The sequence below is a fragment of the Cydia pomonella genome, chromosome 6, assembly GCF_033807575.1.
Source record: "Cydia pomonella isolate Wapato2018A chromosome 6, ilCydPomo1, whole genome shotgun sequence".
Taxonomy (NCBI): Eukaryota; Metazoa; Arthropoda; class Insecta; order Lepidoptera; family Tortricidae; genus Cydia; species Cydia pomonella.
In genome coordinates this window covers 2,461,084-2,533,172 of record NC_084708.1, presented here as the reverse complement: position 1 = coordinate 2,533,172, position 72,089 = coordinate 2,461,084, and the positions used below count along the sequence as shown (strand labels likewise).

Genomic DNA, 72,089 nt, shown 5'->3' with positions numbered 1-72,089 from the left:
ACGGTTCAGATATAAATGTTTTGAAATTGTGATTTTAATTGCAGACCCATAAGTCAAAACAATAAAGACATAAAACCGTTTAATTGTGATTTTAAGACCAATCTTTGCAATTATTTTCTATCAAGCCGATTTCGTTCAATCATGTATCGAGTACAACCACGGTCTTTGAAATATAATTAATATGAACATATATTTTTCTTACTTGACTAAAACAAATAGTCTTTCTTAAAAAACTGTTTAAGTAACATCAATTTCAAGGACATTGGGTGTTGACAGCCTCTTAAGTTTTGGAGGAGGAAACAGTCGAGTACGAAACACTTCGCCTAACCTGGCGTTGTCCTTACGAGTATCTCACTATTAGTTTCAGGAGCCGCTTCCGTTAGCGAGACGGATATATTCACCTTAAATATTTAAATCTCAGCTCCCGTATCACAACTGATTTTATTAGACGTCACCTTATATTAGAGTACGTTTTTTTAGCATTAAATAAATAAAATAAATAAATAAATATATATTATATTATAGGACATTATTACACACATTAACTAAGTCCCACAGAAAGCTCAATAAGGCTTGTGTTGAGGGTACTTAGACAACGATATATATAATATATAAACATTTATAAATAGTTAAATACATAGAAAACACCCATGACTCAGGAACAAATATCCATGCTCATCACACGAATAAATGCCCTTACCAGGATTTGAACCCGGGACCATGGGCTTCATAGGCAGGGTCACTACCCACTAGGCCAGACCGGTCGTCAAAAACAAAAAAAAGCAGTAGAAAGAAAGAAAGCGATTTTGATGTGTCTTTTTATAGAAAAACACATGGTGTACATGGTGTACACAAACCGACTCGTACTGCCAGGGCCTTTTGAACGAGTGCGACATAATGTCGCAGTTGAAGTGGCTTCACTAGGGGTGTACGGACTAGGGATTTATGCCTTATAAATATGGTATATGTATGTATTTATGCATGTTTATTGATAATAATAGTGTTTAGATAGCAACTTTTATCTCTCTGTACTGATTTTTTTTCCGCACCAATTGTAAGTTTCTGTTTGGCCCAATGGTTGACTGGTAGAGAATGCCTTAAGGCATTAAGTCCGTCATTTGTACTTTTTTTGTATTGTGCAACAAAGGTTAAATAAATAAAAACACTTTTTTTTTTATTACATACACATAACCATCGTTACAGGATATTCTAATTCGACAGTATGGAATTTGACACAAAATAAAATAATTACATAGGTATACAGTAAATAGATTAAGTATTACAAACTACAGTAACACAATAAATACAGCGTGGCCCTTGTGAATTCGCTCAAAGAACAAAGAAACAAATCTAACTCGATCGCTACTCGATTGAGTGTCCGAATTGCGCGCGTAAAGGGGGCCTGGCGAAGGAGTTGCGTTCGAGCGCGCGGCTCGGCCAGCAGGCTCGGCCGCCGCCGTCGCCACATATACCGATCTGGTCTAAAATAATTCACGGCAAATATGTAAAAATCATAAATAATTTAAGATCATCTACATATTTTGCTTTAATAAGTAAATAGTTACTGATTTTTAAAAGGCGTTTTTCAATAAAAAGTCATTTCAAGATTATTTACATTTTCACTAATGTTAAAAAACGAACTATAGGTAAAAAAACTTAAGTAAGTCACCTGTTGTATGTAGTTGTGACGTGTTCGAATAGACATTTGTTTTGTTTGTGTGTGTCTTTTAAACATGTATTGTCTATTCGAACACGCCACAACTACATACAATAGGTGACTTACTTACTTAAGTTTTTTACCTATATAACCTTATGACTGTTATATTTAACATTAGTAGGCACTTAGTTTAAATTTCCACATGTTTCAATTCAACTAAGTGTTTAATTAATTAAACATACAAAAAGCGCGTGGTATTTACTATGTAAAGTAAAATTAATTATTCACTATATGAAATGTTAATCCTAGCTAAAATATGAATCCTCGGCCACCAACCTAATATTACGCAAATATAAAGCGCTAGCCACTTCGTTAAATTTGGTTCTATTTCTAGTTTACTTTGCAGATTACTCTACTACTTACTTCATAGTGGAGTAAAATGAATATTTGATTAGGGTACGTACAGTCGGCTACAAAATCGTATAAAATAAAAAATAAAGTCATCCGTAAATCCATAACAATATTATAATTGAAAATTTATTCGATTTCGAAACGTGAAGTATGCGTTTGCGTTAAGTCTCATTTAGTATGGGATTTAGACACAGCGCGCCAATCGGAACGTTTTGGAAACTCAAAATCGCATACAAAATTAAATTTACAAACGCGTACGTCACGTTAAGCCATTGAATAAATTTACACTGGGGGTACTGAACGCCGCTCAAGGGAACGTGGTAAAGCGGTAATGTAAGGTAACCAAATTGAATTTTTATGATCTTTAATTTTAAGTTATGGTGTTGACTGTACGTGACTGTGTAATAGCCACGTTTTTAGTATGCAAGCTAATATTTATTATAATTTATTTTTTCATCGCCTCCAGGCCAACGAACGCACTAACGAAACCAAACAAGCAGAATTAATTAGTTTTAATATTAATTACTTAACATACCCGCGATTGTGTTTGGAAGTTGTTAAAAAAGTTTCAACCTAGCGCTGAAAAAACCCGGAAAAATACGGGAAAATTTCCAAACGACTCATTTTTTTCAAGTTTCTTTCGAAAAAACAATGCAAATTTCAGTTACAATACTTCCAAAAAAAACGAATAAAGCCGAAAAACAAGTGTTTTTTTAAACTTTGTATTTTTCCAAATGAATTTCATTGGGAATTTAAACAGGAAGGTTAAGGTTGCACGTCTAATGTGTTAGATTCTGGCATTTTATATATTTGACACTGGCATTACTCATCAGTATTTAATATTTCTGAATAAAACAGAAAATAAACCGATAAAACAAAACTTGGCAAAATTTCCAAAAAAAACATTTCATTTTCTCCGGAATTTGCATCTCTATTTCAACCACATGATATGTTGAATATAAAAAGTTATTTCTTACCCATAAATGTCTACTAAAGTTGACAAGCCGCTAATAATCGTTTGCCCCTTTCCGACGTATTGGTATGATGGAAAGGGACAAACGATTATTAGCGGCTTGTCAACTTTAGAAGACGTTTATGAATAAGAGGGTTAGTGTTTTATATAATTTAAAGAATATATATATTAATGTTCCACAAAGTAAAGGTAAACGTAAGAAGAAAGTCCAACAGGTAAAAGAGACAAAAGCTTATTCGTCGCTTCTGATTCTGACTCTTGCATTCGCGGCAAAATCGCGGGTAGACGCAAGTGATTCTACCTGTATATAGTAAACACCCCTATAATGGAACAGGCACCAGCAATCCTGTAACACAAGTATTTTGCCATAAATCTTTAATCGCTGGCAACATTTTACCATAAACAAGAGCTAAAGAGCTTTAAGTTTAATTTTTCATTGATATTTGTTCGTTTGAAAATTAATGGCGCCATACATCCCATGACTGGAGCAAACAATAGTTTTAATTGGTTAATAATATTGAAACCAATTGCAGTAGCTTTCATTAAATACACAGAAAACATAGAGGACGAATTGGACATTCAACTTTTAAAGCATAAAGCGGTAGAAATTTTACAGATGTCCCTGAAATATCAATAATTCTCTAAATTTTCTCTAAAATGTGGCATGATGGCCGGTGCCGTTAACATAAATAAATTTCTTCTAATATTTTCATATTTATTTTATAAAACCTTGATGTCGTTAATCATCTTTATCTAGATCAAATGATAATATTAAAATATGAACAGTGTACTGTTAAATGAAGTGTGAATGAATCAGTGAAACTAATTTTTATTTACAGATTTTGATTTAGATATTAACTACATTATATTTCAATAATGATAAATAATTCAATATATTAATTCAATTTGAGTCCGGTATTCGATATTCAGAAGAAATATAAGTTTCGAAATAAAGATTATGATCTATTCATCTTATTAATGTATCAATTTTACTTTTAATCGATAAAGGTTATTCTTATTATAAATACTCTGCTTTGTATAGACTTTCATTGATATATTTAATGGTTAGGGAACTTATCTATTTTTCGGTCACTAAACATTCCAGTGCTTCTGATAAAATCAGCTTGTGTGTGGTGCGCCTAAGTGTACAAATAAATAAATATGATAGGACGTTATTACACAAATTGACTAAGTCCCACAGTAAGCTCAATAAGGCTTGTGTTGAGGGTACTTAGACAACGATATATATAATATATAAATATTTATAAATATTTAAATACATAGAAAACACCCATGACTCAGGAACAAATATCCATGCTCATCACACGAATAAATGCCCTTACCAGGATTTGAACCCGGGACCATCAGCTTCGTAGGCAGGGTCACTACCCACTAGGCTAAACTGGTCGTCATGTAGTAGCTAATAAAGTTTTCGTTATCATTTAAGTACCCTTACAAATATTACATTCCAAGTACTTGGTAATTCAGGTTCCTGAATATTTCACTTAATCATTTTATAGGTACATAAGATACATTAAAAATAGCTGTTATTGAAAACTCAACTATATCTAAACGCATTATAGTTCAAAATTTAATACCAAAAGAAAAAAAATATTGCAGGGGTGTATTATGTTCAATGACTTCTCAATCATTGCATTCGGAACGATCCCTCAAACGTACAAAGTTTACATTCAATTATAATCTATTGCAATTTCAATCTTATTTTATTCCTTTAAAATCTATAATCGCTTACCAAGCGTTACCCTATTGTAAATAATACCTTAGCCCTTCCAAGTTTAGGTTCAAAATTGGTTGCTAAAGCGTATTTTTAAGGGTGTTGGATGCACACGCGGCAATTTTAGAAAGAGCATAAGTGTATGGAGTTTCCATGGCGTTTGTGATGTTTTAGCTCTGATTGGTTTTGGCACGTGGCGGCGTGGGATCGGCGCGGGCGCGCTTTCCCACATCGGGTTGACACTTTGGTTTGGTTGCACAGAAATTAAAAGAAAATTAGCTTTTCACGATTTTGTTACTAATTTAAGTATTTTGGACCTTATTATTAAAGTTCTACGGTGTAAAATTGATTGCTTGAGGAGAACTTACAGAGAAAAATTGTTTGCATAGAATTTAGTGATGAAATGACAGAGACGTCCCCTATGATTTATGTTTTTAGAACAGGAAATTAAATGCCAGTTTGTTTACTTCCTGTTAGGTATTGCTTATACTCGTATGTATCATATCGTTTCACAAACAATAGTACCTACTATTTATAAGAATAATGTGAAAAGTTTTAATAATAAATTAAATTGTAAAATTGGAATCGGCCTCTTGGTTTTTTTCATCACACTTGCTCGAAAAAGAACTTATTTTAATGCAGGTATACTGGAGGACAAAGGCATGTATTGTTCCTGAGGGAGTTGTGGATTGTGATAAAAAAGCTATAACTCCCGAGGGAGTTACAGCTTTTTTAAATTGTGTCACTAATTCATACGACCAAGTAGGAATAAATGAGGTTTAATTTTAAAATACTGACGTTTATAAGTTATTTAAATTATGTATATCAAAAAATATTTAATTTGATAATTTAATAGCCGTTTAAAATATTTTTAAATAATTTTCATTCGTGACTGAAAGCCGAATAGGTCTGTGCCTTCGATGCCTGTCAAAGAATGAAATTATGGCGGACGAATGTTTGAAATGTCATCGTATTTAAAAATGATTTCGTTTATTTACTTTTTTCTTTGCAAGTGTGATGAAACACATTGTGCATAACTCCGGGGTAAGAATATTGCAAACTCGAGTCTTTAATGCACTCCAGCCTGCGTCTGTTGTGCATTTAATGACGTTGTTTGCAAAATTTCAGCTTCCCCCTTGTTGCACAATGTGCTATTACCATTTCAAAATTATGCTAGAAGTCCGAAAATTGATATACTTAGCCCCAAAGAAAAAAAAAAATGCTGTGCAACTTACAAAAAAAAGTGAAATCCCATTAAAAACAGCTTAATTTAAAATGTGGCCAAGACGAGACCACGGGGCTCTCGTGATGAAAAGTTATCAGATCTCTTGTAGAGCCAAGCTTCTAACTGTACAAGCCCTAACTTCACACACTCTACACTAGTCAAAATATTTGGCTTGGCCGTTTTGTTACTACAAGAATGATTGAATAACAGACAAGTAATGAACAGGGAATATTTTTTACAAGCTTTCATTTAACTTGCAAATGTAACTACGAATGTTTGTACGGGTCAAATCTTGCAAGTTAAATTTGACCCACTTCCCGATTTCCGATGAAGCTGAAAATTTGCATGCAATGCAAAATTATGGTACTATCGAACTGATCTGATGATGGAAACAAAATAAATCTGTGATAAAACAACGCAACCTAATTGTGTTTGGAGTTTTTAGAATTGTCTCGATGAGTATTAGTTGCCTGTGGAAAAAAGTTCAGCCAGCGATAAAAGCTTGTACACCAAAAATGAAATTTTTGCCAAAAATTTATTTATTTTACCTTACGCCTACGTGACGGAAAAATCGATGTCTCAGCAGACTTTATACCTTAAAAATACGTGACCTGACAGTCATCATGAACCGATCATATTGTATAACAGCGAAAAAACAAATATTACTAATGCACTAAACGAATATTATTTATAAACATTACTAATGCGTCTATATTTAATGTTCTACTAGGAAATGACGGCGCCAGTGCGTACGGATAACGGTGACTTGTGTCAATGACTCAAAGAATTATAATCGTTTGAGTCAAGATTTAAAAATAATTCTACCTACATTAGACTTTATATTAGCCGTCTATGGTATAGTTGTTCGAATTGAAGCTGGTCCGAAGCGGCTAATCTTTTGTCTATTGTTAACTAAAACCGCGCGTGCTTCTACCTGCAAAAAAAGGGTCGTATAATTCTAATTGCCACCTGAGCGCGGGCTAGTCCAACGCTCAAAAAACCAGTGTAGGTGTGCTCTCCGATAACGCGCCTTTGTTACGCATATCGAGGACACATTTTAGACTGGTTCGGTAGCGTTCGACTCGCCGGCATTCAGTTACCGTATAGGGACCACACAAGAAATCGCAAATTATTTTTCCATTTGTTCATTTTGAATCTTATTTCAATTACCATAGGAGTTGTAATTAAATAACCGGTTAAAGTGACCGGGCCCTATTTTTTGCAGGTAGTGGCACGCGCCGTTTTAGTCTTACTACACGCTGAGGTGAGGGTGCACTAGCTACAGTCGCTTCACTGTATGCACTTCAGGAGCCCATTTCCCGAACGATATTAGTCTAATATTATTAGTGTGTTGCCATGGTAACCGACTTGACAGTTCGTGGACTAATAATATTAGTCTAATACCGTTTGAGAAAAAGGCCCCAGTTTGTTTGTGGTGCGCGTGCGGCGGCCGCTGCAGGACACCGTCGCAAGCGCGGACTTCTGGCCGAAGGGTGTGATGTTTCGCCGGTTCCGGGGCAACCTGTTCCAAGTCAGACGACGCAACGGAGCCACGCTGTTATGTCGTCGCCCAAATGTAATGTTTATTTTGTCTTTTGGTTTTATTTGTAGTTCTTTTTTGTTTCCTTGTATTCTCTTTTATTTTATAGTTTCACGGTGCCTTGGTTTTTACTGTAACGCACACAGCTTATTTGAGTAATATTTATACCTAAATAAATATGTGCGAGATAACATACCTACTAAAAGAAAAGATAAATATCATTGGCATCAAGAGACCCGATTCAAAGAAAGCTATGTATACTTATAAGAGTTATAAGTTATATTGTCACAAAGAAAGCTTTGAAAAATACTTTTCTAAAAGAAATTACGCTAACGAAGCACGTGTATATTTATGCAACAAATAATATAAATCACGTGTAAACAAAACGTCTATTATACTTGTCTAATTTATTTTTCTTTTACAAAATGTTTCTTTGTCGGCTACAAAATAAAATATCTGTCTAGGCATGGGTAAGGTAACATCTGGCAAAAATAAAACATATTTGGGTCCCAGCGCGCACAAATTTTTTGCAGAAATCGTGTAGCGTCTGGTTGACGTAACTGGTGACCGAAGAGCTGGCTGCTTCCTCGCATTACGTATCAGCATTGCGATACAACGAGGAAATGCCGCCACCATCCTTGGTACAATGCCTCAAGGGCCTATTTTAGATCTAAGCTAGCTATAGTAATCCTCTGTATATATCCATAATCTTATACCTTTAAACGAGCAATTCTTGTATATATATTTCTGTGATCTCGAAAACGGCTCTAACGATTTCGCTGAAATTTGGTATATGGGGGTTTTTGGGGGTATACAATCGATCTAGATTAGTCTTATGTTTGGGAAAACGCGTGTTTTCGAGTTTTCACGCGTTTTTCTTTTGACGCAGAATATGGTCGCTAATTTCGTGTTGCCGGCCACTGTCCGTCTGGCCCACGTCTGGCCCAGCGGGTTAAGACACGTGTTAAGAGGAGGTTAAGAGACAATGATCTTTTGACGCAAGTTGTATTTTTATTAAAATAAATGTTGGTCTAGTTCTTTGATAAAATTAGCTTAATAAGTCAAACAAAGAGGTCACATTTGTGTACACACAATACATCGAAAGTTAACGACCTAGGTACATAACTACATATAAATATATCACGTTTCTCTTATTTGAGCGTAAAGTAGATACTAAAAAAAAATATCGCCTGTTAGGGTGTAAAGTAAAAATTATCTTTTGGTTTTTATAACTTTGCGATTCCAAAAAAGGCGCGAATGAATTCGATTCGTTCGAAAATGGAATATTGATCATTGCGAAGGCTAAAGAAACTGCCACCGAGTGAAACAGAAAATGTTTCACCACATTTTGACGACCGGTCTGGCCTAGCGGGTAGTGACCCTTCCTATGAAGCCAATGGCCCTGGGTTCGAATCCCGGTAAGGGCATGTATTTGTGTGATGAGCACAGATGTTTGTCCCTGAGTCATGGATAGTTTCTATGTACTCAAGTATTTGTATATTAATATTATATATATCGTAGTACCCACAACACAAGCTTTCTTGAGCTTACTGTGGAGCTTACTCAATTTGTGTAAGAATGTCCCTATACGAGTAATATATATTTATTTATTCCACTAGCCAAAATGAGGAATAACTCAAAATTTCCATCTATTTACTTTGCTACTCTTATGGATAAAATGCAACTTTCTTGTAGTAATAAGTAAGAGAGCATTTACAAGCTGGTGTGAAAAAAATGTGTAACCACCACCCGTATGTCCTTGCCGCGTGTTTCTAAGCAAACGAAACAAATTTAAGCCAACGTATTCAAGGACTAGTTACCTAACTTGTTTCGTCCCAGGGTGTCGAAGTTAATTAGCTACACGAGAACGAGAGTAATTTGTATTTGAAAATATATTTTAACCAAGTAGATATCTGTGCCGTAAAATATTCCTGATTTATTACCTACTGGTTTTTTTAATACTACGTCGGTGACAAACAAGCATACGGCCCGCCTGATGGTAAGCAGTCTCCGTAGCCTATGTACGCCTGCAACTCCAGAGGAGTTACATGCGCGTTGTCGACCCTAACGTCCCTAACACTCCGCACCCTCGTTGAGCTCTGGCTACCTTACTTACCGGCAGGAACACAACAGTATGAGTAGGGTCTTAGTGTTATTTGGCTGCGTTTTTCTGTAAGATGGAGGTACATCCCCAGTTGGGCTCTGCTCTAGATCTGGAATGACATCCGCTGTACTGTGCCTTACAACACAAAGCGATATTCACAATGCCCATACCTCTTTTTTGGACGTATAGTTTAAGGACGTACCCGGGTCCAAAAATCCGGGTACCTACTGGGTGATTGTGCTGCTTCAGATTTTATATATGAAATATATATCACAACCTTATTTTAAGTGTTACAACATGATAGTAGTGGTCTCCTTTAAATCAGCATATTTATTTACAGTTTTAATAGGTAAATAAATCCTAACCTTCGAGCAACACCGGCTTCCGACACGTCAGAAGGGAGGAGCCTAAGCAATATCTTACTGAACAAATCATTCTGCCATTTTTTGCGGGGAGAAACGTGCACACAGTCGCACTTCTCACTCACTACATACAAAATCCAATCTGTAATGACGACACAAATACATTAAATATAACACGTCAAAGACACATCTTGCACACCTCTATCTCTTTTTGTGTACGGACGAGTCACAACATGCACCACCATAGGCACAGTTGTACCTATGCTTTGGCAGAGGGGAAATAGTATGAATGCCGTCTCCCTTCCCTGTGTTGCTCGAAGATCCTCACCGATGCAACGTGTGGATTGATTAACTGTGTCTGCCGTTTTCACGTTTACTCGTATTTTCCCTTCACAAAAGCTGGCAAAATCCCTGTTTGTACACGCCGTTTGTACACCGTAGGTACACGTTATACAAACAGTGTACGCCGCTCCGATAACGTACCTTGTTGTTTATGTATGAGCACGAACTTTTGCTGTGAGTTCTATTTTACTCGTATATATACTTGGTCAAGCAAATCTTGTCAGTAGCCAAAGACGGCACATTTGAAAAATCGCGGGTTAAGCAACACTGTTTTCGAATAATTCAAAAATCGCGTGTCATCTGTGTTTTATCTGTGAACAACAAACAGTAAATAGGAAGGAAGGAAATATAAGGAACGAAATCTCCATGTACCAAAAAGTGACATCATAAAACTTTAAATAGGTGGCGCTACAATACCTAGAGTACTTGAACAAAAAAATCAAATCATAGACAGCGCAATTCACTCCGTCAATAACGCCTAGGTTCTTAGTTACTCTAGCGCTACTCTGGAGAGATTTGGAACTATTATTTATAGCTGACAGCTGGACACTTTTGCAACAGTTCTACCATAAGAGATGCCACTCCTCTTAATTCCACACTCCATAAGTAAATAAACATGATAGCTGTCATTCACTATCCACATTCCACAGATAAAACACAGATGCCACGCGATTTTGGAATTATTCGAAAACAGTGTTACTTAACCCGCGATTTTTCAAATTTGCCGCCTTTTGCTACTGACAGGATATTATATATTTAATTACAATTGATTTTATTTTAATTCAAGCAGATAGAGATCAAGTAGGTATATTGAGAAAAATTAATTAGGTGATGCATTATATGTAAAACATGACCTCAATATTTCTAGAGTATTAAGCTCAAACAAATGTTCACCTACTCCACTTTTTAAGTGTTCTTTACAACACCTTCGATCAAGCAAGGTTCAATGCTCTCCAATAAAATGCGCAGTAGACAAAACCATTTGATAAAAAGCTTTTGCTCTAAGACACAAATGTAGTAAAATACATCGGAACTATTGTCGGTTAAGACTTTTTATGTTGGAGCTGTCGCACCCAAGTTATCCGCTAATGGTGTTGACCGGATTTGTGTTCAATGTGGGGCGACTTTGGTTTCTGGCTTTCGCAACATAGCTATAGATATACAAAGAAACGGAGACACGTTAACAGTATTATACAGTCTGGACAGATAATAATCAGTATAATATACTTAATATTTAACTATACAATTTGTACCTATCATCATTTTTACAGCAATTTTAATCGAGGGGGCCAAGTAAAATTAATTACCCCCGGAGCCGCACACTTACTTGGTTCGTATGAATTACTGACACAATAAAAAAAACTATAACTTTTTTTACAATCCATAACTTTTTTTTAATGATACAGGCGGCAAACGAGCGTACGGATCACCTGATGGTAAGCGATTACCGCCGCCCATGGACACATGCAACACCAGAGGGGTTGTAAGTGCGTTGCCGGCATTTAAGATAGGAGTACCTACGCTGTTTTTTTTGATGGTTTTATGGATAGAAATTATTTTCGGACCTACCGGACAATCGAACCGGAGATTAAACCGAAAACAAGCAGATTATTAAATAACTAGCCCTCACTGTGGTCCGCTATTAATATCGGTTTCTTTCACGAGTTTCTGAAAGTTCTGAAACTTTGCTTTAAATCTGGTTAGTAGCAGCCCTGCCAAAAGTTATATATTCTAGTCAGGCCCCAGTGCGTCTAGCCTGGGTCTAGGGCCTGATGGAATACACTTTGTAAGTCTTTGGTCTTTGTAGTTCCACGGTTGAATGAATCGTCGTTTGAGTACTACTTACAGCGCGGCTTACGTGGGCGATGACTCGCGAATGCGACGCGCCGCGCCGCTTCGCGTTCGCGAGTTATTCGCTCAGGTAAGACACTGCCTTATGGGTGAAATTTTTTGATTATTATAAATGTATGAGGTTTAAATTTGATGTGTTTTAATAGATGACTTTTATTTTGACTTGAAATATCGTTGAAAAGTAATCGTTTATTCACTTATGATTCTAGTAAAGCATTGATAATTAACTGTGGACACCAGTGTTAGGCGCGTGTTAGTTCGCAACGCCAAAGAGAATTTGAAATAGAGGTGGATTGTCAAAGAAAACGTTGTAGCCACAGTTAATTTACTGCTATTTGACTTTGATCCTTATTCTTTCAGTGATATGTGTTAAATTTGTTATATATCAAAAAAATCGGCCAAGTGCGAGTCGGACTCGCACAGGAAGGGTTCAAGTCCTCCATCCAAGTTCTGACCCCGCCCGATGTTGCTTAACTTCGGTGATTGGATGAGAACCTCGAGATTGGAAAGAAATATTTATTTTATTCTGTTTTTAGTATTTGTTGTTATAGCGGCGACAGAAATACATAATCTGTGAAAATTTCAACTGTCTAGCTATCACGGTTCATGAGATACAGCCTGGTGACAGACGGCCGGAAGGACAGCCGGAGTCTCAGTAATACGGTCCCGTGTGACCCTTTGGGTACGGAACCCTAAAAAGGGGCGCCATCTAATAGAGGTATGGCGGCATAGTTTCGAGCGATAGCGCCATAAACTTTGGCCTATGCTCTATGTATTTTTTTTTTTCTCTTTGGTAACGCCGAAATGACCGAGTACGCACAGAAAATGTAATTTTGTAATGGTTTTTTTTTCACTACACCAACTGGTAAGGGCTTGATTGTTCAAAAACTAATGAGAAAGATACATTTTATCCACATGTGGGGCAAAGTAATCAGATGTGAGTTGTTTCCTCATGTTAGCTGGTAGATTTGACTTTTAAATGACGATTTTGAATGAGATTTTTTTTATTACGCTCATTTGGATTTGATTTTTTTGGTATTTCATACTCGGTATTTTCCTAGCGTTGCGTTGGTGTAGTGAATTTTTTTGTGTTTCACTCGGAGGCAAAGTTTGTTTAACCGTCATGCCTTGAAACCCTCGCAACGCTGAAGATTTCACTTCTCGAACCAATTTTGGAATCTTTCGCTTGCTCGGGTATCAATATTAGCACGAGCGGTTAAACAACAACTTTGCGCCCTTGTAAAACAATAGTACATTACGATACAAGTGCGAAAAATAGGAAATTCGAAACGAGCGGCGATAAATGAAAACACGATCGAAGGGAGCGTTTTAAATCGACACGATTTGCAAATTACCTATTCGCACATGTATCGTACAACGTTTTACAGTACATATGGCCCTTTAACCACCATATAAATAACTATTACAGTACATATGGTGCTACTTTACCGCACTAGTGCGAAAATTAGCATGTTACGTTACTGTGTCGAACATTTAAAAGGCCATATGTACTGTAAAACATTGTACGATACACGTGCGAATAGGTAATTCGCAACTCGTGTCGATTTAAAACACTCTCTTTCGAATTTCCTATTTTTCGCACTTGTATCGTAATGTACTATTTTTAATTTTTTAAGCTTATCATGAGGTCCAGTAGGGCTAAGATGGTCGGCTCTTTATCATTTGTCACCATGCCTGTCACGTTCTAACAAGTATGTAAGCGCGAAAGTGACAGGCATAGTGACAAGCGATAAAAATGGAACCATGCTGCCACCGCAGCTCATGGAGCCTTGAGATTATTACACGTACTGTCGGCTTCACCTTGTTTGTTACTAGGTAAGTGAACCCTTCTGGCATCGATCCCGTTATCAGATCGGCCTTCGCCAGGTGACCCACTTAGCCTAGCGGCTGCCACAAGCAGATTATTATGACACTCGGTACCTGTATAAATTATACAGTACCTGGGCGACCGAGCTTTGCTCGGTTATAACTATTTATTGTAATATGGTGATGTTTAGGTGATATAAAAAAAAAAACAAAAGTTAGTCACCGGGCGGGATTCGAACCCGTAACACTGGTTGTTTCTTGCCGTCCGCGTCTTAACCCGCTGGACCAGACGGACAATAACCGGCAACACGAAATTAGCGACCATATTTTGCGACGAAAGAAAAACGCATGAAAACTCGAAAACACGCGTTTTCCCAAACATAAGACTAATCTAGATCGATTGTTTACCCCCAAAAACCCCATATACCAAATTTCAGCAAAATCGTTAGAGCCGTTTCCGAGATCCCGGAAATATATATACACCACACGGTATTTGACTGTCCTCTAACCAAATACCATGGGCAAGTAGAGGATTTTACCACCTTAAGCAAAGAAGTGGTACAGATCTAAAAACTGTAAAACTTTGAACTTTGAAGTAGATTAACACAAAAAAGCCATACAAAAAAAATAAAAAATTATATAATTATATCACCTGGTAAAACTTGGCTTAAGGTTAACAAAAATAAACACTGTACCTATTTTGATTCTACGTTATAATATCTCTAATACATTTTTAAAATAAATACATAAATAATACAAACTTAAGTGCTCATTTTCGCATCGCAAGTACGCAGTTTCGAAATTATAGCGTTTGCAATTCACCGAAGCACTTATACCGATTAATATACACATTATTTATTAATTACGTATTAATTACCCGTTTAATTAATGCGAATCCCTTGGAAACGAGGTCACATTTACGTAAACTTTAATCTCGTCTGTATTGAGCTTTCTCCGCCAGATGTTGCCTGACCTATATAACTAGTGAACGTAACAGATTGTCTCGGAAAACCTTCGTGAGTTTATTTTTATAAACTTGATTTAGTGAAACACACCCAACTTGGCAGTAGAAAAAGGCGTGAAGTTCAAATTTTCTATTGAAAGTACAGCGAACTTGTGAGTTGACTTTCCAACTCACAAGTTCGCTGTACCAGAGTATAATTATTTTAGCATTAGCGGAGTCTTCTTCTTCTTCTCTTCTTCCTCGCGTTGTCCCGGCATTTTGCCACGGCTCATGGGAGCCTGGGGTCCGCTTGACAACTAATCCCAAGATTTGGCGTAGGCACTAATTTTTACGAAAGCGACTGCCATCTGTCCTTCCAACCCAGAGGGTAAACTAGGCCTTGTTAGGATTAGTCCGGTAGCATTAGCGGAGTATAATTTTAATATAATTTTGGCACCCTTCCTACCCGACTACGACTTTATTTTATTCATATGTTTTAATTAAAGTTGTCAGACAGTGTTGTGTGACGCCAGGATGCCAGAGCTCAACGGGGGTGCGCAGTTGTTAGGGTCGGCAACGTGCACGTAACTCCTCTGGAGTTGCAGGCGTACATAGGTTGCGGAGACTGCTTACCATCAGGCGGGCCGTATGCTTGTTTGCCACCACGTAGTATAAAACAAAAAGTGTTTTTATTATGTTTTACATACCTGTTTATTTGTTGTATCAATAAATAAATATTTTATGTGTGTGACTTATAGACAGACGCAATATACAGATGTAATATTGGAAGTACATCAGAATAAACTTTTAATATTCAGTATAATGAAAGGTATTCAATAAATTGTAAATTCACTAATAAAATTACAAACTAGTATTTGCGGGATCAGATCAATGGGCACCATTATTGGCACATTATTTCTACTTGCGATGTGCGGGTCGAATACCAAGGCATCATGCCATCAGCGAGCTGATCCGCCGTGCCATGGTCTCGGCCCATGTACCATCCTGGATCCGCAGGGTTTATGCCGAACAGACGGTAAGTGACGGCCTTACGCTAGTACCATAATTACCCGATTTAAATCCCTCCTTAATTGGAGGAGGGTATCCCAATATGGACCGGCAAGAAACTCGGCGGGACACACCTTTTCAAAACATTACATCTTATTAGTAACATGAATTAAATAAGAAAAAATAATTTAGATTACTATGGACCCGGGTATGTCCTTAGACTACGTCCAAAAGAGAGGTATGGGCTCTGTGAATGTCATCTCGCTTTGTGTGGTAGGGCACAGCACAGCGGATGTCATTTCAGATCTAGAGCAGAGCCCAACTGGGGAAGTACCTCCACCTTACAGTACCCCTAGTGTAAATTTGATCGATATCATAACGTGACGAACGCGTTTGCGTTAAGTCTCATTTTGTACAGGATTTTGAGTTTCCAAAACGTCCCGCTTGGCGCGCTCTTTCTAAATCCAATACAAAATGAGACTAAACGCAAACGCGTACGTCACGTTTCGAAATCGAATTTATTTACACTAAGGGTACAGAAAACTGCAGCCAAATAACACTAGACGCTACCCATAGTGTTGTGTTAGGGTTGCACGAGGGTGCGGAGTGTTAGGGATGTTAGGGTCAACAACGCGCATATATGTAACTCCTCTGGAGTTGCAGGCGTCCATAGGCTACGGAGAGTGCTTAACACCAGTCGGGCCGTATGCTTATTTGCCACCGACGTAGTATATAAAAAAAAATAGAAATCACGCAATTACATCCAGTAGCTACTTTTCTTTATAGAAATTAATAAAAAAAGTAAAAAAAAATAAGTTAAAAGTAATATAAAAGGTTGTAGCGTGTAGCACTGCTACGCCAGCCGTATACGTGCTACATGCTACGTTATTGACGTAGCCAAACCGTTCATTGAAGCCTCATTTGCTAAAAGTTTGATTCATGAGCACACATAGAAGTTTTTGTGGCAAAATAAAGTGATTTTTAGTGACATGTATGTAGCGCGAACGGACGGACGAACAGACGGAAGGGCGGAAGGACGGACATACGGATGCGAATACGGAAATATCTAGGTCACATTATGACTAGTGACCTAAAGGACGATAGTGATATTGAGAGGGAACATAGGGCGTTGGCTGTTCGGGAGAATATGGTACCTCGTAGGTTCGCGAATAGGGTTGTTTCCAATTTTTGAAAAACGCTTGTATTGCGTTTTACATTAACTAAAAGTTGCCCTAAAATTAAACTTTTATACTAAAAACGGCTTTAAATATGTTAAATTAACAAAATATATTTTACAGATGCTTTCGCGCCCAAAACGCTTTTTGAAAATTATGTGACGTCACAGTTTACGGTTTGACACATAACTACATACACACGTTGAAGATACGAACTGTCAACTGACATTTGTTGTTTATCGCCTAACTGTCAACAGTGTCAATCCGAGAGTTGTGACGTCATCAGAATCTTCAATGACGTTTCGAGTTTGGTCACGTGACGTGTGCCAAAAGATATTTTAAATTCAATATTTACAAAAATATGGTCATTACAGGTCCCCTAAAAGTAATTTAACATGTTCTTATAATCCAAATGAATTTATTGGGATACAATTCTGCCCTAAAATTTGTAGATGGAAACAACCCTATTGTACTGAGGAAGTTAAGAAAACTTTGTTTAAATCCTTCTGTCAATCGTTTTACACCAGCGGCCTGTGGGTTAGTTATACTCAGAGAGCACTCGGTGCCCTACGAGTTCTCTGTCATAACATGTTTAGGGTCCTGGTGCTTCCTAGATTCTGCAGCGCATTTCCATAAGAAGCAGAATCCAGGGTAGTACCAACAGCATACCAAGTATGTTAGCTGATAGGCCAGACAGTCTTTTGCAAAGGTATTGGATGTCCACATTAATAAACCCCCATTCTGGGGATGCGCTGTTGGCCTAGCGGTAAGAGCGTGCGACTTGCAATCCGGAGGTCGCGGGTTCAAACCCCGGCTCGCACCAATGAGTTTTTCGGAACTTATGGACGAAATGTTATTTGATATTTATCAGTCGCTTTTCGGTGAAGGAAAACATCGTGAGGAAACCGGACTAATCCCAACAAGGCCTAGTTTTACCCTCTGGGTTGGAAGGTCAGATGGCAGTCGCTTTCGTAAAAACTAGTGCCTACGCCAAATCTTGGGATTAGTTGTCAAAGCGGACCCCATAATACCGGGACCGGAATATGCCGGGACAACGCCACGAAGAAAAAAATATATTTTTATTAAATTTTTTGTACAAATACAAATAACCTAGCATATAAGATACACACACTAACAAATGTGGACCACTGAATGTCTGAATAAAGAAAGAAAGAAAGAAATAAATAAATTATACATACGGAATAAAAGTGGAATGTATCATTTCTTGAACTTGCCGTTTGGGCTGATTTTTGAGTCCAGCAAAGACAGAATCTAAGTATATATGTATGTATATTATAATAATAGAACAATAAAATCTATCAATACTCTTAGCCAAGACATCGTGACGTACGAAAGAAAAGACACGATTCGCAACACGTGCCTACTCTGTGGGTAGAAATATTACATGAATCCAATAAATAAATTCAAAGGTTGCGGACTAACACGTGACTATAAACTTGCAGCCGCTTGCGTATTGAAATTATCGTAGTGGGTTATTAATTTATTATACTTGTTTCTGCCTCAAATTTTATCCACAGGGTACCACTTCAATACAAACTTGTATCTTGATATCTACTTACATCAGTTAAGCTACTAGGCCAAGTAGTAACAGTTCAATACAAACTTGTATGTAATCCTCATTTAATTCCCTATCAGTGCCCCTAGGGTAAATTTATTCGATAGCGAAACGTGAAGTATGCGTTTGCGTTTGTATGGGATTTTGAGTTTCCAAAACGTCCCGCTTGGCGCGCTGTTTCTAAATCCCATACAAAATGAGACTTAACGCAAACGCGTACGTCACGTCACGCTATCGAATAAATTTACACTAGGAGTTCAGGTGACAACCAAAACTCACTCAATACTATCACAAATTAGAGTCAGACCAAGATAAGTTGGCAGCCATTTTGACAACCCAGACAGTGAATTTCATTCAAAGATTTCCATTAATTCAATAAAATACAAATACTCTTTATTGCACACCTTAATAAAAAACAAAATTAGGTTATTTTTTGTTAATTTTTTTGCAATTAGTGAATTGTGGTTGTCCCTAAGGCCTAGTTTCCCCTCTGGATTGGAAGGTCGGATGGCAGTCGCTTTCGTAAAAACTAGTGCCTAAGCCAATTCTTGGGATTAATTGCCAAGCGGACCCCAGACTTTTTTTTTATGGAGGATAGCCAGGCGTTTGACCACGATCACACCTGATGATAAGTGATGATGCGGTCTACGGTGGAGCACGCTTACCTATGAGATACCTATTTACCCTAGCCTTGAAGAGACCCAGATTGTACTCATGCGGAAACACAGACTCCCATGAACCGTGGCAATAAGCCGGGACAAAAGCTAGGAAGAAGAGAAAGAACCACGCTCAGTAACACGTGCCTTCCCCCTGTAGTAAACGCGAGGCGCGCGAGGAAACCTGAAAACTTTAACTGTTTTAATTGATTGATTGAATTCGTTAAGCTTTTGTAGGTCCTATACTGCACGTGTTAAAGATCACTCGTGACATGACCACGTGTTGTAAATTCAAGCAAGGTCAACCTGGTGCTTGATATGTTGAAGTGGACGACCGCGCGAAGTTGTCCTTCCATAAAAACGTATCGTAAATAGTCCTCATTTCCCTCTTTGGATATTACGAGTATATATGGAGAAGCTGTCATTCCCTTTCCTTTTAGTGCTTATTTTTATGTTTTTTTTTATGATATAGGAGGTAAACGAGTAGACGAATCCACATTTATTTTATCAAAACACAATTTAACATCTTATCAAGACAGAGGCAAGATCCATGTCGCAGGCTTAAAAAGCAAAAAACATCCACAAGACGCTTCGTCATCATATTATGTACCTATCATATAAAATATATATCCACAACATGTCAACGGCCTACATGATATCTACATAACAAAATAAATAAATATATAGAAACCTACCCCCACTCTGATTTTCATCCGGACCAAAAGTGTCAAAAATACTCTAGAGTCTAGACGAATCGATGCCCAATAGATGACCTAAGATAGAAGTCTCAACTTTATCTTGATATCTACTTACATCATTAGCTACTAGGCCAAGTACGGTATCGTTTTCGTAGAAATCGGGGATGCCGAATTCATTTATGGTATCACATTGACACCATTCCGAAATAAAGACATATAAAATATATAAATCCAAAAGAGAGGCATGGACTTTGTGAATGTCATCTGGCTTTTTGTGGTAGGGCACAGCACAGCGGATGTCATTCCAGATCTAGAGCAGAGCCCAACTAGGGAAGTACCTCCACCTTACAGAAAACCGCAGCCAAATAACACTAGACCCTACTCATAGTGTTGTGTTCCTGCCGGTGAGGAAGGCGGAGCTCAACGCGGGTGCGGAGTGTTAGGGTCGGCAACGCGCATGTAACACAGCTGGAGTTGCAAGCGTACATAGGCTACGGAGACTGTTTACCATCAGGCGGGCCGTATTAAACAAAAACTTTTTTTAATTTCTCTTCACGCTTAAACCGCTGAACCGATTTAGATGAAATTTGGTATGATGGTCTACAACTTTGATTTAGTTAAAAATTTTACCAAACGGGACTTAGAATCTAAACGTAAACAGTTATTAACCTAAGACGTCACCGAAGATGAAGCCATATATCACTCGATTAACATAAATAAATATACCCGTTAAAAAGCTCTTGCAAACTGTCATAAATTTTAAATTTGTTAAAACCTTTGTTAGCTTTCACAAAGCGTTGAGGGTCATTCTCCAGATTTGTGCCTGCGTCTAAACTCCGTCAAACCATACTAAATGTATGAAAAACAAAGCTGAGTCTGACCTCTTCTTCTTTGCTCATTCCCACTTTTTTTGGGGTCGGCTCTCCTAATTTGTCTGCGCCATGACATTCTGTCTAGATTTGTCGGATCAGGAAGCTTCTCCTTCTTTTACAGGCTAGTCATACTGGTCTACTACGTCGTTGGGGGCCGGCCTCTACCTCTTTCTTTTTCCGAACGTCGAGTTGAGTCTGACCACAGTCATATAATTTGAGAATAACCCTTATAAAGTGAACGTTATATCAAACGCTTCATTCTTACTTGTACAGTGAAGTTATTGGAAAAACACGAGATTGCGTGAGTAGGACGAAGGGCACTTTTGGCAAGGGTCTGTAGTTTTAATTTACGAACTCAAACAAAGCTGTTTGAGTTCGCAAATTAAAACTAATATTTCTGAGATTGGTTTGTTTCGATATGTATCTACCTATTTACATAGGTAGCTTATACAAAAGACGTAATTTTGCAAAATATATAAGGCCAAAACTATTGAGCGAGCGTGAAGCCAACGCGGCGGGTATAAATTTTGGAATTGTACTACTACCCAGTGGGCTGGCCATCAGGCAAGACTACAGGATGGTCGTTAAATATTTACCGTATTTAGTAAAAAAAGTGAAAGAAGATAAGAAAGGAAGGGAGAAAATCGTGAAAAATTTGCATGGATCTACGAAAAAAAAAATATGTGGAACCAATCCGTATTAACCTAACGACGAACCTATTTCATCTAGTAAGTACAATAACGGCCCGATTCGAAGAATAATTAAGACACGTTTAAGATCTTGGAAAGATCATTATAATATCGATAACTGAACGATATGTCAAAATTGACGTTTATTTCGATTCCGATGTGATCCCAATAAGAGCTATCTACGATATTTCTAACGTCAAAGTGACATTGGTTGCCCGAATCGAGCTGCTTCTGTCAATTATACGACATACCAACGATATCAAAATGAGAACTTATCTAAACCAGAACTTATCGTTATCGTATTTCATTCTTTGAATTGGGCCGTAATGTTAAAAAAAAACGAACTTATTGCAGGAAATCGTGAAATATAGGTTTATTTTTATTAGCCAATATACAAGAAATGTTTACAGATACCAACACGTACTTAATACCCTATATCTCCCACCCTTCCTCGAAGGCTGTTACTTCCTATGAATAATTCATGGCCGTGGTCTACACTGGACTTGGTAGGTACTTGGTATGTGCTGAAGCCTTTCTAATATAGGATATAGCCTTAATAAAATGGCGCTGACGTGTAAATTTAGTGAGCAGGCTTGTTTTCTATTTTTAATCGACTTTAAAACTTTGGTTCTTATGAGGAAAGCCGGCCGATTCTCCATACAAACGTTTTAAACCCATTTTCCTTTTTAGATATTGACATTTAAGTAAATGTTTTTATATAATTTTATGTATATTAATCATAGTAAACGGATAGTCAGCGATACACATTTTATGAGTAGTTTACATACAACATTTTAAATGCTTATAACTCCTATAATAACTCAAAAATCTAAAAAAATCCAACGTAGGGGCATAGCTGTGGTTGATGTACAGTCAGCATCAAAAATAGCCGATCAAATAACGTTTCATAAGTAGCTTAACAAAAAGTGATGTCTTTAATATAGAACAACTAAGACTGTAAAATACAGGGTGGCCAAATAAGAAGTATACATTTTGTTTTTAAATTTTAACTGTATTAAGTTCAAAAATTATTAGGTATTGTTTTAAAAATATATTCTTCAGGGTTGGCAAATTCATGCGAAACATAATGTCTGACATATGTCCACCTCTAACAGCAGGCAAATGTAAGCCCTTATCATCCCAATGTTCAGCATCTATTCGCACATTTTTGGCATTATCTTAGTACATTTGTGTCGAATAGTCGGTTTTAACTGTTTAAATTTCATCAGCTCGTTAGCATAGACACGTAATTTTAGATAGCCCCACAGAAATAAGTCAAGAGCTACAAAATTTGGAGAATTTGGGTGCCAATCACTGTCACTTTTTTTCAAAATTAATCGAGCAAACAACGTGTTTTAAACAACAGAAACATTTGAGATAAAATTGCTTGCTGCTAGTGGTATACATTTGGCAGAAATTATCTTCCGTATACAATTGCCAACCCTGAATAATATATTTATGAAAAAATATTTAATAAAATTTCCACTTAATTTAATTAAAATTTAAAAACAAAGTGTATCATTCTTATTTGTCCACCCTGTATATACTTTTAAGTTTTATCTATATTTGGAAAATTTATCTGGAATATCAGATACTTTTGACGCGTTGTTTCATCCGCTACTTTTGATGCTGACTGCACAACAAATTATGTCAAAATGTTTTCAATAATGTTAATGTCCAGAGGAAAATGAGGACTACGTGTGTATGAAAAAATATTTCGCGCGGGTCCTTCACTTTCGTTTTAATTTGTCAGGTTCTTTCTATGTAATGTTAGTTAACCGATTTTTTTATTACCGCTGGACTGATTTTTTTTGCAATTAAGAAGTGTGGCAATGTCAACATTAATGAAAAACTTTTTAACAAAAAATAAAACCGACTTCAAATATTACCAAAAGCGCCATACATGTACCTATAACATTTGAAGAGTTCCCTCGACTTCTCCAAGATCCCATCATCAGACCCCGACTTGGTGCCAACGGGTGCCATCTCGGGGTTATACCAGTTCTATTAAAAAAAAAATTTGAAAATCGGTTCACAATTCTCGGAGATATCGAGTAACATACATATCCTTTTTTGAAGTCGGTTAAAAATATAACGTTTATTGAGACTTCACACTTTGTAGTGTCGATATGTCTTATATAATGATATTTAGATGTTAAATTTTCGCGGGATTATTGTTTCAAAAAAAGAGTATTATTGACATTATTGCAATGTACTACACTTTACTCCGTGATATTTTTAGTTAAACAGTTTCTTATACTAAGTTGGTTGTGAAGATTTTTGTGTTAATAATTTTACAATCATTACCTACAACTCGGTGTGTTATACTAAAAATCACGCGTGAAACAAATAAACATATTTATTTATTTATTTATTGTTCGGAGAACCAACAGCCTATAAATTGTACAATAGTTATATATATATAGATAACAAAGAGCCAATTATAGGTTCCCACCGGTAGCAACAGGTTAACAGATAATTGGTGGTTAGCACTAGATTTTTTTCTTTTTTTTTTTACAACGTGTTACCACTAATATTTTTAAATATTAATACATATGCAAAGAAAAGGAACCAAACATAAATTAGTGTCATATAGGAATGGAAACATTCCATGAAACAACCTACTTCAATTAATTATAACTAATGTTACTTGTATCCATGCGAATGCTAACAGCCTACAGTTGACTGGATATCTACTAGAAATTAGGTAGGTATATTTGTTTAATACCAAAACAGTGACAAACAAGCATACGGCCCGCCTGATGGTAAGCAGTCACCGTAGGCTATGGACGCCTGCAACTCTATAGCTGTTACCTTTAAAAATCTTTTCACTCCTTTTTTGAAGAACCTCATACTGTAGATCCTCGGGAAAACCTGGGCAGGTAGCATATTCCACAGCCGGAGCGTCCGCGGGAAGATGTTCCTCTTGAACCGCACAGTATGCTTGATACTATTTCTCAAATTCTATTTAGGGTACACTGAAAGCGATGTAGTCTACATATTAATAGTATTTTATGCAACAGTTGTATAAGAATCCCAAGATTTGGCGTAGGCACTAGTTTTTACGAACGCGACTGCCATCAGACCTTCCAACCCAGAGGATAAACTAGGCCTTGTTGGGATAAGTCCGGTTTCCTCACGATGTTTTCCTTCACCGAAAAGCGACTGGTAAATATCAAATGATATTTAAAGTAAAAAAAGTAAAGTAAAAATTATTTATTGTACACAAGATAACTTACACAAAAATTTAAATTATTCAGTCTTAAAACTAAGAAGCAGTATATGTACATTTAAGAATTTTCAGTAGGTTTCACTGGCTCCTACACTAGGCGAAGCCTGTCTCGTAGGTAACCGTTTCAGGCATGAATTTCCAATGCTGTGTTTTTTTTTTTTGCGAAAGCCAATAAGACACGATAAATTTAATGAAAGTTACAAATTAGTCAAATGAAATTAAAACAAGAGAAGGTAGGACTTAAAACTATCTACAATAAACTTAGTCTAAATAGAGGTGGTTACAAGTGTTGCGTCCGTTTTTAATGTTGCTGTGTGTCTGGTATATTAGAGTGTGTGTGTGTGTGTGTGTGTGTGTGTTTGTGTGTGTGTGTGTGTGCTTGTGTGTGCTTATGAGTGGGTATGTTTACTTGAGTACTCTCAAAAGATCCTCTATATCCCCATATGAAAGGGAGCTCAGCCAGGCTGATGTTTTTTTCTGGGCTTCTCTAACAGATAGTGTTTTTATGGGAATTTTTGAATTAACTTTGTTATAAACAAAAGGATGCAGGAAATTAGGGAGATGCTGAGCGAATACTGAGACAGTCGAAGGTACCGGTACTTTGAAAATACGCTTTAGCAACATGGAGCTGTAATTGTTTGACTTTATGACCGCTCCATGCACATTACATACCACGCGCAAAACGAACAAGCCACGAACGGTGAGTACGTTCATGTCACTGTAAACAAGCTGGGTTGGGTATCTAATGGGCTTACGAAGGATAAACTTGAGTACAGCTCGTTGTGCCCTCTCCAGCAGTATCATATGGGTTTTACATGCCCCGCCCCATGCAGTTATGCAATAGCTTAAGACTGATTGGCAAATACTAATATAAACTAGTCTGAGCAATGACTTGGGAGCTGAGTTTCGTAGATTTTTAAACACATATATTAGCTTTCGCACGCGATTTGCTGTAGTTATTAGGTGCTCCCTGAAATCCAGCTTTTCATCTAGCACTACACCAAGATATTTAATAGTGTGGGACCTGTCAATAAAACTGCATGGACAGGAAGATGTTGGCGGTCCATTTCGGCTGCAGGTATGTATTTTTATTCTAGACAACGCAGGAGGAGCAGAGGCCTTTGTCTTATGAAAACACAAAAATTTTGTTTTTAAGACATTAATGGTGAGCAAGTTATTGGTTAACCAATCTGCTATCACCGCTACACCTGCTACTGCGGCGCTCGTGACATTGGCCCAGTTAGGTCCATGAAAGAGGATTACCGTGTCGTCAGCGTAACAAATCACCTCCGCGTTGGGTAGTTTGGTGGAGGCAACGTCATTGATGTAGACATTGAACAGTACCGGGCCTAGGACGCTGCCTTGTGGGACACCAAAAATGACATCCATGGGGTTGCTTATATCCTGGTCAATCTTTACGCGTTGTTTTCGGCCTGACAGATAGCTATTAAACCAATCCAAAGTGACTCCTCTAATACCTATGAGTTCTAGCTTTCTCAGTAGAATGGGAATGGAAACGGTGTCGAAGGCTTTGGTTAGGTCTAGAAAAACGCCAATGCAGGCCTCGTTGTTATCTAAGTATCCTGAAACTAGTTTTGTCAGCAGCACAACAGCGTCCTCGGTTGATCTCTTTTCGCGGAAACCAAACTGGCGATCGGAAAGTATGGAGTTTTTTTCCAGGAAACTGACTAGACGTTTGCAAACGAGTTTTTCCAGTATTTTCGAAAGTGCCCCAAGCAGAGAGATTGGCCTGTAGTTACTGGGATTAAGCTTGTCACCTATCTTATATATTGGAATAACTGCTGCCTCCTTCCATTCATCTGGAAAAACTCCCTCGGACAAACTAAGGTTGTATATGTGGGTTATAGGCGAGATTATGAGGTTATTGACTGCTTTTAGTAAGCGATTTGTGACTCCATCAAGTCCTGGGCAGCTGTCCAGTTTCAAACCATTTACTAAAGATTGAACTTCGGACTCGCAGGTTGCGTTAAAGAAAAGCGATGGTGAGGGAGACAAATTTGAAGTCATTTCACGTGCTAGATCTTCCTGCGACTTATTGATAGTTTTTAATATATCGTTGGCCAGCGATTCACCAATACCACTAAAGAAATGGTTACAGTAATTCAATGAATCAGCTACAGAGCTCTTTGTCTGTTTTAGGTCAATGGGTGCTTGTGCGCTTTTCTTTGTGTAGGTTATATTTTTGATGGAATTCCAAAGCCTTTTAGGATTGTTTTTATTTTCCTCTAGCTCTGCTGATTCATAATTCTTTTTAAGTTTACGTAGGAGGTCATTATGAAAGTTTTTGTAACGAATATATATCTGCTTTAAGGTTTGGTCATTTGGATTTTTTCGACATTTAAGGTGCAAATAGTCTCTATGTCGTGAGCACCGTAGGAGTCCAGGGGTCATCCAAGGCTTAATGACGTACTTAGATCGACTAACCGGAACACAAGTTGTATGCTTGGTGATGGTGTCCAAGAACAATCGGTTGAAGGCCCCAGTGGCAGTTTGTACTGTACTTGAGGAAGTAACACAGCTCCAGTCTAATTTGCTAAGCTCATCCTTTACCGACTCAATATCAATTTTCCTTACAAAGCGCTTGTATTGAGTTTTTGGGGCTTTGGTGGTTATACCGGTCACAATCAAGTCGTGGTCTGTGACATCAGATTTGCAAATAACTGACGTAGCCTGCAATCTAGAAGACACGTGGATGTGATCCAGGCAGGAACTGCCACGGGTTGGCTTAGTCACAGTTGGCTTCAAGTTTACTTCAGCAAGCAGGCAAAGGTAGTTAGCACAGGTGTTTAGTTGTGAGGGATTGTCTGAAAGCGTGTTTATATTTATGTCTCCTGCCACTATAACACAAGGCGAGCCCTTTATTGCCGATACCAAGGACATGAGAGAGTTGGAAAAATTCGTGATGTCAGCAAATGAGGGGGACCGATAAATGCCTAGGACACTAAACCTATTTTTAACTACGATGTGTAGGCAATCAGCATCATGGAAAGTTGGCTCAGTGACTTGCGGCATCCATACACCATTTACGTATACAACAACACCACCAGCTTTATTTGTAGATTTATGCGTTCTATATGACTGGAATCCTGTAATTTGCGGGATTACTGTCCCCTCATTAAGCCAGCATTCCGTCAGTACAATCACATCAAATACCATGTTGAATCTAGTTAGAGATAATAGAAATTGGTCGAAATTCTTTTGTAGGCTTCTAATGTTGTATGTTAGTATTTTGAGGTTGAATTTTTTATCTATGATAAGCTCGCATGCCTCTGGGCGATCAATCACATGGCAAGGTGTGTCTTCATGATCAATATCTAACAGAATGTTGGAGTCAACCATTTTCATACAAACTAGCAACATGTGAAATACGGCAAATTCGAGAATAGAGTTTAACTTGCCAATGGTTGACCGGGCAGCGAACTATTTGGAAGGAGTTAGAGAGTTTCAGACATGCAGTTGTAATTGATATACTGAGAGTATTGTGTAAGTATACATTGAGCGTGTAGGTTTGTGTGATGAGTGTAGTGTGATGGACAGTAAATTTACACCGCTTGAGCATAGCTTGGAACATTAATAGTTTAAACATAAACATAAGCAACGTGATGCCATCCTTTTTTTCATGACTCGTCCGGGAGGCTCGCAGCTTCAGCCAAGTAAGGGGTAGAGTCGTTATTTTGAAATACGCGGGCCAAGTGCGAAAGTGATCTGATGTTGATAGCTTCTGAGCCTTTGCCTCTTCCTTCATTCTTTTTAACATATATTTGCCCCCACTTCGTCCAGCAATACTTGTAGCCGGCTGCCTTAGACTGAGATCTGCATTCTCGAAATAAATGCCGGTTTTCGCGGGTCAGCCTGTCATTAAAATAGATCTTTCTGCTAGGTCCTTCCATTTTTAGGTGTTCTGTGGTAAGCCTCTTTGGTTTTACCGTTTTAAAGAATTCATCACGAGTTTGGCGGCGGCAAAATCTGACCACGAGCGGGCGCGGGTTATCATTTTCCTTACTTCTAGAAGGTCCGACTCGAGTCACGCTATCAATGTCAGCACCAGCCAGTTTCACGCCAGCCACGGCCGCCAAGGTAAGAAATAGGTGATGGGGATTTTCCGCAGCAGTCTCGGAGATTCCTGCAATTTCGACATCGTTCCTAAGCAAGGCTTGAGCTTGATAGTTTCGTACATAAGTTCCGAAAAACTGTTGGTACGAGCCGGGGTTTGAACCCGCGACCTCCGGATTGCAAGTCGCACGCTCTTACCGCTAGGCCACCAGCGCACAAACAGGCCCTAAGTAAAACTGTAAAAATCAAAGGACACGTGATATGTCCCCACACGCGTTTCGCACAAACGTCAATCGTAAGCTAACCTAATAACAACCCTCAGTTAAATTAGCACCCTTCGCTCTGACGCTCCCAGGAACCTTACACCCCTAACCACATGCGAGTGACTTAATGCTTCACATAATTTGGAAATTATAGTCATTCTGCTCTACAGTTAGGTATAAACAGGATTGGAATCAGGGTGTGTATTTGAATTAGAAAGAGGAATTAAAAATATATATTTTGCTAAATTATTGGGACGGAAAAAAATATGAGAAGTAAAATCATGAAAATAATCTTATATAAAATTCTAAAAATAAAGTCTGATTCTGTCTAATTCTAAAGGATAAATTATTTATCAACCTGAGACATGAAGTATCCAAAAATTATGGGAAATAAAATGTCAATATACAGAGAGGAAAATGGCTACTATGTTTATATCGAGAAGCGATAGTCCACGTCCCCCTTCGCAATAAAAACAACATACGATGAATAGAAACGATTTGGTGATACATCACAATATATTTTTCCAACGAATACATTAACTGCGGGATATCCATTTAAGATTATTTCGACCACTTGTAACTCCCAGTAAACAATGATAAGCGGCAGGTCAATATTTTTCGCTATCTAGTATTCTAATAGCTGTAATATGGACTATGTGTTTTTTTAATATACAAAATAATATTTCTAGTTTCACTATTTCCATCAATATTTTTCAGGTAAGAAAGTAGACAAGCTCGGCCGAATTTCACCTTCCGATACAAATCGAGTTTCGTTTTTTTTTTTAAACTACGTGTTGGATTGTAATGAAACTTTGCACATACAATGACATGAGGTATATCTAGTCCTGTAATTAGTTTATATTGGGAGCGTGCACGACTGTCACGCAACAGGGGAAAACGTTAATTCACTACATCTTATAAAAATACTCCAAAACTAAAAACTACTGAACGGATTTTCATACGACTTTCATCTATCAATAGAGTGATTCTTGAGGAAGGCTTAAGTATATAACTTGTTAAGGTTTTGTGTAAATTGTTTGAAATATAACGATGTTGTCGGAAAAAAATCACGCTGGCTAGGAGCTTTAATCGAAAACGCTGCCTAATCCGTTTGAGCTATAACAACACAATGTATGATGGGGTTGTTTCTCATTCATAGGTCTACAAAAAAGTCCACGATGTGAAATGTCTATCTTTTAAGGATAACTTACTATATCCATTCTTAACTTCTAGAAAAAGATCACGTAATATGTGGCATTTGCAAAGCTATTTACATGGATACATTATTAACAATTATCAAAATAAATACATTAGTTATATTAAGCATTTCATACAGATTACAATGGCCTCTTACACCATACAATTTAAATGAATATTTCAGGAGTAATCGTAAATCAAAGTTTCATTTCGAGCCGTATAATTGTACGAAATGTTAAAGACGCTATCCGCAGTTAGTTCTAATTTTTACCACCTTATGCGCTGGGATCGCTTTACTTACCCCCGCCACGCACTTCGCACAATAGCTCCAATTTCTAAAACAGACAAAATAGAGCAATAAACAAGTTTTGTATGAAAATCTTAAATTTGCTGTATTGTATTAACTATCGTATCAGAAGCTACATAATCTAATTACAGCCCTAGATATACCTTATCCTATTGTAAGTACAAAGTTTCAGAGCAATCTAGCTAGTCGTTTATAAATGAGAACGTAACTACGTTTGTATGGAGAACCGAGCGTGCAGGGGACCCTTAATTAGGCAACCTAATTGGGGCGGGTGAGGGAAAATCAGTACAATACAAGCTATAGTTTTTTTTGACAAAAATCATGTCGATTTTGACGACCGGTTTGGTCTAGTGGGTAGTGACCCTGCCTATGAAGCTGATGGTCCCGGGTTCAAATCCTGGTAAGGGCGTTTATTCGTGTGATGAGCATGGATATTTGTTCCTGAGTCATGGGTGTTTTCTATGTATTTAAGTATTTATAGATATTTATATATTATATATATCGTTGTCTAAGTACCCTCAACACAAGCCTTATTGAGCTTATTGTGGGACTTAGTCAATTTGTGTAATAATGTCCTATAATATTTATTTATTTATTTTATTTTAATTTATTTTAGAGTCAGTGGACAAACACAAAATAATTAATAAGTAGTAGTAGAACCTCTCGCACATGAGAGGAGGCCTGTGCCCAGCAGTGGGACGTATATAGGCTGAATTATTATTATTATTATTTAGTTGTAGAACCCAAAAAGGGGTCCTTAGTCATTCTAACTACCTTAAGGTTGTCTGGAAGAGATCGCTTATAGCGATAAGACCGCTTGTTACTAACTTTATTTATATAGTAAATCTGTTCTGAATTAGTTTTCTTTGTGGTGCAATAAATGATATTTACTTACTATCAATTTCTAAATAATTACTATCTTAATTCTTTCAGTTAATTGGGACATTTTCGTACACAAGTAATTGCAACAACTACTAATAATTTCGGGAGATACGCAATTTTTGTAGCTAACTACGATAACCATCAACAAGTCATTTCAAGCAAATTGTGACATTATCTATGAAAAGGGACCTTATTGTCGGTGGCGTTTACGCCATTATTATCGATGCTTTCATATTATAAACAACGCCGCGCTACGCAGTAAGCGTAAGCGCTATCGACAATAAGGTCCCTTTTCATAGATAATGTCACAATTGACATACGCCGTTTTCGCTAAGCAAACACTTCCCTACGCGTATCAAGTATATAGGGTGTAATTTTTTGACATTGTTTATATTTTTTACATAGGTACCTATAGGTAGTTTTTGACATCATATTTAGTATGATTTGATTGTTGTTTTTGTTTTTTATTATTTATTTTTTCCTTAATATTTGATTATTTTAAATAAATTATTATAATCTTATACAATCTGACGATCTTTTTGTGAGTTCATGTTATTTAGAAACATTGTGACATTGGTATATATCATGTAATTTTCAATTAGAAATAAATTAATCTAATCTAATCTCGTGTTTACAGCCGATTATTCTGGAAATGTTAAATATATCAAAAAACGTTTAATTAATATCGAATGTACGGTACTCAATGAGTAAAACCTCATTAATAACTTTTTTGAATGAAATTAGAATTATTTGAATTATTCAGTTTAAACTGTCCCATATATTTAGTACGACGTGCGCTGAGGGCTTAGTTTAAAAGGCCCAATAATTTAGTTGTTATCAATGAATGATGATTAAGAAATTGTTTTACTTTCACCACTTAAAATAATTTTGTTACTTTATTTAAAAAAATAACCATATTTCTATCTCTTACTGCACCTAGACAAATTAAACAAATTAAACCACTTGGCGAACACCGTACTTACTCCTTAATGTATGAGGGCGTTTAAAAACTTAACATTTTGGATATTTCTGCTTTATTAATAAAAAGTAATTAATGTAATTTTTCTCATTAAGTAACGTACTTTCGATGCCATTTTAAAGTTCTTTAATATCTGATTTATTTACGGAATAATCATTATGTAAACAGATACGTCATATTTCTTTATCGTAATTTATCTACAAAGTTTAAAGTCAATGGAGTTACACCGTTTCACTATTCATAGGTAATAATTGGCTACAAATATCAAGAACTTTGTGTAGAACAGCCCTTTTTTCCCGCCATAACTAACCAACAAGTAGGTAATTAGAAATGCATAATTCTAGCTTGCTTACGAATATCAAAATATTTATAGAGACAAACCAAGTTAAGTTGAAAGCGATTTTGTTAGCACAGACAGTGCAAGTCTTATTTTAAACGTGAAACTTCTATGAAATTGAATACACTTTCACAGGCTGGCCTATAAAAATCGCTGCCAACTTAGGCTGGTCTGACTCTAACCTCGTAAGACTAAGGACAATTATTTCGCTTTTGAATTTAGAAAAGTCTTAAACTCTAATTGAACATGTACTTGTCCAAGTACGCGGGAATTTATCAACTTAAGGTCTCAGCACATTGTTACAACTCAACAGCCACTCGACTCAAAATTAAATATTGAAATTAAAGCCTTATCTTGTATGTCCTATAGTACAATGTTTAAAATTTAGGTAACGTCGGGTGGTCTACGCGTCGTCCACTAAGGTGAACCAAAAGTGAGTTGAGTTGGTGTGGAATTGGTATAGTGTGCGAAGACCTTTACGAGTATATGCAGATACGCCTTTCTCCCCACAACTCATCAACAAATAATAAAACAAGTGAATACACATACGTCCTTTCCATTCAGTCCACGCGGGGGTGAGCAGTCATTCCCGCCGACGCTGCCGCGCCGCACGCACGCCGTTCGCTTGTGAGGATCGAAACTTTTGTGTTGTGAAGATGGTGTTGACTGATTTTCTCACGGAGACTCGAAGGAGGTGGTTGAAGGTAAGTTTTGAAATGTTTTAGTGCTTAGTCTATATCGGATAATTTTATAATTATTTTTTATATAAAACTTTTATATTATTGCAACAAGAGTTGGACATAGACTTCTCATACTTTATGATCTTTAAAACCGTAAGTGTTTAATTGGCCGTTACCCTATTTATATTCACGTGTATGTAGATGATCTCTACAAAATGTGTTTTTTGCTTCTAATTTACATTTTCAGCAAATAAAATATCATTTCTTTTCATCACCATCTCTAAAGCTTACTGAGTGATATGTTAGTAAAAAAGGTAACTCACATTCAGTCAAAAAAGTTGAAAAAATGAAAAAATTACAAATAGGTAAATATTTTAAATGTTACTTATTATCGCCATCAATTCAATTGTTACAATAATTTCAGTACCAATGTCGGGAGAATTTGTATGTCCGTATTCGAACAATGCTTATAAGACATCACAGCGATACGATACCGATCTGTTAGTGTCAAAAGTGATGTTTTTGATTGAAAAACTGACTCTCTGTGGCCGTTCGGGCCACAGAGAGTCAGTTTTTCAAAAATGTCGGGCGTATTCTGATTTTGATAATAGGTTAAGAATTAGATCTGGATCCGATATGGATCTGATCTGTCAGTGTCAAAAATGACATTACATCAACCAAAAACGTCACTTTTGACACTGGCAGATCAGATCCATTTCTAATGCAGATCTATTTCGTAACCTATTACTTAAATCAGAATACGCCTCTGTGTCATTTGAGGGCAGTAAGAGTATGCGACTTGTAATCCGGAGGTCGCGGGTTCAAACTCCGGCTCGTACCAATGAGTTTTTCCGAACTTATGTACGAAATATCATTTGATATTTACCAGTCGCTTTTCGGTGAAGGAAAACATTGTGAGGAAACCGGACTAATCCCAATAAGGCCTAGTTTACCCTCTAGATTGGGAGGTCAGATGGCTGTCGCTTTAGTAAAAACTAGTGCTTACGTCAATTCTTGGGATTAGTTGGCAAGTGGACCCCAGGCGCCCATGAACCGTGGCAAAATGCTGGGACAACACGTGGAAGACGATGATGTCGTAAATATGTATATCAACCTTATTCTTTTAAACTTGAATTATAATTATAATTATAACTGTCATTGAACTTATTTATTGAAGCAAAATACAGTTATTGACATTCCATTAGAACGAGTAACGATGAAATTATTTAGATTCATTACTTCATACCAATCGGGTTTTTAAAATGATTAAAAACGTTAAATCGATTTTAGCTGTACAACTAATAATATCAGTACACAATGATTGCAAAGAAATAAGAGTGGGTAGGAAAATGCACCTTATTGTACTACTAATAGAGTGCACATTTAGCATAAACAGTAACTTAATTTGTTGGTGTTAATTACCTAATTACAGTTTGTATTAATTAATGAATATAAATATTTTTAGTTTTCCACGAAAGTATTGTTACGTCTGTGTATCGAGTTTTATCAAACTATATTATAGAAAACACTCCTATAATGGAACAGGCACCGGTAATGGGCCATCCCATTGGTATAAAACAAGTATTTACCATCACTTTTTAATCGCTGGCAACATTTTACCATAAAAAAGACCCAAAGAGCTGGTTAAGTTTAATTTTTCAATGATATTGGTTAGTTTGAAAATTAATGGCGCCATACATCCCATGACTTGGGCAAAAAACCATAGTTTTAATTGGTTAATAATATTAAAACCAATTGCAGTAGCTTTCATTAAATACACAGAAAACATAGAGGACGAATTGGACATTCAACTTTTAAAGCATAAAGCGGTAGAAATTTTACAGATGTCGGTGAAATATCAAAAATACTCCAAATTTTCTCTTAAATGTCCCATGATTGGTGCTGTTAACATACATATTATTTCTTTGGGTAGACATTGAGAGATATGAGGGCGTATCCGGAAACGAAAAAGATTATTTTCGTTTGTTTAAGAACTTATATTTAAATCAAATTGCTTTGATTTCACTATAAGTTCTTAAACAAACGAATATAATTTATTGAGAGCTTTTTCGTTTTGAAGTATCTCTCTTGTATTATTAGGGGCTTATAGACTGTCATAAGAAAATTGAGGATGTTTGGTCATGCTTCTGAACATTACGAGGGTGCATATGTTGGCAGGTGTGACAGTTGACCCGCTAACTTTAGCGAGGTCGCGAAAGAGTGTGTAAAGAAAAAATATCAAAAAATCAAAATCGAAAAGCATTTATTTCGTTAAATAGTATACAACATAACACATTCATGGTTGGGACTTCCTAGTAAGTATGTATAATACCTGTGACAGGAAGCCCCGCTCTTCTACATTTGTCTAGTACATTTAGTATACGATGGGAATGTTTTTTATTATACTACATCGGAGGAGAAGAATTAAGACACATTTAAGATCTTTAAAAGATCGATAACTAAACGACATGTCAAAATTGACGTTTATTTCGATTCCGCTGTGATCCCAATAAGATCTACGATATGTCTAACGTCAAAGTGACATTGGTTGCCCGAATCCAGCTGCTTCTGTCAATTATACGACATACAAACGATATCAAAATTAGAACGTATCTAAACCAGAACTTATCGTTCTTCGAATCGGCCCGTAAGTATTTCGAATCAGTTCAAAGTCAAACTATACCGTCGAGTGCTACCGTAGAATTTTATCTCGGAACTATTTTAATGTAAAACTATCCTATTGTGTAGTACACTGACATTATTTGCATATGAGATAAGATTTAATCATTGTGTGTGTAAGATAAACGTAAACCCAGAAACGTCCCCCGTTTGTTTATTGAATAACGCATACGTAATTAATAATTTTATAAGGAAAACATACACGAGTATGTGGAACTGAGGCCAATTAAAACTTTTATTTGGACATCAAAATAATATTCGCCCGTGGGCCTCGCTCGCGCGTAGCAAGGATCGGTAGTTGTTTTTAGGGTTCCGTAGTCAAATGGCAAAAAACGGAACCCTTATGGATTCGTCATGTCTGTCTGTCCTTCCGTATGTCACAGCCACTTTTTTCCGAAACTATAAGAATGGGTTTGATGAAAATGGATAGATATTCAAAAATGATATTGAGGTTTCTAATATCTAAACTGAATAGTTTGCGCGAGAGATACTTCCACAGTGGTAAAATGTGTCCCCCCCTGTAACTTCTAAAATAAGAGAATGATAAAACTAAAAAAATATATGATGTACATTATCATGCAAACTTCCACCAAAATTGGTTTGAACGAGACCTAGTAAGTAGTTTTTGTTAATACGTCATAAATGGTACGGAACCCTTCATGGGCGAGTCCGATTCGCACTTGGCCGCTTTTTCGCAAAAACTTCGAAATAACCATATATTTCGGTTTATTTTATACTGCAAACGTAGGACTCAGCTAAGTTTTTAGATTACGACTTGCCCAATTAGAAATGAAATAATTAACAAAGAGCGAAAAAATACCGTTTTCGTTCCCATACAAAAAATGCCGGCTTCTGATCCCTGCCGCGTGGCCAACATGCCAATCGTTAACGCTCCGTAGCGAACGAAACGCAGCTGTCACTGTCACACTAATATGGAAGAGTGATAGAGAGACAAGTGCGAGTCAAATGACGCGAATGATAACTAAATGTAATCAATTAGATATATTTTTTTTTTTTTTTTTATTAAAAACTGATCGGCGATTGGCTCTAGTCACACCTGATGGAAAGTGAAGACAGGGCCTAAGATGGAGCTCACCGGTTCAGTAGTAGCCTATTCACTCTTGCTTTAAAGAGACCGAGGTCATATTTATCAGGGAATACAGAGGGCGGGAGCGCATTCCATTCTTTAGCCGTCCGTAACAAAAAAGAGGAGGCAAACCGTTTAGTGCGAACAAATGGAATGTGTACCACGAACGGGTGCATTCGCTCCCCACGCCTGGACGTCCGATGATGGAAAGGGGAAGGTGGGATCAGATCGTGCAGTTCCTGTGCACACTCCCCGAAATGTATCCGATAGAACACCGATAGGCTAGCGACTCGACGGCGATGCTCAAGGCTCTGTAATTTTGACTTGATAGATGGGTCATCGCCAAAAAGTCTATGAGCCCGGCGCTCTATCGAGTCCAGGGCCGCCAGCTGATATTTGGCGGAACCGTTCCATAGGTGGCAGCAGTATTGATGTAAAAATATTCGAATTGGCCTCACGCAATCTGTAGCAGAAAAAACACAATAGTACTACGTATAGAAGCCTCACTGTCTAACAAAACAACAAAAGGTCAATCATTCTCTCCCTCCTTAGCCCATGGTATTGATGAGGCGTTCTCTTTCTCGCTTACTAGAATGTGTCTAATGTGCTCGAAGTAGCCGTCAACTGATACCAATGTTTGTATACTTACATTACGTCTTATTTATCTAGTAGAGTAGGTAAAATTAAAATTAATAATACTACTAATTATCTTCACATAGAACACTATAATACGAAAAGGACGTAAGTATACAGTTTATTGAATATACATCGGTTAATTGTTTTGACCCAAACATACAAGGCCTTTATTTAGTCACCTGAAATAATTTACGGGCTGAATATATAGGTCATACTGAGCACTCTTTTCACATCACCTAATTTCCACAATTATGTTTAAAAATATTATTTTAGCTAAAACAAAAGTCAGTAAAAAAAAATAGTGTCCTATAATAGAAAAATGTTATTTTGATCCTGGTGATGATGGTGAGTGATGAAGAAAAAGCCCTTTTCCGAATTGGTGATGTGAAAATATATTTATAACTTAGTTCAAATTTTGCTGGACATATTTCGATCCATTACGAGGGTACTCATCAAGAGCACTTACAGGAAAAGGCCGGTCAGTCCACGGTGACCGAGGGAGCGATCCGTGATCCGTGTTATATATATTTATTATGTCTGAGTCTCTCGAGAGTTTTGTATAGTAATTTACCCACTAAGGTACCGTTAAGGTGCGGTAAGTTCGTGTTTTTTCTCTCACTCTCACTGAGTGTACGCGAGCGAGATGGAAGGGCATGCCCGGTAGCGCTGATATCAAGTTTTATTTATTTTTAATTTTTGCTGAATTCCCTCAAGCATAAATAATTTTTATAAGTTAGGCTATTGTACAAATTTCATTATAATTTTTAAAGTGCATTTTAGACCGGTCTATGTTCGTGTTTTTTCTGTCGAGCGAAACTCAAATACCCAGGATTCGAATCACTGAAGTCCTTAGAAAAAGGCCTCAAGATTGCTAATTAAATTTATGACAGCCGTATTGTGATCCCAAAATTATAATATGAATAATATTATAACATATAAGATATAAGCCTTTATTGGATTGTTTGTTTTCCTTGTACCAACTTTTAGTCTTTCTGTTTGGCCCTATGATGGGTTGGTGGTTGTACGCAGATTTCCTCACGATGTTTTCCTTCGCCGAATAGTTAGTGGTGAATATCAAATGTTATTCGGTACATAAGTTCTGAAAAATTCATAGGTACGAACCAGGATTAGACCCCGCGACCTCTGGATTGAAATTCCATATCTTTTGCAATAAATCTTAAATAAAACAAATAAATATTACCCGAGTGTCTTCAAACAAATCCCCGGTCTTAGGCTATCTTAGCTTCATAAAAGTAGCTGCCCTTTTTCTTTTAATTTAATTATTTTTTCAAAGTACAGGTTCCCAGAACAGATCCGTTTTAACCATTAATCTACATAGCCTGGATTAAAATATAATCAGGTCAATAGCGGGGCACAATGTCAGCAGTCTGTTGCTTAGCCGGATTTACCGTTTTTCCGAGCGCTTAGCCTCGAGCGACTAATATAGTGTGACCTTCGTCCTTCAGGTAAAAATAGAGGAGTCCTGCAAATAGCGAAAAGGAGCTTGAGTCAAATTCAATGCATATAAACTGCAAAATGCTTGAATTTTTTTTTTGTTATTTATTACTCTCAAATCCTGGCTCGTATCAATGAGTTTTTCGGTTTTCAATATATCTATCTAGCTATCTAGCTTTTCGGTGAAGGAAAACATCGTGAGGAAACCTGCATACATCTGGGAAGAAATTCAAAGGTGTATGTGACTATGTGAAGTCCCCAATCCGCATTGGGCTAGCGTGGGGACTATAGCCCGAGCCCTCTCGCACATGAGACGAGGCCTGTGCCCAGCAGTGGGATGTATATAGGCTGAATTATTATTATTATATTATTTATTACTCTTGTCCTAATTTATGTGCGTCCAAAATTCTCATTCTAAATTGTTCACACTAAATTGTCTTTCGCCTGTTACTCGTATTGTATTATCATTTCGCATTTTCTCAGAGGTAAGCTGGAAGTGATCCCTTTTAGGAATAAGTTCGCCGTTGTACATAACATTTATATTTTTGTTTTGTCTTTTTTATGTGAACCTGTAACAATAAATTGACATACATACATACAAATACGATTGTAAGAAAATGTAGCCTTTTTAACGTGCTTTAAAAATAGCTAAAGCTCTTTTTTCATGATTTTTTTTTTTATTAGTTACCCTAGTATTGTACCTTTATTATACACAAATAAGGCCTCTAACAACCTTATTTTTAAATAAGTAAAGCACTAAATGGCTGCGATTTCCTTCCGCTCCGGCTGTGGAATGGGCTGCCGAGATTTTCTCGAGAGGCTACACTGGGGCTCTTCAAAAAAGGAGTGTATAGGTTTTTAGTAATCATTTATTTTAAGGTTATTATAACGTAATGTTTACCCAGGTATTGGCTGTTGTATTTATAAATGTTGTTATGTATTTTTCATGTCACTATATGATGTTACTATAATGTTTTACTGACTTGTAAAAGAGCCCTTGAGGCCTACTTGCAGAATAAATTTTTGAATTTTGAATTTCAAAGGGTCGGCAAAACCTCCAACACTTCGAGTTGGAGGCGTCCATAGGCTGCAGTGATTGCTTATCATCAGGCAGGCCGTAAACTTGTTTGCCAACGTGGTATAAAAAAAGTAAGTCAAAAAAGTATTAAATACCTACCTAGCAACAGATTTTCCTTAAATAAAACCAGTCTGAAAACTCGTGCTTGGACATTTATTTGTACAGCGTGGGCGTTTCGTGACTTTACCGGAGTTCAATTTATTCGCTGGATTATATTTCCAAGCGGACGGCGTTGTTTAAACCATTCCAGCAATAACAGGCCTGTGCTGATTTCGCCGATTATTTAATTAATCGTATGGCGTATTAACATAAACATTTCAAAAATATATAGATAAATAAAATAATTATAAATCTACATTCAGGGTCTCAGGCCACGAGATTGCGTCTGGTGTTAATTTAAACAGATCTTCCGGGGGGCCTGGAAAAGAGTGCAAAGGGCAGCGCTGTATAATATGCTCGATGGTTTGAACCTCTTCACCACAGTCGCAGAGCGCAGAGTCCCGCCAGCCCCATTTATGGCGAAAATAGTTACAGCGCCCGTGACCTGTCCTCAGTCTGTTTACACGACACCAGAGCTTTCGTGACAGGCCAAAACCGTCTGGTTTCGCTGTGGGATCTATGGCTTGTAGGGTAGTTCCAGCAGTAATTTTGCTCCACTCGTACTTCCAGCTCTGTCTGACGTCAAAATTCCTCAGTTTTTGGGCTGTGATGCATGCTGGGTGGCGAGACTTAAGGCGTTGGGGTGGGGGGTGGCAGAAGGGCTGGTGGCAAGGTAGAGAATGTTGAATGTTGAAATTAAAAAATAATCAGTTACGCAAAAATTGGAACCTTTTGCGAACTAGGTATGTTACTTTTGTGATAGGCCAATCGGTCAGTTTGTAACTATAAAATCGGTTTTAAGATATTGATCAAAATTTTACTTAATCAAGAATATTTATTTACACTATACATAATGGATATATACAGATGATTACTATAACTAGCTTATATCTAAAATAGGCCCTCGAGGTATTATACCAAGGATGCTGGCGGCATTTCCTCGTTGTATCGCAATACTGATACGTTGTGCGAGGAAGCCGCCAGCTCTTCGGTCACCAGTTACTTCAACCCGACGTTTCGCGATTTCTCCAAAAAACTTATGCGCGCTGGGACCCCATGGACCTAGAGTTTCAATTACTTAAGTTCAGTTATTTTTTGGATTACTAAAAAACTAGTTCGGCGGATTATTTTGCTCATAGTAGGAATATTGGTGTTTATCCCGCAGTAATTGTTATAGGGGGAAATATGGCGTATTGACATCATACCACAACGTGACGAAATGGAAACTGTACGGGAATTTTTTGCATAACCTATTGAAAGTACACAAAATGGAACCTCTTACACAAAATGGAACCAAGAAACGTCATGTATAGTAACAGTATTTTTATATTTGGTTCTGAAAGATTGTGTGAAATAAAGAATGACGCAATAACGTCCTTGCCGTTGGAGTTGTCTTGGAAAATATTTTCATATTTGGATGATGCATCATTAAGAATTGCTGTCAGGGTGAATAAAATATGGAAACAAATTATATTGAGCGATAAGGAACTGAAACGACGACTCAATATATTCGAATTGGGCCTTAAGCTTGGTTCTCATAACTTACCCAGATTCCACAGAGAAAATAGGCAAAGAGTAAAAACTACCAAAAGGTCTACAAAATACTTGCCGGTTTACCATTCAGCAAATTCAACTGACAAGAAAATTTACAAATCGAAAAGAGGTGGCGATGTCTTAGTCATATGCGCAAAACGGTTCAAATTAATGTAATGCGTTAGAGATGAATTAAATAAAATGTGCTAAAGTAACTGCGAACGCTGTAGGTAAAGGTATACAATTAATTTGTTAAATTTGGCTAGGTCATTTTATCCTACTCTGTATAAAGGATATCTGGTAGGAGGACTTTTAGACTCGCTGTTCCATTTGTGCCAAAAAATCTCCTGAGACCGCGAAGTCATAACCTGTTGGCAGTCCCAATTACACGCACTGTAACACATAAAAACTCACCAGCTCCATAAAATTAAGAAATCATTCATGGGTAATTGTGTAAGATTTTACAATAAACTTCCTAATATTATAACTGAATTGTCTGTTAGTAAATTTAAAAATTATGTCAAACGTAAAGCCTATTATAGCACACAATACTACATGAATGATGAAACACTGTGGGATTAAGTGTGATTGTAAAGAATGAATTATTTATTGTTATGTTAATAATGATGAAATTGATAATTCAATGTATATATACGAGTATATACCGTATTTTTTGACATTTAGATTTTATCCTACAAAGTTTCTAGACTAGTATTTTTATACAATTTTGATTTTTGACGATCCTTTTGTGAAATTCTTATTATTAAGTTTACCATATCTATAATAATTCAATAATAACTGCATCAATAAATTGCTCTGATATTTAAATTAAGATGATAAATATTTGTAAAATTTGACGATTTAAAAGTGCTTGTTGCTAGGCCTATTTGAATAAAGAATATTTTGACTTGACTTGACTTGACCAGCTGTGCGGGCTCTGAGGCTGCTGAACTCCCGTCTGTCATGGGCACCAGATTGTGATATGGTTGCAAGTCGATAGATGGCTGTTCATCAGACGTGTCTGCAGTATTGTGAGGTGATGGATGAAAGTTGATTGTGATCGTTCAAACTTCAACATTTATTCAGCAAATAGGCCACAAGGGTACTTTTACACATCAACATGGATTTTAGTAAATTTAGAAATTTACGTACAACAAAAAACACAACAATTATAAAATACAACTGACTGCAAATATCAATTTAAACTAATGTTATACTATACTATACTATACTACTATACTATACTTAGAAATGTATAAAGTATTTTATATTACTGTAAATTATAATTACTTAGAGATGTATAAAGTCTCTTAATGTCGAATTACAACAAAAAAACTATAATAATAATATTAAAAAAAAAACAAACAGATACAAAAAAATTTAGAGTCGTAAAATATCTCTAAAAGATTATATAGTTTATCAAATTTTCCATAAGGTCTCCAAGAGTCCTGTATAATTAAAACATTAATTAAGAGAAAAGAGATACGATACGAGAACCGAGTGAGATGTCTCACTGTAATTCGACTGTAATGCTGTATATTATGTTTCCAAATAAAAGACATAACATTATTGAATGAAACAAAGAATCATCAATCAACACGACATTTAATGCTTCAACGCAATCTGGAGTGCACGCGGACAACAATAACAGTAAACATAAACCTATATTACTGATAATACGAGTTATTGCTCTGATAGTGCAAGTGTTTAGACAGGTTGGCTAGCGATGGCAGCTAGAATCTAGAACAGTAGGGCTAAGATGGTCGGCTCTTTATCATTTGTCACCATGCCTGTCACGTTCTAATAAGTATGTAAGTGCAAAAGTGACGGGCATAGTGACAAGCGATAAAAATGGAACCATGTTGCCACTGCTGGGGGACTAAGATGACAAACGTTGATAGAAAACGCCAATAGAATAATGTATGGAAATAGTCACGTGACTTTTCGTACCATCTGTCATCCTGTACCTCTAGTGTAAATTTATTCAATAGCGAAACGTGACGTACGCGTTTGCAATATTATATATATATTATAGGACATTATTACACAAATTGACAAAGTCCCACAGTAAGCTCAATAAGGCTTGTGTTGAGGGTACTTAGACAACGATATATATAATATATAAATATTTATAAATACTTAAATACATAGAAAACACCCATGACTCAGGAACAAATATCCATGCTCATCACACGAATAAATGCCCTTACCAGGATTTGAACCTGGGACCATCAGCTTCATAGGCAGGGTCTCTACCGACTAGGCCAAACCGGTCGTCAATATTGGATTTTGAGTTTCCAAAATGTCCCGCTTGGCGCGCTGTTCCTAAATCCCATACAAAATGAGACTTAATGCAAACGCGTACGTCACGTCACGCTATCGAATAAATGTACACTAGGGGTTCTGATTTCGGGGCGGTCGTCCACTTTCATCATCATCTGCCTTCGACATTTGTCATCATCTGGGTTCAGCTCTCCTCGTTTTCTCCATTCTGGGCGATTTTGGGCAATATCTGGGTTCATATCTGCTTGTTTCAGGTCTTTTTGGACCATCGTTAGCCAAGTGAAGCATCGATGAAGCATGGCGAAAGCCCTCCACGGGCTTTCGCCATGCTTCATCGATGGTATGTCTAGGGCTACTGGCACCATGTGGTCTTCAGGACGCCTGAGGATGTGTCCGTACCAGCGCAAACGTTTTTCTTGGACTTTTTCAACTACAGGGGCAATTTTGAAGCTACTTCTGATAGTATATTTGTTCTTGATTTTGTCAAGCCTGGTAACGCTCGCTGACCAGCGTGATGCGCATGGCATCAAGTGCTGTGCAGCTTTGTGAGATGTTTCTTGGTGAAGCCCAGCACTCTGTCTCATACAAAATAGCGGGGCGGATCACAGTTTCGTTTTTTTTGTGGAGTCTCCTTTCGTCTTAAAAAGGTGCTCGATTCCGATTTAACAACTTGTTACGGTTTTGATCTTATATACGACCTTGAAGATCGCTCTTGCTGATTAATGCGAAATGAGATGAAAGTCGTGCAGGAGATGCGCGCCAGTCACCAAAACGATCGTCAACATCGGATCAAAACCAGTTCAAACCATTAACAAGTTGTGAAACTTGAATCGAGATTATGTTTTCCAATAATATCATACTATTCTCTTCTATATATAAGATGATTGGAGTCTAGCTTTACATTGAATTGATATACTTGAATGAATGATCATTAGTTCTTGTAGGTAGAACCATATAAAAACAAGTTAATAATTGTAACTATGTTTTGATGAAATAACTCTGTATTGATAAACAGTCGATTTAGAATATAAGTGGTATACTTTAGATATATTCCGAATTAACTTAGGTAGATGAAAATGGGAGAATATAGACGGAATAACAATATATCGAGAAACTTCCAAGAAATAAATCATTCCGTGAAATAAAAGAGTCGTCATCATCTTACCCCGCTCGGCATCCCCTATTATTTATTTTATTTGGATCCTGTCGTACCTACTGCTGGGTGACGGCTTCCCCCCGATTTCTCCACTGATCTCGATCCAGTGCTGTGTCTACCCTACCCTATCTCTCTTTATTATCGACATCGGCTTTAACCTTTTGAACGCTTTACATCATGAACAAAAACGTCACTAATGATGTCAATCATTTATACCAATTATTATAATAAGTAGGTACATGAAAATATTGCCCCAGAAAGCTACGAATTCTTCGAATTAGGTCTAGACTCTAGGGTATATAAATAGTACCTAACATGCTTTTAGGCTTCAATAAATACAAATGTAGGTAAGTAATTAGGTAGACACAAATAACCTGCGTGCCAAAGTACGTTCCTCCTTTTATACAGCGTGTATTTTCAAAACAACCGCAAATTGAATAGAGACGTAGGTTTCAGTGCCAAGAAACCTTTAATTAAATAAAATGTTTAATTTCGCCTTAATTAAAAGAGGGCCCCATTCATTTTCAAAATATTTTCGAGCAATAATGTGTTGCGTGTATAGTTATCACATGTGACGACGTCGTGTCAGTAAATGCGACGTTTTGAATAGAATCAAATAAATGATTACGTTGTGTGTTGAATTATTTTATAAGGATCAAGTTTTTTTGTCAAATATTTCATTTTTAGGGTTCCGTACCCAAAGGGTAAAACGGGACCCTATTACTAAGACTACTCCGCTGCCTGTCCGTCTGTTGTCTGTCCGTCTGTCACCATGCAGGCTGTATCTCATGAACCGTCATAGCTAGACAGTTGAAATTATCACATATGATGTATTTCTGTTGCCGCTCTAACAACAAATACTAAAAAGTACGGAACCCTCAGTGTGCGAGTCCGACTCGCACTTGTCCGGTTTTTTATTATATTGGCATCTGAATTGATTTGAAATGAAATAGCCTTTATTCCTGACTACTTAGTTTTACATTTTCTTTTAAAGTTATACAAGCTCGCACTAGTTTTCTGGTGATAATTTCATTTTATCAAAATATGTTTTAGTCTAATATATTAAAGTTGATTCATTTGGGCCTATACTAACTACACTTAGAATATGTGTTCGTATAATAAATACACGATGTATGTCTCCCCACAGTCTCACAAGTTTTCTCGTGAGTTTGGTCAGTTCGAACGTAATCTGAAGTCAGAATGGCATATGTAAACGATGTCATTCAGATATCTTGCATTTCGCTCGCACTTCTCTGTACAGGAACGGTCATGTTAGTGTACGTTCGAATTGGTGTATATTTTTAATATGACATCGGTGGCAAACAAGCATGCGTCCCACCTCATGGTAAGCAGTCTAGTGTTATTTGGCTGCGGTTTTCTGTAATGTGAAGGTACTTCCCCAGTTGGGCTCTGCTCTAAATCTGGAATGACATCCGCTGTGTTGTGCCCTACCACTCAAAGCGAGATAACATTCGCAATGCCCATACCTCGCTTTTGGACGTAACCGGGTCCATAATACAGTTATTAAGTTTTTCGGAAAGTCTTCCGTAGACCCTCATAATAGACCGCCGCAGGCGGACTTTGAATGCCAAATGAGATCAAAATAACGGCAAATATCTTACATGAAATTGCTTCATAAAATATCAGCTTCGAAGCAATATCGTGTTTTTTACTTCCATTTTTATAGATTCCCAGCCTTTGTCCTTATTGCGCGTAATTTTATTTTATAATCGTGTTGACTTTGCCTTGTGTGCGCAAATATTCGTAATTCGATCAATCAGTCATTCGGTCAATATTTTACTGATAAAATAATATATAAATACTTTTGTTGGACCCGGGTTCGTCCTTAAACGACGTCCAAAAGAGAGGTATGACACTGTGAATGTCATCTCGCTTTGTGCGGTAGGGCACAGCACAGCGGATGTCATTCCAGATCTAGAGCAGAGCCCAACTGGTGAAGTACCTTCACATTACAGAAAACCGCAGGCAAATAAAACTAGACCCTACACATAGTGTTGTGTTCCTGCCGGTGAGTAAGGCTGCCAGAGCTCAACGAGGGTGTGGAGTGTTAGGGTCGGTAACGCGCATGTAACTCCCCTGGAGTTGCAGGCACATAGGCTACGGAGACTGCTCCTATAGTTGACAGAAGCAGCTGCCAACGGCTGCGGCAGCTGCGATTCGGGCAACCAATGTCACTTTGACGTTAGAAATATCGTAGATAGATCTTATTGGAATCACAGCGGAATCGAAATTAACGTCAATTTTGACATGTCGTTTAGTTATCGATCTTTTAAAGATCGATAACATGTCTTAATCATTCTTCGAATCGGGCCGATACAAACGATATCTAAATGACAACTTATCGTTATCATATCTCATTCTTCGAATCGGGGCGAAAGAACCGCGTTTTCGCAACTAGTTAAAGCAAATTAAATTCCAAACAATCCAGACCACATTCTTAGTCTTCGAAAAAAAATCTAACGAAATCAACTCACGCAGACTCCCAACATGATAATATTTCCGATTGACCGTCGGGGATAGATGGTTTGAGCGTTGACCCTTCAGGACCACTGACCCTTCATGCGATTAGGGCCAGGGCAGAGGTCATTCGATATAGCTCTGATATAGCCTAGATAACAAGTCATTGCCTTTTGATTGTCCTATCTTATTCGAATTTGATAGCAGGTTCTTAAATTACTCTGACAGGTTTTCGTTTCAAGATGATTTTCGATAATTTTAATGAAATGAAGTGCGGTTGTTTTTGTACTCCTGTATCTTTTCATTTACAAATATACTTATTACCTATTAGGTGGATAAAAACTTTATTTCAAAACATTCTCGTGACCTAAAAAGATTTTTTTTTATACTATGTCGGCGGCAAATAAGCATACGCCCCCCTGATGGTACGCAGTATCCGTAGCCTATGTACGCCTGCAACTCCAGAGGAGTTACATGCGCGTTGCCGACCCTAACCCCCTCCCACCCTCCCATGTAATAAAATTATAATAAAAATAAATTTAAAACTTATTACTAGGTTTTTTTTTGTCACGACTGTGTAGTCGAGAAAAGGCGCCGACCCAGCATGTGCTGCAGCTTTTCTGCCGCAGTGCTGGTATTCTGCAGGGGGCCTACCGCGAAAACCGAAATTCGCAAATTGCGGGGATCTTTCTCTTTTACTCTCACTAAAACGTAATTAGAGTGACAGAGAAAAATGTCCGCAATTGACGAATTACGATTTTCCCGGTAGCAGCCCAGGGACTTCAGTGCGCGCGGACTCACGGTATGATCAACCACCAGTGACAAAATAGACTACAGTAAGAAAGTAATAGAGAAACGAAGAAAATCTGTGAAAACATTTTTAGAAATATTTGTGAAAACATTTTTAGAAAAATTGTGAAAACATTTTTAGAAAAATTGTGAAAACATTTTTAGAAAATTTGTGAAAACATTTGTAGAAAAATTGTGAACACATTTGTGAACTAATACAAGTTGACATATAAATTAAATCTAAGCTTAGCTATGTATGTTTACAAGGTAATACAAATACTCTTTATTGCACACCTCAATAAAAGAAAACAGCAACACAAACAGAGGTTAAACAACAGGCAGCCTTATCTATCCCTAAAAAGCTAAGTTTCATTAGTTAGCTACAATATTTTCTTCCTTTATTAAGAAATTATCTCCCTCTCTTTTCTTAGCTATGTATCCTACATGGTGGTGAAGTCAGCTTTCTTGCTTAACCTTCTCCACTTCGCCCTGTCCACGACATCCACCTCGGATAACTTGCACTCATGTCCTTTAACACTACATCCTTCCTTCCATCTTATAAAACTTTGCATCCTTCCATCTTGTTCTGGGTCTGCCCTTGGATCTTCGACCAAAAAAAAAAGAAAAGAAAAAAAAGTTAATTTTAAAAATTAATAATATTTTTTTTTTTTGTTAAAGTTAAGTTTAGTTAGTTTTTAGAAAGTTTATTAATATGGTTTATTAGGAAATGATGTAATTGCTGTTAATTGATTTTTGTGGAGAATATAGTACATACGAGTATGTACAATATAACATTTAATATTTAACAAGCAGAAACGTTTGCAAACGATGCTATTAAGCTTAGAATCAATTTAAAAGTGGAAAAATAGCTGTCTTGGGTGAGAACTCACGGCCTCTGGATCGATACTCCAGCGCTCTGCCTTATGAGCCACCAAGACTTCATCCATAGGCAGCAAATTTTCCACCATATGGGACTAAGGGACTCTAGCGACATCTACCGTAAGAACGTTACACTTCTTAGACTACCGGAGTTCCAAGTCATATTGGAAATTCACCAGTAACGATGTGGGGTAGCACTAGTACTAAATTAATTTAACAAGCATACACGTCAGCGAACGATGCTATGAAGCTGAGAATAAATTAAAAAGTGGAAAAAAAAAATAAAGTGGAAAAATTACTGTCTTGGGTGAGACTTGAACTCACGGCCTCTGGATCGATACTCCAGCGCTCGAGGTCCATCCTCTATCCCCTATCTCCTAGACCCATATGTTGGAGAATTTGCTGCCTATGGATGAGGTCTTGGTGGCTCAGATGGCAGAGCGCTGGAGTATCGATCCAGAGGCCGTGAGTTCGTCTCACCTAAGACAGTAATTATTCCACTTTTAAATTTATTCTAAGCTTATTGTAAAATAACATTTAGTTCAGTTCAGTTCAAATATCCTTTATTCATGTAGGCCTAGCAACAAGCACTTTTGAATAGTAAGACAGTATTACATATAATTATCTTAAGCTAATTATCAGAGCAATTTATTGATGTAAATATTATTCCATATATATTACTATACTAATGAATATAATTCATAGGTCAAATGTAATACTAAGAATTTCACAAAATATCGTCATACAAAAAAAAAACTTACCATAAATAGTAGCGAATGAAACAACGTACGGTCGGTGGTCCAACTTAAGTAACCAAGTAGCCATACTATACCGCCAGTATACCAATTATGTTTTTCTGTGTTCTGTATAGAAATAAATAATTTTTTTTTTTTTTTAATAATTTTAATACTAGTCGTATAGAAAAGTGGACACTTATGTTAGAGAACCAAATCACTGTACCCAAAGTATCTGCTACCCTGGAATACTCGTCCAAGTAATAATATAATGACACTTGACAAACTTACATAATACTCGTTAATTATTTCTATAATCTTAGTAAGACAAAAATTCGGCCAAAACAAATGAAAAAAATAATGTATCTTAATTTAGAAAATAGGAAAAAAAGAACATTTAGTATCCTGTAGGGCTACCACCAGTTTGACGCTAACATATTCGCTTGCGTGTACGCAACTTTTTTTCTACGTATTTTGCTCGTACTCGCATATTAGCGCGAGCGAGATGTATACTTATAGAAAATAAGTTACGCAGGCGATAGTGAATATTTATTTATTTTTTAAAGTTTGCCACCAGGTGTAATACAAATACAATTGGAATTAAATAATAACTATAACAATCATACCGGAGTATTCACCCAATTATATGCAAACACAACTAATGTGAAGTTTGACATTGCTGAGGTAATTTGGAGTAACTAAATACTAGACCTAATTCTGCCTAACCTAATAATAAACCTTGACACCAATATCTGTATATTAGGGCGTAAAAGGAGCGTACACCGAGCTTCATTATAATTCACTTCATAACTTGACACGGACTGAGCGCAATTAGGCAAGATCTAGGTTAAAGACAATTCGGTTAAGGCCCTGCATCGAAAAATAACGGGATCTTTGAAGCGTGGCAGGGGCTAGCCCCGGAAACAAACTGGCGTGATTTTCGGATATATGTATCTTGACTATATGATAAGAGGTATGATACTAGTCGAAACAAAAAGGCTTAAAATTTTCTCGATAGAATATAAATCCAAAGTTACATCTACATGTTTAGTGTTTACCTCAGTGCAACTAGAAAACACATCTTCATCCAGCATAATCCACTTTAAAGTAAAGGTTTTCATCTCGTCTTAAACATCATTCAACTAAATATTAACTTATTATCTTATACAAACGGATTTATTCTCGTTTTTGATTTTATGAATTCAACAGAAAACGCCCATTTTACGCAGTTCGGTTTCTCTTTCTGTCATGCGTCAAAGTCATAAATGCGTCCTTTATGCCAGTAATGTTAGATGGCCGTGGTGCCTCAAAGAGGTAAGACCTATGTCAAATCGCGCAGCGCTCCAAATTACGTAAAATCGACTTATCCAATAAACGTTGAGTCGTAGCTCTATTAACTAGTAACGGAATCGGAGGTCTACTACGAATGGAGCTATCTTTACAGGCCTATACGTTACGCATGTGTGCGTGTTTGCTTAGCTACGTCAAAGTCTAATATTCTTTGAACAATTACAACGGGTAAGGAAATTTCGACAGCTTCTGAAATGTATCGGTAGCTGTGTGGTCGTGTAGACACCAAAGAAAAAATGCGAGACATCTATAGACCAATCTAATCGCAACTTTTTGTTTTCTTTTTTTGTTCCTATATAATATCTTTATTCCTTATTTTCTATTTTATTGTAAAAGTAAATCTTGTCTGTCTTATACAGAAATAAAGTTATTCTTTTAAATATGTGTATAAAAAACATATTTTAATGACACGAATTATTTTATTTTATTCATACCAATTTTTGTATAGCCTAGGTAATCTTTATGTAAAACAAATATACCTACTTATTATATAAAAAAACGAAAAAATCAACACATTTATTAGAAAAAAAAACTCGTTTGCACGGGCCGGGGTTTGAACCAGCGACCTCTGATTTGTAATAATTTATTTAACAGGATACTGTCAAAACGTCAATGACTAATATGACTTTTCAGCAAAGAGTAAAGTAAGTATGCTTTTCAGTTTGATTTTACTTGACAAGGAGCAATAAGAAAAACGTACCGAATCGTCCTTTTCTTAAAATTGCCATTCAAAGAAAATTCAGCTCGTGTGTGGTGCTATCTATAGTTTTTTTTTTATATGGGTATGCTGACAGCTGTTGTTTCAATACGATTTTGCGAGATTTGGCGTTTTTAGGTTAAAATTATATAGAGATAACACCTGTCACTCTACCCATCGAGTTTGAAAAATACTATAAATGTTAACATATACAGGATGGTTTTTGATAATGTACATCTTAGAACTTAAACTGTTTTTAATTTCTTTTTTTTCATATTTTAAAATTATACCGCTCTACTTTTATACCTTATTAATATATCTTAGTCTTGACAAAGACGATTAAAGTTTTATACTTAGCAAAATCGCTTACTAACAATGTCTTTACATAATCGCTCTCCTGTAAGTTTAGGCAACTGCTATAGTAGATACCACCATTTAACAGTTGCTTCAACCTCTTGTCTAACTGTCTGATAATTAAAGTAGTTCCTAATAGACGGCTTTGTGCAATTATGGATATCCCGATCAAACTTTTCATTTCAGAGGAACGCGATTCTGTGTTGATAATGTTAGTCTATACTTTATTTGTCCATGCTCTTGAAACCATTAGCCAACCAATTAGCTTATGGCGGGCATTGAAGGGTCGTTCTTTGAAATCAGATTATTAAATATAATTTCAATATAAGCCCATCAATCTAAAAGCGACGAGGGAATGAAAAAAACCGATAAGGGAATGACAAGGAATGACATAATGACAATGAATTTCGGAACAATTAGTTCCAAAATAATACACTGAATCATAGAACGCTCTTAGCAACTTAATGTTATTTTTAAGATCTATAGAACGAAGTGCCAAGCGTTGATTTTAGTTGAAACCCCAGTCCAAAGGGATGGAATGAGAACCAGGGGAAAAGAAATAAGTATGTCTTTGATCAACTGTTATGATTACGATAATTTTACTTAATCCATGAAAGTAAATAATCATTTACTTGACATATGATTTAACATTGTACATGCCCATGAAGAATACATTTTATATCAAAACACACGGGAATGAAAATCACAGTGAACCAAAGACAGGGGAACGATATTATGAAATCGTTTATTTCAGGTGAAAGACCCATAATTACATCACAAACAAACGAAAATACAATACAAATTAACTTAAATTAAAAACAGTCAAAATAACAAACAAAATAAAATAAAAAAACAGTAAGAATAGCATATATTTTTAAGAAAATAAGCTAACTGAATATCAATATACTTAGTTATTTACCTCTAGTTTTATGTCAACCTAATATCCTAAGAGCATTTATTAGAAACATATTAAGAAGTTCGAAATGTCACGAAACGTGTAGTGTGACTTCGTCGGATTTTATGATATCTTATTTTTCTTTGAAACTGATTTTGGAAGAATTTTATATCAAATGTTAACACTTACACCTTTTCCACAATACGGTTTAAAAATTGTATGGATATATAACGACTTTATAAAAAATTTAATAACATACGAGATCAGTTTTCGTGTCACCGCCGCGCGTGGTAACATAAACATGCAGTACTCGGTAGAAAGTTACCTTTACGTCTGGCAGCCTTTTTAACGCTATTTTTTTAGAACAGCAATACTGTGTTGGTGTCATATTTGCAAATGGCTGAAGGGAGAAGTGTTGTCGAAAATTATTTATTTGTGTTAATTAAAGAAAAAACAAAGGTCAACCTTAACGCGTCACCGCCGTGTTTGAGTTTTAAAAGTCAGTACTCATTTCACGTTATTGTTTGTAACATAAGATATACCTACTACATTCGAGATTGAGCTAATTATTTAATATTTGCAAAGTCAAAGGTAATTTTTAGGTAATACCGAACATGTTTCAAATTGTCACGACAGTGGCCTCAAAATTCTGTCCCCGCCACGGACTTTTGAATCCATGTTCGTGACATATAGACACGTGGTCGTGACATTCTCAATTCGTTTGATTAATTTAGAGGCATAGTCACTCTTTAGAAATGGATTTTATTAGATACGTTCATTTGTTATTATTGCCCAACTGCCAAAGCAGAAAAATGGTTTCCTCGTGTATGTGGATGTATGATGTGTATCCGGTTCTTTGTCACGCTCTACAGCACTAGTTTGACGAATTTCAACGTATGAGCTGTCATTTGATGTGTCGTAGTTATACTTAGGCTATATTAAAAATATTGTATAATTCAAAATAGTGGAGTTGGCCGCCAAAATGCTGAAACGTCACGACTGAGGGACACTTTGTGACAACCGTGATTATGTACTCATTTTATTTACCTTTCCTGAGGGTATTAAGCTTGACCATATGCATCAAAAAATGCTTTTTATACGTAACAATATGTGAAAAATAAAAAGCTTTTATGAAAAAATATTTTTCTGGACACAATTTAAGAATCACCCTGATTGTTTGAGTAATTGTTTAAAAGTTATTAGTTGAATATTACAAATTTCAGCGTAATAAAAATACTTACTTCACTTTTTTTTGGTAGTTTTCGTTGTTACCATATTACTTACTTTTTTCTTTTTTTATATGTAGGTAGTTCCCACTGACAACTGTGATTCACTATCATCCGAAAAATTGGTCGTCGGAAAACGGCACCCTGTATTTCCTGCCTCAACAATATATTACTAAATAAAATATGATAACTAACAATGTAAGATACCGAATTTGAAAAGATAGGTAGTGTTATACTTACAATTAACTATACTATTAACATCTTCCAAAAATCAACAATAAAAATTGGCTATATTGTAGTCTCAGATTTATTACAATTTACAACAATATATTTTTTTATTTTCTAGTAGCAAGTAATAACGCCATCTTTTTTATTTTCTAAAAATTAAGTTTCTGGCCGACCACGTATAATCGTAGTTAACTTTTGTAACGCTAGATGGAGCTTTCACCTACACGTGCGCCGCGGACTCCGCGGAGCGCTTCCATGTGTGCGTGCTAGCGGGGAGTGAGGAAGCTAGCGGGCGTGGCTTACGAACCGGTATTTGCGGCTTTAGTAGGCCCTTAAAAAGAGACTTCTCTTTATAAATTTAAAATAGCCCTGGAAATTAGAAATTAATGAAGTTTGAATGAAATGTATACTAATTAATAAATTACTTTTGGAATATCAAATTTGGCTATTACTGGCTTATTACGAGTCATAATTATAAAATTAATTTAATATTAGTCTCAAATTTTCTAACGGCAAGATCTCCAATTTGACAGCCATACGCAGACGCTGCTCTGTACCCCTAGTGTAAATATTTTCGACAGCGAAACGTGACGTACGCGTTTGCGTTAAGTGTCATTTTGTATGAGATTTTTGACTTTCCAAAACGTCCCGCTTGGCGCGCTGTTCAAAAACCCATACAAAATGAGACTTAACGCAAACGCGTACGTCACGTTTCGCTATCGACTAAATTTACACTAGATGTACTGATCAATCTAGTAGATATTCATCCTGCGGCTGGATCGCATTTTTATCACTTGTCACTATGCCTGTCACGTTCTAACAAGTATGTAAGTACAAAAGTGACAGCCGTATTGACAAGTGATAATAATAAAACCGTGCTACAGCCGGTGATCATAGCATACAGAAGTAGGTAAGTAGGGTGCCTACCCTTAAACTACGTCCAAAAGAGAGATATAGGCACTGTGAATTTCATCTCGCATTGTGTGGTGCACAGCACAGCGGATGTCATTCCCAGGGCCGGTTTTAGGGGAGGGCAACCGGGGCTACTGCCCCGGGGCCCCCACAATAGAGAATTTGGAAAATTTACCATTTTATTTGGAAAAAATTTGGGGCCACTCCTTTATTGCCCGAGGCCTTCAGAAGGCCTCTAAATCCGGCATTGGCATTCCAGATCTAAAGCAGAACGCAACTGGGGAAGTACCTCTGGAAAACCGCAGGCAAATAACACTACACCCATCTCGTAGCAAACAAGCATACGCCCCGCCTGATGGTAAGCAGTCTCCGTAGCCTATGTACGCCTGCAACTCCAGAGGGTTACACGCGCGTTGCCGACCCTAACACTCCGCAATTCGTTGAGCTCTGGCAACCTTACACACTCGTTTATGTTCTCGAACTTGCACATATTTCATTCGTTTTCATTAATGTTTCTTTTGTTATGCTTGGCGAGGCAACAGCTAACAACAGGCGGCGACAGGTGCCGTGCCCTATCATGCCTAGCCGTGCGGAACGTACATTATTCTGCACGTAAAGTATACGTTACGCCTCGCAAGTTACATTCCTTTTGCCCTTTTTTGGGTCAAACTCGTGAAGAATAACTAAACATGTTTCATCTGTCCCCAAAAGGATTCTGCATATAAAAACGCAATAAAAACTTAAACAATATATAGATTACGGTGACTTTTCGTCGCATTTATCATCACGATGCATTTTTAATTATCGATTTGCGTTTGTCGCTAAATGATTGTCGTGGACCATTGGCGACGACTTACCTGTCTTGCCTAGTGGGTAGTGACCCTGCCTATGAAGCCGATGGTCCCATGTTCAAATCCTGGTAAGGACATCTATTTGTAGATTAGGGCGGATATTTATTTTCTATGTATTTTAATATTTATCTATTAAACCGTTGTCTAAGTATCCACAAAACAAGCCTTATTGAGCTTACAGTACCTAGGAGTTAGTCAATTTGTGTAATAAATTTATTGTCATATAATATTGATATGTTTATTTAGCTGTGAATTAGATCGTATCAAACTTTTATAATATTATATCCTTTATGAAATTGTAGGCATTATTACAACCTAATCCTGAGAATAACTCTTTTGCGTATTTTATAACATCGACTACATTCTTAATTTACTTCCGTAAGTAAGTACTAAGAAATAAGGATATTAAAATGAATACCTATTCATATTATAAAAATACAAAAGCCTTTATATTCGTTATTTCACCGTGTATAATATGAATATAAGCTACTTTTTTGAAAATTCTATCCCTGAAGAGAGAGAGAGAGAGGAAATGAAACATTTAGAGCTTTAGGTGGGAAGGGCCGCGGTTGAAAACTAGTTGTCTATAAACTAGATCATCTTGTAATTTCCCAATTATCAAACATTCTATTTATCAAGGACAAACCTCTTCTAAACGATCAAGTTGGTTTAATTTACTAATTTAATCTTATAATCACTCAAAGGACTGAGAAGCGCTGGTGGCCTAGCGGTAAGGGCGTGCGACTTGCAATCCGGAGGTCGCGGGTTCAGACCCCGGCTCGTACCAATAAGTACGAAATATCATTTGATATTTACCAGTCGCTTTTCGGTTAAGGAAAACATCGTGAGGAAACAGGAAAAGATGGTCCAACGTACTGGTTCAGGCGGCGGGGAGCCGATCAATTAGAGCAGCACATGACAGTTCGTTGTGAAGGTCCCCGGGGGACAACTATGTCCAGCAGTGGCAGTCTTCCAGCTGATATAACGATGACGATGAATTTTAAATTAATATTACAACGCAAAACACATGTTCATATATCGGACTTTCGGTCTTAAAGCATTCTCTACATTTGGTCAAATAGAAACTTTTACTTTTTTTTCTGATCTGTATTGTCTTGTTTGCCATTGCTATTATTATTAATATTAACAGCTATAGATAGCTAACAAATAAAGAACCTTTATAATACACTTGATTAAGTACTAATTGATGACCTGGACAGCTTCCTGAACAACTGGCCGGAGGAAACACCAAATCGGGAATCGTGGAAATCAAGGGGAGAGGCCTTTGCCCAGCAGTGGGACACTCAAAAAGGCTAAAAAAAAGTACTACTTTAAAGCATATTGTACCTCCCTGTATACGTGCAGCCTATGGGGGTTCTATATGCAGCGGGCCTACGGGGCCCTCCAGATACAATATAACAACGCGTTCCGGGTATTGACGGGGCTGCCTCGTTTCTGCAGCGCTTCAGGGATGTTTGCAGAAGCGCGCGTGGACTGCTTCTTTGCGACTATGTACAAACGATGCATATCCCTGGTGCGCCGGGTGCGGGCCAGCCGCAATCCTATCCTGTGTCTGATAGCGGACAGACTTGACTGCTCGTATATGAGACACTGCCGCAAAAGGTATGTTTCCAGCAGTGTATACGTGTTATGATAATTTATAAATAGATATAGAATAATTAATTAAGTACTAAAATTAGAAACGTAAGTATACTAACTTTGTATGAGTTCATAGTTACTCTGTCGCTACTTATAAAGTCACATTTAACAACTAATGAATGAGTGTTAATCATTCATACGTAAAAGCTTGTGGTTAAACCATTATAGACTCATTCGCGACTCGTATAATCAATCAAATAAGGAAATTGCAATGCACTATATAAACATAGCTCCCGCCCGTAACTTCGCCCGCGTAAATCGTTAATAAGTACATTAAATGCCAACGTTTTCGTAGCGCTATGCTCGTAGCCGATCTCAACGTTTTTTTCTTTAGGAAAGCGATTAGAGTCAGACCAAGTTGCACAGACTTTGCAAGTGTTTTTTTTTTAAACTCGCTGAGCGGATTTCCGGCACTCAATGTTTTAATGCGAAAACCTGTTTAATAACAGTTTTGAATGATTCACGGTTAGTTTCACTAGACTTATGTGGACCGTGAACGCAGCCGACGCGAACGAATGAGGGTAGATCGAGCGCGGTCTACACAACTTTGACAGCCAACATGCTAGATAGCTGAAGATTCAGTTACCCGTGAACAAGATGCACGTAACTGCGTCGAAATATCGGGAAATCGAAAACAATACAAAAGGCAATCACGGCACGGTCCATATCCCAGTCAATATAAGTCTAGTGAACCTGTGTAATACTTTTCACCTTCATTTCACCTGAACCCTTAAGCTTTATTCGTAAAACTTTACATGCCTCAAATAGTTAATTTATGTTTCCTTTCTAACAAATACATTATTCAAAATGACAAATTAAGACAGACGATAAGTATGAGGTTAGCGTGTTTATGACTAGGAAATTCCATTACTTAATTTGTTTATTCGTTCGTAGTTAGTTATTAGTTAGTAGGTAATAAAAAGAATACATAATTACAAGCATTTGCATTAATTAGTAGAAAAGTACGTAAGGAAAACCGCCTAGCAACAAAACTTTATAAATAAACCTGTTTTCCTTTTGATATGCGAGTAAATGAGTTTTGGCAGTTCCCATGAGTTTCGAAGTCACAGTAAATATAGTTACGTAATCATTTTTTCCTGTTATTACTTAAGGGACGTATGCCTAATAAGTAATCTTATACCTTTAAACGAGCAATTCTTGTATATATATATAAATATATATATTTCTGTGATCTCGGAAACGGCTCTAACGATTTCGCTGAAATTTGGTATATGGGGGTTTTTGGGGGTATACAATCTATCTAGATTAGTCTTATGTTTGGGAAAACGCGTGTTTTCGAGTTTTCATGCGTTTTTCTTTCGACGCAGAATATGGTCGCTAATTTCGTGTTGCCGGCCACTGTCCGTCTGGTCCAGCGGGTTAAGACGCGGACTGCTAAACGAGTGTTACGGGTTCGAATCTCGCCCGGTGACTAACTTTTGTTTTTTTTTAATATGTTCAAGTTTATATATAATTTTTTAATTTTTATTGTTTTTGACAAGTTTAATTTAGTAAAAAAATGTAGTTAAGATTATCACCTATATACCACCATATTACAATAAATAGTTATAACCGAGCAAAGCTCGGTCGCCCAGGTACTATTATATAATATAAAGTAGGGCTATGATGGTCGGCTCTTTATCATTTGAAACTCAAGGTTTTTGTCAGCGAGCTATGGAGCGTAGTATTCTGAGCGTGATGTTAACCGATCGCATTAAAAATACAATACTACGCTCCAAAACTGGAATAACTGATGTAGCTGAAACTGCCGCTAAGCTCAAATGGGGCTGGGCTGGGCACATCTGCCGTATGCCGGATGACCTGTGGGCCAAAACAGTCACCTGTTGGGTCCCACAGGTTGTAAGGCGTCACGGTAGACCTCGTCGAAGATGGCGGGACGAACTTGATGCCTTCGACAGAGACTGGTGGGAGACTTCCGAGGATAGGGACACGTGGAAGAATAAGAGGGAGGCCTTTGCCCAGCAGTAGGATAATATGGGCTCATAATAAAATAATAAAATTATGAATTAATTAGTGATTTTACGGACACAAACATACCTACACAATGAAACACACCTACGTTAAATGCGTATACAAAAATATGTGAAAGCATATTCGTAGGAGGCCGGAACATCAAAAATAAAAATATTTGATTTTTCTTTTCATCTTTGACTCAAAGATGAAAGCACGTTCCATCCACCTACGCGAGAGGCGGTATTAGGTACTTACTTATTAACGCAGAAAAATGCTAACGTAAGGTGACAATTGTAGAGTTGAGAACAATAAATAAATAAATAAATAAATATTATAGGACATTATTACACAAATTGACTAAGTCCCACAGTAAGCTCAATAAGGCTTGTGTTGTGGGTACTTACACAACGATATATATATAATATATAAATATTTATCTTATACCTTTAAACGAGCAATTCTTGTATATATATATATATTTCTGTGATCTCGGAATCGGCTTCGCTTCGGAACGATTTCGCTGAAATTTGGTATATGGGAGTTTTTGGGGTTATACAATCGATCGATTTATTTTAAGATTATTATAATGTAATGTTTACCCAGGTATTGGCTGTTGTATTTATAAAATGTTGTTATGTATTTTTCATGTCACTATATGATGTTACTATAAATGTTGTATTGACTTGTAAAAGAGCCCTTGAGGCCTACTTGCAGAATAAATTTTTGAATTTTGAATTTTAGAATTTTTTGAATTTTGAATTTTGATCTAGATTAGTCTTATGTTTGGGAAAACGCGTGTTTTCGAGTTTTCATGCGTTTTTCTTTCGACGCAGAATATGGTCGCTAATTTCGTGTTGCCGGCCACTGTCCGTCTGGTCCAGCGGGTTAAGACGCGCACGGCTATATAGAAACGAGTGTTACGGGTTCGAATCTCGCCCGGTGACCAACTTTTGTTTTTTTATTTTTATGTTCATGTTTATACATAATTTTTTAATTTTTATTGTTTTAGACAAGTTTAATTTAGTAAAAAAATGTAGTTAAGATTATCATCTATACACCACCATATTACAATAAATAGTTATAACCGAGCAAAGCTCGGTCGCCCAGGTACTAAATACTTAAATACATAGAAAACACCGATGACTTAGGAACAAATATCCATGCTCATCACACGAATAAATGCCCTTACCAGGATTTGAACCCGGGACCATCGGCTTCGTAGGCAGGGTCACTACCCACTAGGCTAAACTGGTCGTCAAGTAGGGACTATATGAGTAACTTATACATATTATTAAGCGCCTGTTTGACAATGTCCAAGTCTTGAATAAGCTACTTGCCACTTATCTGACGAATAAAGTCCTGTTTCACGATGTTCAAGTCTTGGATAGCTAATTAACAAAAAACTCATCGAGGGTGCGGGTTGTTAGGGTCGGCAACGCGCATATAACACCTCTGGAGTTGCAGGCGTCTATAGGCCGTAGCCTAGACCGTCTAGGCGTCTAGGCCGTAGTAACCGCATACAATCAGGCGGGCCGTATGCTTCTTTGCCATCGACATAGTATTAAAAAAAGTCATAGTTGGTATTTCACAAACTGGTAGATAAAGTGTTAAGTTTTGCAGGAAGTTTTATCTGGCAGTTAATTTATTTGTTAATTAGTTATTTGGATAGCCTTGGACATTGTGAAACAGGCTTAAAGTGCTTACTGCATTTAATGCTTACACATTTCCAACTAGCAATATAATTATTCTCCGAACTAGATAAGTGTACTTTCCTACATACATTAATCTAACCAATCATATCAGCACATTACATGTGTATTCATGAAATATTAGCGTATTACTCACGATATCTATATAATTGACACAGAATCGATTCTAGGTAAATTGCCGCTCGTATTTCAGCAGCGTTTGGCCAGTTAGCCCAATTACTGCGCCTACTTTTTGGATACCTTTAGATACTATGTGATTAATTATGTTTATTACTTTTCGCTACACTAGCTGTCTGTCCAGTCTTTGTTAGCCTGGTTACAAGTTATAAAAATAACTTTTGAAGCTCAATAGCGCAGTGTTAATAAGTGCCTTTTGTATCGGGAAGTAATTAAATGATCAGCCGTAAATAAAACTAATCTGCAAAAAATTGCATTTAAACCATTTGGACAGCATACAAACATTTTTCTAGCAATAAATAAAAATCGAGCTACAACTCTTGTTCATCAAATAATTCACAAACGGTCAACATTATATACAATATCGATCTGCTTCTGTTATAACTTATCTGCTTAATGAAGAGTTGATCTGCAAAATGATTATTTGGTCAGCAAGATTTAAAAATGGGTTTTAGAAAAACATGTCTCTAAGCAGTTTAATTGAGACGTGTGCATATTAAATTTCAATTCAATTCTTTATTACAGATAACAAATGATCCATATTTCACTAAAATTATTAAAATAACGTTCAAAGTTAAAAAATAAAGAATAGGGACACTTAAAAAATATTAAAATAAATTTAACTCCTCTACAAATAAAAAGGTACATCTTAGAATAAAGGAAAGGTAATCTGATATATTCTTTATTCTTTATTGTATTGCAGTCATGCTCATTATACATTAGGTGTTACAATTTGAAGATGATATAATAAGGTGCCTAGCGTTTGATTTGAAAAATCGGCAGAGTTATAGGCCGAGCGTTCAGTATAAATCAGTTCACGTGACACGATACTATGTCACCAAAATCTCGTTACAATTGGTTAAGTTTTGAAGGAGGAAAATGTCGAGAACGAAACCTCGATTCCTGAGATTTTCACGCAGGATTTTTCGCCTAAGCCGCTGTCCTTATCGCACTAGTTTAAGGTGTCGCCCCCGTCAGCAGGACGGCGATATTTACCTAAAGTTCTCAAATCTGAGAAGGGGCAATTATAATTCGGTCAATGAAAGCTGTTTCAATAGCCCAAAACTAACATTAGGCTATTCAATATAACCGCTAACGTCCGACTGTGGTTAGGGTAATCCTCCCGGGGTCAGATTGTATTAGTTCTAACAAGGGTTGGAAGTTTAAGGTATACACAACTATTTATTTAATTTAAAGTTCCGACAACTTTTAAGTTTGTTTGTTTTATGGTCGAAGGTCCGGTAGTAACTTTTTTTTCTCCTCTGGAGTTGCAGGCGTATATATATAGTCCTCCTCATCGTTTTCGATGACGGCGACCCCAAGTAAACACATTATGGACGTTGTCTAGCATGAGCCCTAATGTGGCTGGTCAGGCCGAACTTGCTCTTAAATACTCTATTGCACGTGTGACAATAAAGTTGGCCAGCTGCGTTGAACGTATACACGTAGGAGGGCTTAGGTCTCTCTTTCCGTAACTGGCGTTTTATGTAGTTGCAGGCGTACATAGGCTACGGAGACTGCTTACCATCGGGCGGTCCGTATGCTTGTTTGCCACCGACGTAGTATATTAAAAAAACATTATAAATTGTTAGCTCGTTGATGATATTTGGAAGATCGCAGGGCACTCCTAGATGAGACTATCAGACCAAATTGAACGTACACTGACATCAGAATTATATTTGAATCATGTTTTCTAGTTATCGAGCATCCCACGCCAATACATGTTCGGACAAGTACGCGCTAATTGCACGTCAACTAATGACTTAAGTTAGATATAATTCTGACATCCGACCCGATTCGAAGAATGATTAAGACACGTTTAAGACCTTGGAAAGATCTTTAAAAGATCGATAACTACCGTAATCTAATAACCGCTGTAATCCCAATAAGATCTAAGTATCTACGATATTTCTAACGTCAAAGTGACATTGGTTGTCCGAAACGAGCAGTTTTTGACAATTATACGGCATACAAACGATATCTAAATGAGAACTTGGCCGATCAGTGTAACTAGATACGTTAGAATTTGCCCGTAACTCTACTCGAAGCATCATATACATTAAATATTTTGTTCAGCAGCGACTAGAGGCAGAAATGATAATGATGAAATCGGAACTGTCTAGCATAAATGATTTGGGCAGCTATGTGAGTATTCAAATGAGATGAAATTAAATGAAAACCTTTATTTCAGGCGACTAGAGCCCCATACATATTACATATTATGACAATATATTTTAAAACACTAAAAACACATTATGGTTGGGATGTATTACGCAACCCCGCAGTGTCAGGGAGGGAGTGGGAGGGAGTGTCGCAGTGGCAGTGTCAGGGAGGGAGTGGGAGGAAGTGTCACAGTGGCAGTGTTAGGGAGGGAGTGGGAGAAAGTGTCGCAGTGGCAATGTCAGGGAGGTAGTGGGAGGGAGTGTCGCAGTGGCAGTGTCAGGGAGGGAGTGGGAGGAAGTGTCGCAGTGGTAGTGTCAGGGAGGGAGTGGGAGGGAGGGAGAGGGTTCAATTTGCGAACGACTGCGATCCGGATGCGTTAGGTTTTCCTCGACTATGTTAGTCATAATCATAAACGATGCTTTAAATGACTACGAAAAAAATCTTCTTTTTCCTAAAGTTCAGGATATTGGAGTTGTGTCGTTTTTATCGACTAGAACAGCTTTATACTTAGTTTTGATATCTAAATCACGGACCTTTTGTTTCATGGATGTTCTTAAGATACGGGAACAGAAAAGAAAGACCAACGATTGCGACTACACTTTGAGTACGACTAGTTATTTTTTCTAATAATGCAGCTATATTTGTAAAATGTTAAGTATTCAAGGCTCGGAAACCGGTTAAATTTCCAAACCGCTATCATGTATTTAGCGCAAAAACTTTTAATTTCGGTTTCGCTCGAAAAACCGACTATTTTTAAACTGGTTTTTTTGAGTAGTTCTTGTCAAAATAACCGGTTTAGAGTAATAAAACCGGTTTATTCCTATGTCGGTGTCTATGTTAACGTGGCACACCAACAGGCCGGCCGACCGTTTCGTCGCTCGTCGAATAAACCGGTTTTTTTAGGTTACAATTAAGTTCTTAAAACGTTCGCGTTCTTATACAAGTTCAGAGGAAAACTAAAATAAACCTATTTTATAAACCTTGAGCCTTGTTTCATAGTTTAAAAACTATACAGAATCTAAACTATTAACACTTTCGTACCTACGACGTGTTCAACCTTCGTTTAAGGCAGATTTCAGTTAATATCAGAAGCTCTAACAAACTTAGTTTTAGTACCTACCCACAAAAGATAGTTCTAACCTAAATTGTAATTAAGTTACATGGTTTTACTACGGATGACTTAAATAAATAAATAAATATTATAGGACATTATTACACAAATTGACTAAGTCCCACAGTAAGCTCAATAAGGCTTGTGTTGAGGGTACTTAGACAACGATATATATAATATATAAATATCTATAAATACTTAAATACATAGAAAACACCCATGACTCAGGAACAAATATCCATGCTCATCACACGAATACATGCCCTTACCAGGATTTGAACCCGGGACCATCAGCTTCGTAGGCAGGGTCACTACCCACTAGGCCAAACCGGTCGTCAAACTTGTTCTTAGATATTATATTCTCATGAAGATATTATATTCTGCAAAGTTATAATTGTTTGTAAAACATTAAAATGCCCATAACTTGAAAACTATCCACTGTTTGGAACAAGTGTTTCGTCAAATAATTCTTAATCTAACAAGTATATTTAGCTAGAATTGGCTAGAAACTCACTTCGGTCTAAACATGCAAAATCCACTCAAATAATATGCCAACGCGATACTAAAATCACTCCTGTCACAGTTAATAATAAAAAGCTCTTGTTTATTTCTTAAAACAACCATTTATTACTATGTTATGCGCATTAAAGATTAAAATAATTTTTTCCTTGTTACAGGCTTTCAAGCTATTCAAACGGAGCAAAAGCCGCAAGAGCGCACGCAACCGCATCTCGCCCCTCGTGCGCTCACCATCTTACTCTGGCACCGTCGACGCTCGCTCCGAGATCGACATCCAACGCTATTGTCCTTGCAGAGCCTCCTTACCACCTCTCCGCATCCCAAGCGAAAGCATCGATGGATACAGTAGCTGCAATAGCTACGACAGCTCACGAAACGAAAGTTTACGGAGTTACGAATGCGGATACAACTGCGCGCGATCAGACTCAGCCTATGAGTCCGCTAGAAGCAGCCCAGCTAGAGCACCGGTATGCTATGCCACAGTTACATATTTTAACGTTAACGACAGCGAAGATAGCAGCAGTATCAGAACAGAATACACGCTACTAGATTATGATGTGGAGGACAGAGAAATGGATGGGACTGAGGAGAGAGCGCAGAATCTTATCAACGAAAGCTTGGAGCTAGTTAGCACTTTATGAATTAGTTTTAGCTAAGGTAGATTTTGTATGTTAGTGTTTTGTTTTGGATTAGCTTAAAAATAGGTTTAACTGTGGTGTGTAATGAAAGTACTTGAAAATAGTACGAAGATTCCACGGAATGGACTGCAATGGAGTTTAAAATAACACAATCGAGGTTTTAAAGTGAACGCCACGGTCAAATAATAATATATCAAAGAAACGAATTAATTTGAGTTATGTTTAACTGTTTAGTTAGGTTAGATATAAATTAAATAACTAAATATAGATTGTGTCATTCACGAAGGCGCATGCTTTAACTCGTAAAGCCATGTTCTTAAAGGTTAGTTTTCACAAATCTGCGCGTCTTCGTGAATGACACGAACTATAATATATTCTCTAGTAACTTCGAAATACTGAACAATCAGCATCTTACTATCAATGACTGATAAAAAAATATATAAGTTAAAATTTCACTAGCTAATCGTCGCTATACTTACTCAAACTCGTATCTGATATATGTATCTAATATATAGATACGAGGTTGATTAAGTATAGCGACGAAATTTTGGAGTTTTTTCTTGTATGGGCCTTAGGAGGCTATTGATTCTTTAAATGCATAAACAATTGATTATTTGCGTCTACCAAAGTTTGTGTGATATCATAAAGTATAATTATATGTTAGTATTAATGTACTGCTAATGCCTGTCAATACCATATCATACCTAAATAATGACCATATGTATATATATCCAACAATATTAGAGCATTTTGCTAGGGTATAATTAAATATGTTTTTATATTTTAATTCAAGGATTTCACCAAATAAAAATAATTTAATGCTCAATATCAATATGAACGTCATTTAAACTAGGGGCCTCTTGCACCATTCCACTAACCCGTCCGGGGTGAACCGGTTAAATCTTTAACCCAATATCAATTTGTACTAACCATGGTAACTCCAGGTTTAACCAGTTAATCCCGGGTTAGTGAAATGGTGCAAGTTGCGCTTAGTAATTTAATGGTTATTTACAGTACATATGGTGCTACTTAAGCTACTTTCTCGCACGTGTGTGGGAATGAACACATTCCGTGCATATGTCGAAACTTTAAAGAGCTATTTGTACTGTAAAACTTTGTACGATACACATGCGAATAGGTAATTCCTATTTTCTGCACTTGTATCGTAAATAACTATCGTATGTTTCAAACATTCCAAATCTGCATATTATTAGGATTTTGATACACGAGCGCAGTGTGGTCATTGTTAATAAATAAGTAATTTTATATTTTACATATATTCTATATCGTTGATCTCAATTAAATTTTATTATCTAGACATTAAGTTTATCCTTCGTTCCAATTTGCAATTGTAAAAACAAGATATAATCTGAAGAAGTTAATTCTGCATCTGCAACGACTTTGACAGCACAAAGAAATTTGACGTATATGGTGACATTACCACACATCATTGCAAATCCGGTGCAGAGCTTGGTTGGTGTTCCGACGATCATAACCGTACTGCGGTGGCAGCGTGGTTCCATTTTTATCACTCGCCACTATACCCGTCACTTTCGCACTTACGTACTTGTTAGAACGTGACAGGTATGATGAGAGATAATAAAGAGCTGAGCATCTTAGCCTTACTGGATTTAAAGAGCATGCTAGAACAGTCCGAGTCCAGGCCGCGTCACACTTCGTTGTTTATAAAAAAGTACGTGACCACCGATCAACCTTAATAAAAAATTAGGTGCCGGGAGCCTCGGCCCGATGCTGAGGGTCTACCGCGAACCACGTTCGACGTGTTGCCTCCCTGTCATACTTACGTACGAATTTACAAGTGTGACATAGAGATAACACCTAGACCGATCTATAGAGTCAACCCCTTGAAATCCACAAAAAAATAATAGAGGAAAGTAAATTTAATTTAGATATTATTTTCCTTTAAATGTATGAAATGTTTTAATATTTCGTTTCTAACTCGCATTGAAACCATAAAAGCAGACTGTATTTGAATAAATGTATGTTATTACTTGATTTTGTATCATAATTCGCTAAAATTGCCAATCATTTGCGATTGGGAACGCGAAATAAGCTTGTAGTGAATAAATTTCACCATTTACAAACATTGTACGAAGGGTATTGTAATAAATTGATGTCATAATTACCAACGTATTTTATTTGGGTTATTGGAGGGTTTGGAACCAATCGAGAGGGAGCCAATGACCTTTTAATAGGTATCTCTTATTGTCGAGGGTAACAAACATCAGAATTGTTTTTTTCTGCCCTCCGGGCGGAAAGCGTCAACTTTGCTCTCGCTGCGCTAAACGAAGTTGCCGCTTTCCACCTCCGTCGAGCAGAAAAATAGTACGCGCAACAAAGGGGAAAAGAGTAGGACATTCCATCCCGCCTGTTTTTCACCCTCGCCTTCGGCTCGGGTAACAATTTTGGGCGTGGCACGCAATGTGCTACTTTTCCTCCCTTGTGACACAAATAACTATTTTCTAGTTTAAGTGTCCCACTGCTGGGCAAAGATATTCCCCCTTGATTTCCATGACTCCCGATTTGGTGTTTCCTCCAGCCCGTTGTTCAGGAAGCTGTCTAGGTCATCCCGCCATCTCCGCCTGGGCCTGCCCTGTCCACGTCCCTCTACCGGAATCCACTTGGTGGCTATGCTAGCCCACCTCTCCGGATGCATGCGGTAGACGTGACCGGCCCAGTCACATTGGAGCCTAGCGGTTATCTTGGCTACATCAGCAATGCGGGCTTTAGAGTGCATTGATATTAATATTACCTTGGGATATTTTCATGAAAGCCGTAATCCTACCACTTCTAAAACTAGTAGCTCTGAGAGCTGTAGACCTCGCGTTAAGCTTGGAAAAGGTAACCTCCCCTACACGTAAAGTGGGGGGATTTTATTTTTGCTTCAACCATACAGTGTGGGGTATCGTTAGAAAGGTCTTTCAAAACTAATAGGGGTTTTCAAGAAACATTTTTTGATAAAGTGAATATATTCGGAGATAATCGCTCCGAAAGAAAAAAAAATGTGTCCCCCCCCCCCTCTAACTTTTGAACCATAGGTCAAAAAAATATGAAAAAAATCGTGGAAGTAGAGCTTAAGAAAGAAATTAAATGAAAACTATAGCAGACATGATCAGTTTAGCTGTTTTTGAGTTATCGAAATAAGTTTTCCCTTCCTAGTAAAAAGACTTACTTTAATTAGGTACTGATTATGCAAATTTGCCTATTTGTTTAACTCGCGTGAAAGGTACCGTTTCATCCCTTGGTTAACAATTTACTATACTTTAAGCTCCAGTTTAGCTTTTTGTGACGGAAGAGTAACTACGGAACCCTACACTGAGCGTGGCCCGACATGCTCTTGGCCGGTTTTTAATTTCTGCTAATGTTAACGGCACCAGTCATGGGACATTTAAGAGAAAATTTGGAGTATATTGATATTTTCTTTTCAACTGTAAAATTTCTACCACTTTATGCGTTAAAAGTTGAATGTGCTATTCGTCCTTTATGTTTTAAATGTATTTAATAAAAGATACTGCAGTTTTTTTGCTCCAGTCATGGGATGTATGGCGCCATTAATTTTAAAACAAAGAAAAATCAATGAAACATCAAACTTAAGCAGCTCTATGGCTCTTGTTTATGGTAAAACATATTGCAGTGTTTAAAAACAGATGATAAATAAGTATTTACCATCTGTTTTTAAAATCCTGTAAAATAAGTATTTTACAGGATTTGCCTATACACCCCATTACTGGTACCTGTTAGCCTAATAGTCACAGCTTCGTGATCGAGAGTTGATAGACAATGAGCAAACATTTACTTTGTCGTCTGACAGAGCCTCTTCTGTGAAAATCTCGAGACATTTCCGATTGAGACGAATTGCGTTAGGGTGTTTTTAGAATCGACGGGGAAGTATTTTGTCGGATTGGCGATGGCGCTGCGCCATAAACAAATAATAAATAAATAAATAATGTAGTAGTTAAGTTACTAACGTAGCCATAAGCCATACTAACAATTATATGGATAACATTTATCTGAAATAAAGAAATAATAATAAACAGAATTGTTCTAAATAATTTTTCAAACGATTTGTCAGCAAGAAATACGATTATCTTATGTATTCATAAAAAAATAGAATGCCAACTATTCCTTATTTCTGTACACATTGCACAAATTTTAAATACGTTAAAATACTACTAGAGTCTATGCGGAAAGAGAAGAGTCGTGGACTATATGAGGTCCAATACATTCCACGACTCTTCTTATTCCGAACAAACAGACTGTAGTAAACTCAAAAATTTCGCAATATTGGTTGCATGAAAACTGTTAATGCACACAGAAAAAGCAAATGTGTGTCATCATCATCATAAGCCAACAGACGTTCACTGCTGGACGAAGGCCTCCGAAGGAAATGTGTGTAAGTAGACGTAATCAGGTAAGTCCTGTCTCGATAAAACAAATGTGCCTACACAGCAGACCAACATTAACACAAATTTTCCTATTACCGCTGTCATAGTCGTGTTGCTTAATAATCGCCACCACGTCGTAACGGTGTCGTCTCGTAGACCTGGGCTATAACTGCGAAAATCGAAGTTGTCAATTACGGGCATTTTTCTCTGTCACTTTAATTACGTCTCAGTGAGAGTAAAAGAGAAAGATCCCCGTGATTTGCGAATTTTGGTTTTCGCGGTAAGGGGGCCTATCCCAAGAGCAAAAACTGTAAAAGTATAAAGTGGTGCCAAAGCACGAATCTGCCACTCCGTCGGATTCGGATTCACCGGAATCTTGGCTAAAAATAAATACTTACTTATTCCTCAATATTACCTAAAGTAAACGTCCGAGTTGTTACTGTCCCAATACAATTCTGGTCAACTTTACTACCCCACATGCGGTAGAGTATTGAAAAGTAAGTTCGGCTTTGCAAATCAGGATCGCCGTTGCCGATTACGGCAAGGAACATGTCATATTTTAACTTCAGTCATTGTCAATAGAGGTGACAGAACTTCAGCGTTCCGTCTATAGGGCATTAGCATGTAAACTATACCTATTATGCCAATTTTCAGTTCAGTAATTTGACGACCGGTTTGGCCTAGTGGGTAGTGACCCTGCCTACGAAGCTGATGGTCCCGGGTTCAAATCCTGGTAAGG

The 72,089-nt window shown here is 37.1% G+C and overlaps 1 protein-coding gene across 1 annotated transcript; it reads left to right on the top strand.

Moving 5' to 3' along the window:
- Window positions 1-33,028: 33,028 nt before the first annotated feature.
- Window positions 33,029-69,090, top strand: LOC133518691 (uncharacterized). The gene is made up of 2 exons (XM_061852367.1): window positions 33,029-33,619; window positions 66,465-69,090. The coding sequence occupies exons 1-2, from the start codon at window positions 33,572-33,574 to the stop codon at window positions 66,945-66,947; spliced, it is 531 nt and encodes a 176-aa protein (XP_061708351.1). The 5' UTR covers window positions 33,029-33,571; the 3' UTR covers window positions 66,948-69,090.
- The last annotated feature ends 2,999 nt before the right edge of the window (window positions 69,091-72,089 follow it).

Excerpts from the sequence above, each read along its gene's own strand:
- LOC133518691 (XM_061852367.1), top strand. The coding sequence starts at position 33,572 with ATGGTGTTGACTGATTTTCTCACGGAGACTCGAAGGAGGTGGTTGAAG. Across the intron at positions 33,620-66,464 it reads CTCGAAGGAGGTGGTTGAAG|GCTTTCAAGCTATTCAAACG; the intron begins GTAAGTTTTGAA and ends TCCTTGTTACAG.